The 70515-nt window shown below is 51.4% G+C and overlaps 1 protein-coding gene across 2 annotated transcripts; it reads right to left on the bottom strand.

Annotated features, from left to right (window-relative positions):
* Positions 1-28515: 28515 nt before the first annotated feature.
* Cyth4 (cytohesin 4) lies at positions 28516-55291 on the bottom strand. 2 transcript variants are annotated; one of them, XM_051189333.1, is made up of 13 exons: positions 55241-55291; positions 49025-49107; positions 47160-47224; positions 45984-46050; positions 44679-44797; positions 43691-43771; positions 42218-42330; positions 40556-40704; positions 35402-35513; positions 33312-33388; positions 32419-32490; positions 31919-32073; positions 28516-31275 (listed from the first exon to the last, which is right to left on the bottom strand). In XM_051189333.1, the coding sequence occupies exons 4-13, from the start codon at positions 46044-46046 to the stop codon at positions 31203-31205; spliced, it is 1014 nt and encodes a 337-aa protein (XP_051045290.1). In that variant the 5' UTR covers positions 46047-46050; positions 47160-47224; positions 49025-49107; positions 55241-55291; the 3' UTR covers positions 28516-31202. The 2 variants fall into 2 exon arrangements, with proteins under 2 accessions (XP_051045290.1, XP_051045289.1); XM_051189332.1 differs by lacking the exon at positions 55241-55291 and adding an exon at positions 54637-54781.
* Between the last annotated feature and the right edge of the window lie 15224 nt (positions 55292-70515).

Raw genomic sequence — 70515 nt, 5'->3', positions numbered from 1 at the left:
GATGGAGTATGATCAAGACATGGAAGCCAAACAAATCATCTACTCCTCAATTTCCTTTTGGTCTTTGTGTTTATCACAGCAATAGAAAGAAAACTAAGATGCCCCAAGAGTAGACTTTGGCCATGGAGCAGATGAACAAAGGAGTGGCTGGTCCTGCCCAGAAGGAAGGAAGGAAGGAGAGAGGGAGAGAGGGAGGGTCTGCAGATGAGACCAGCAGACCTGAAGATAGTCAAGTGTGGCCAGGCAACAGAACAGGGCTGGAAGGGCCAAGCAGCCAATGAGACCCACAGAAGGAGCCTGGCTGAAGGGCTCAAGGAAGAGATGAGGGGTTGGGGTGGGCAGGATTTGTCCCTAGGCAGGGTGGGGGTAGAAGATAGGGGGTGTCAGCATCAGCATCCAGTTTGTCTCCGAGAGAAACCTGGGTTCAGCCGGCAGGGTAGAGCATTAGTATTCCTGACTGCTGCCGACACCCAATTTTCCAGCTGGGTGATCTAGCTGGTTTTCAGCTTCTGCTGCCAGAGCCAGCTAATTGACAAGGAGAGGAGACTGCTGGAGTTGGGACAGAGGCAGAAGAAGGTAGGAAGAGGGGAGAGCTGGAGGAGAGAGTGAGGATGTAAGGGAGAAGAGAGAGTGAGAGGAGAGAGGACTGGAAGAAAAGGGAAGGGAAGTGCAGGAAGGAAGGGAAAGGAGAGGGGGAGGGGAGGAGATGGGGAGGACAGTGGTGGCCAAGATGGGAAGGCTGGAAGGGGACCAAGAAAAGCCACTCCTCCTTTAGGTAAGAACACAGGCCCAGGGAGATGAAGTGGTTTGTTTGGGGGACACACAGCCCAGGGAGGAAGGCAGGAGGAGAAGGAAGAGCTGTTCCTCTCATGAGAGCATGAGAGCAAAGGGCAAAAGAAAGGTGTCCTGGTTGTGAACAGGTACTAGGAGCCACCTTGCTCCATTCTGTGCCCACAGGAGCCAGAGCAGGGGCAACTGGCATTCCTACTAATGTGTGGGTGTGTGCATGTGTAGGAAGGCAGGAGGAGAAGGAAGAGCTGTTCCTCTCATTAGAGCATGAGAGCAAAGGGCAAAAGAAAGGTGTCCTGGTTGTGAACAGGTACTAGGAGCCACCTTGCTCCATTCTGTGCCCACAGGAGCCAGAGCAGGGGCAACTGGCATTCCTACTAATGTGTGGGTGTGTGCATGTGTATGTACTTATGGAGGTCAGAGGTGGAAATCGGATGTTTCCCTGTTTTTATTATTATTATTGTTTTATTTTAAAATAGGCTAGAGAGGTGGCTTAGTTGGTTAAGAGTACACACTGCTCTTGCAGAGGACCTGAGTTTAGTTCCCAACACCTGTGTCTGGCTGCTCACAATTGTCTATAACATCTCTAGGGTACTGGATGTTCTCTTCTGGCCTCTGAGGGCACCTGCATATTTGTGCACATGTCCACACTATAAGTAAAGTAAGTGCTGGGGAGTTGGCGCTTGTTACCCTTGCAGAGCATCCTGGTGTGGCTCCCAGCACCCACATGGCAGCTCACAGCCATTTGTAACTCCAGTTCTAGCGGTTCTCATGCCTGGCCTCCACAGGCACCAGACTCATGTGGTGCACATACATTCACATGGGCAAAACATCATACACGTTTAAAAATACAAACATTTTTTGAAAAAGTAAAATGATATCTGTTTATTTGCTTATTGTGTATATGTGTGTATCTGTGTGTACACACAAGTGAAGGTGCCCAAGGAGGCCAGAAGAGGGTGTCAGACCCCCCTGGGACTGGGCTTACAGCTATCAATGAGGCACCCAACATAGGTTCTGGGAACCAAGCTCAGGTCCTCTACAAGAGCAATACGTATTCTCAGCGCTCTCTTGACCATATCTCCACCCTCCCTCACTGTTTGTTTGTTTGTTGAGCTATGGTCTCTCACTGAATCTGAAGCCCACTAATTGGGTAGACTGGCTGGCCGATCCTCCTGGGGATCCTCCTGTCTCTGTGTCCCCACTCTGGGCTAACAGGCACTGGGTGTTATGCTCCTAATAACTCAGATGCTCACACAACAAGTGCTGTAGTGACTGAACCAGCCCCTCAGCTGTATCTGCCATTTCTGATAGTGTCTGTACGGCTGGGGTGGGCCACGTGTCACCTATACGCACCCACTCACTCACCTACCTGTGGTGTTGACTGGAGTCATTAGCAGAAATGATAGGATTGGGGGCTGGTTATACACTCTCAGCCCTACTGGGTTCAGGGCCCAGGAGGTGGGAAGGGGCTGGCAGGTAGCCCAGGGAGGGAGCCAAGGTGAAGTGGAAGGGAGGAAGGAGGTGGGGTGGGGAGTGGGGGTATGCTGGCTCTGCTCAAGATTCTCCATGGAGGTATACCTCTCAGTGCCCAGGCCTCAGAATTCACCTAGGCCACTGTATCCCTTGTAGCCACTGGACACGGTAAAGTGTGCTTTAAGATGAGATGGACCTTATCCAGACTGGAAACTCAGGTGGTAGAGATGTAACCAATGCCAAGGAACTGAGCCTTATAGACTTAGTCCTGCTTTTGTTCACATAGAGATATTACTGTCACTTTGGGTCTCCTTCTGCTACTGTCCCCAAGGCCTGTTTCTACCAGCTGGAGTTTGGGTATCCCTTCACTAGTAAGGGTACCTCTAGATGCAGCATCTGTCCCAAGAGCAGCTCCATCAGTCCAGAGCCCAGGTAGCTTTCACTTGTCCTCTTGACTCACCAGGTACTGCCTGCAGGCCTCTGATGGGCACTGTCTTGGAGCTCAAGGACTCTTCGGTGTCTCCCAGGGCTCCAGAGAAGCACCCACCAAACCTGCTGTTCTCAGGAAATTCATAGCCCTGTGGCAGCTTTCTAGCTAATTTTTAAGTACCCTGCCCCTAACAGGGTCTTGCCATGTAGCTCAGATTAGCTCAATACTCATGATCCTCCTGCCTCAGCATCCTAAGTGCTGAGATTAAAGCTGCACTCTCTGATTAGAGGTTTGAATGAGTGTTGTAGCATGGTTGTATGATGCCTCAGCCCTCTGGAGGGTTGAGGCCGGAGGATTTCTGTGAGTTCAAGGCCAGCCCAAAATCCTAAGATACAGCGTGAGACACTGTTCTTGCCCCTCTCACATCTCCCAGTTAACAAAAGAAAGGGCGGAGGAGACAAAAGCATCAAGATCTGGACTTCTATTGGGAGTGTGGCTCAGCGGCTGAGCAGTGGCCTAGCGGTTCTTCCTCCCCATTGAAACAAAATTCTCAAGAGCTGGGCTTAGTAGTATGTGCCTGTAAGCCCAGCCTTCAGGAGACAGAAGCAAGAAGAGCATGGGAAGTAAGTTCAAAGCCAGCCTGGCCTATTGAGGAGACTGTTTGAAACAGACAGATAAGACTCCACCTCCCTGGCCATTGCTGGACCTCTGTGCTCTTGTAGGTTTCCATCCTTGATACCATGGGTCTGCATGCCTCTGAAAGGGAGCAGGGTCCTGTGCTAAACTTATCCTGTGCCAAGCTGATGACCTTTGTGTGAGTTCAGTGTGTCGTGGAGGCTAAATGTGGCAGAGGGCAAGGCCTGGGACCGCCCAGGATTCTCCAGGCCTCCTGGAGAAGTAGGCTGAATTTGGTCCTGCCAATGCAGTGGCCCTAAACTGGGGCAGGAGCAAGGAATCTGGGCCGAGGACCTGACTGGTCCCTGGGGTAACACCACGTGTTCCAGCATCTTCTTTCCACCTACCCCCGGGGGAGAGTTGGGAAGGCCAGAGGTTCACCACTGCCAGTCTGTCTTGAGCCTCATAACACACAGCCCTTTACTGGATTCTGGCTGAAGAGCAAAGAGCCGGGCTGGGGTCTGTGCCCAGCCTCCCTGATTAGAGGTGAGCCTCTTCCTTGTATGTGGAAGCTGCAGGGCCAGAACAGCTCGAGGACTCCAAGGTGCCAGGATGTGACTCTTCCAGCTCAGGCCACGTGCCTGGAAGAAGAAAAGAGGTAGCCGAGAGTAACCCCTGTTCCCCCCACACCCACCCCCCCCAAGACAGGGTTTCTCTGTAGCTTTGGAGCCTGTCCTAGAACTCACTCTGTAGACCAGGCTAGCCTCAAACTCACAGAGATCCACCTGCTTCTGCCTCCCAAGTGCTGGGATTAAAGGTGTGCACCATCACTGCATGGCTCATGACCCCTGTCTTTAGGAGCCATGTCAGTGACCTCCTGGCCTCTCCTGCCCCTCAGGGTTGCACTTCATACTCTACATCCTGATACCACCTCACCAAGAAAATGTGGTCCTGTCCCATGTCTGCTAGTCCTGGGCCCTTCTGCTCACAGGTTGCCCTGGAGGTGGAATTCAGTCAACCACCATTTTCCTCCTGCTCCTGCCCAGGACCTGAGCCACAGCTTTCATCTGGGACCTAGGACATCATTTTTGCTGTGGCAGTGTCTTGCTCTTTTGGACTTCACCCATTGAACAAATCCTAGGCTCACCACTTTGGAGACACTCAGGGCTGGGCTCATGCATCCACTTCTCCACCCTTAACACACAGCTCTGTCCTCCCCTCCGGTTACCACACCCATCTACCCATCTCCCCGAGATTCCCTGAGCTCCGAAAGACATCCGTAGAAGGGACTATGGTGCCAGAATCCTTTGTCTGAGGCTACATGTCTCATGTCTGCAGCTTATCAAACCTGACTGGGATGGGGAAGTAGCTTGACAGGACTTGTGAGTCTAAGAGTGTCTGGCAGAGGGCTCTCAGGTCATGACCTCGGTGCAGAAGCAGCCCTGGAGCCAGAGCTTCACTAGAGAGTGACTCCAATTTCATAAGAGAACAGATAGGCAGGCAGAGGTGAGCCCCTAGCATTGGGGTGTGCAAGTGCTGGCTAGAGGTTGCACTGAATGGGGTTTAGGGCTTCTTGAGACTCCATCCATGATCCAGGAATGCTGGGTTCCTGTCTTAGAGTCTGATTTTCCCAGGGGGATGTAGCTTCATATGAACACCTGTAATCTTCTAGATGCTAAAGAATAGGCTAGCAATGGGTGGAGGTGGTGTGTGTGTGCACATGTGTGCACGGGTTACTGTGGCTATGTTGTGTTTGTAATCAAATCATTGGTTAGCCAGCCATAGGAAGCCTATGAATTTTTTTGTTTGTTTTTGTCTTTGTTTTTATAATTTTGAGACAAGGTTTCTTTGTGTAACAGCCTTGGCTGTTCTGGAACTCACTTTGTGAACCAGGCTGGCCTTGAACGCACAAGAGATCTATCTGCCTGCCTCTGGCTCCCCAGTGCTGGGATTAAAGGTGGGTACTACTACATCTGGCCCATGAATGTTCTTAAGCAACAATGCTGGGTTCTTGCAGTGTCAGATCTGTAAGGATTCAGGCATTTTGCTGGCCTGCCCCTGTCACCTGGCAGAATACACTCAGGAAGTACTCTGGTCAGCCCAGGGTTCCATGGATGCTTAGTCTGCACACAGGTGCAAAAGACCCCATTAAAAGAAAGACCCCCACCCACTCTTTTTCCCCACCGTTTGTCTGGAGGGCAGAAAGGACCTTTCCTGTTTCCCTACCCCCTTCTCTTCTGTCTTCTCTCAGTCTCGGTGCCTCTTTACCTTATTTTCTTTCCTCCCCCCTCAATAAAACTTTCAATATGAGTCATGTCTACAGGTCTGTTTCCCCATCCACACACTGTCCATCACCCGCCCCAGGAAGTGCCAAACTGGGGACCCACCACCAGTGATCCCAACCCATTATTCTTTATTCCTAACAAGATCTACAAAAGACCCTTGGGATGATGGGCCTAGAAGCAATGAGGATTGGCTCAAGAGCAAGACTGAATGGAGATGAGAGGGAGAGTCAACTAGAGGATGCAGATAGCTTTTTTACAGCCCCCTCTCTGGACTATTGAGGGGAGGGTCTGGCAAAGGGTGTTGTGCTGAGTAAGGGCTGTGCATGCACATGTGTGTGCATACTTGCATTTATGTGTATATGTATGTGGGTATGTGTGGTATACACATGTATGGATATGTGTGTAGATATGTGTTGTAGTTGTGGAAGTGCATGGATGTACACATGTGGCACATTTGTGAGCATATATGACACATTTGTCATTGTTCAAATATGTAGGTATGCACACATATGTATATGCGTATGTGTGAGTGTCATGTGTGCATGTGTGGTTGTAAGAGCATGACTGCATACATATGTATATATGCACGTAGTTATATGTGGTTGTCAGCATGGGTAGATGTATGGTATGTATATATTTGTAGCTGTATGAGTATACAGTGTGCCTGTTTGTATCACGTGTTGACAATGGTCTGGCATACCTGTGTTCTGTCATAGCAAGAGATGCCTGCCACCACCATTCTGGATGGGGGCAGAGGATCCCTTATTTCCCAAGCCTTCTACGGTGATTAAGTCTCCAAACTTTTCCTTAACCATCATATCTTCAAAATGAAAAACCAAATTGCATCTCCTAGAGCTTGGAAATCGATTTCTTTCAAAATGAACTTTTAGTGAAGCAATTCTAAAGAGAAATGAGAGGAGGAAGGGACAGAGGGCCTCGTGGGGGCAGGGCAGTACTGATCTTTCCTGGGTGGTGGGGAGGCATCAGGAGTCCTCTGGAAAGAGTCACAGTGGGTGCAGGGGCAATCAAGGACTCAGGGACACAAGGGCTGTTGGAAGTGAGCTCGCAGGAAGGACTTCCATCACTGTCTGCTTTCAACATCTCACGGGTGTGTGTGTGTGTGTTGGATGTAGGGCAGCTGACCCAGTGTAGGAAGGTGTCTGTCTTAGAAGGGTGTCATTCAGGGTGGGGGGGGCAGGACTGTGCAGGGGTTGACCTTGCCACTGCTGTGTTGCAGGAGTTGAATGTAACTCTCAGCCCTGTCAGGAGGGAGGTCCATTCTGCTGGCCCCTCCCTCACTGTCCGATTCTGAGGTGCTCCTGTTGCTGCTTCCTCTACTAGACAACCCAAGAAAGGTTGGAGAGGGAAAGGCCAGAGCAGATTGGGGAAGATTTGGAGGCTAGGGCAATGGGAGTGGGGGAGTAGAAGGGACCTGGTCTGGAGAGGGTCACCATGGGGGAGATGGGAGGCTGGGTGGGCTGTTGAACCAGGGGGAGCAGTTGTGGAGGTCCCTCCTCCTGCTCCCTGTCTGGCTCAGCTCTGGCTGGCAGCCATGGGTGTTGAATATTGCTCAGCTGAGCACTGAGCACTGGGGAGGAAGCGAGACAGCTCGACGGGAAGGCAGTGCAGTGGTGGCAGCAGGGGGTGGTAGGGAAAGTTGGCCAAGGTGGGGGCGGATGGGGAGGCTTTGGAAACAGGGCCTCAGGGGCCCAGCTGAGAGAGAGAGGCGGAACAGCTTACTGAAGTTGGCCTGGAGCAGGGATAGGCAGCACACCTCTCCTCTGTGAAGGCCATCCTCATAGCACACCAAGAAATATGCTGGCAGACCGTCCACCCATGTGGGGAAACTGAGGCTCCAGAGAGCAGGCTGTCCAGAAGCCAGCTAGAAAGAGCTGGGATTCCAGAGCCCAGCCTTGGAAGAGGGCAGCAGGGGGTATGACAGATCCTTAGGGCTGGGGACCCCATCTGCCCCACCCCAGAGAATCCTTGGACACGCACGAAGGGGAGATACCTGAGGAACAGAAGATCAAGCGTAGCCTCACCTGCCTCAGGCCTCAGTCTGCTTCTTGGTGAAATGGAGACAGCTTTAGGCTACCTGACATTGCTTTTATCTTTTGTGATGAACCCCGACAGTCCAGTGCTCAGAGGGAATGAAGGGACCCCAGGTGAACAGCCTCAGCTTTTGGACCTTGGTTACTCTCAAGCAGCCCGTGCCTCAGTCTCCCTCCTGCACGTAGCTGGGTGCTGTGCCCCTCCCCTCCCTGTACTTTGTGTTGTGCCCTCCCTTGCAGAACCCTGGGCTGCTATGATGTGAGGTTCATTTTCCTTTTATTGTGCAGGTGACAGACCCTGCTGCCAATAATCTCCTGTGACAAATGAACACTGAAGTCCAGTGGCTCCCTGGCCTTGGAGGAATCCAAGTAGATCAAAGTGGAAAAAACCCACTGGGCCTGGAGGGACTGCCACACTCAGCAGGTGCACCAGGAGGGGCCCGCCTTCTCTATCACCCTCTTGGTCTATCTGGAAATCCCTTCCTTCCTCATCCTTCAGGATGCTCTGAGGATGTAGGGTGACAGGTCTGTTTGGAGTGCCAGGAAGAGGGGCCTATCCTGAAGGGGACCCTGAAATGCCTGGGAGGGAAGGGATTATCTGCTGGATGACAGGAAGCCATGGAAAGCTTGTGAGCTGAGGGCAGATGGGAGGAAATACAATTTCCCTCCTTGTCTCTCTGTCTCCACAGCATAGGACTTTTGGGGTAGGTCTGGCCAGCCTCTGGGGTTCCAAACCCTCACCCCATAGCTAAGGGGGGGATCTCATGGATGTTTGGTGGAGCCCAAGCCTGGTAGGAGCTCTGGCCTGTGTGGAGGAGGGGTGGGGGGGTAAGGGTGGGCAGAATTTCCCCTAATGGTCTCATTTATGCCTCTTCGGTATTCTAAGGGAGGGGAATCTGTCTGCATAGATTCATTTATCAGATGAGGACACCACCAAGGAAATCACCATCCCTGGCCTGAGTCAGTGCTGCACCCGGTGCAGCGAAGGGATGGGGTGAGTTGTTAGCATTTTCCTGGCTAAACAACCCCAGGATCCTCTCCAGGCTAGGTTACTCTCATTAAAACCCTCAGAGATAGAAACATCCACTTTGGAAATGCAGCTTAGGTGTGACCAAGGCTACATGGCTGCACAACTTTAAGTGTCTGTACCAAATCCTTGGACTTTTTTCACTTAGTTGGGGTCCAGTGGATGCGGGGTATGAGAAGAACAAAGAATGCCCAACTGGGCTCAAGTCTCCCTGACTTCATGGCTTCATGGCAGGACTCAGACAAGGGACAGAAGCTCAGTACTGTAGCAACCTGTCACTGCCCTGAACAGCAATACAAACCGGTATCAGTGGGGCAGAAAGGGCTGAGCCCCTTTAAGCTCTTGGGGCTTCCCCTGCCCAACTGAGCAAACAGAGCATCCATGAGGACCTAAGCTTCCAAGGCCTCAGCTCCCAGCCTCTCCAGTCATCTGCTCCCTAGTGCCCTGTTTTTATCAGCGTTGCTATCCAGCATGGCTGCCGGCCTCTCCCTGCCATCTCCCTCTTCCGTGGCTCTCTCTTTGTGTGTCTCTCTGGTCCTCCCTGTGGACTAGCTTCACACTGATATCTCCAAATACCTGCTCCCCTGCAGTCTCTTTTCAGCCTGGTGACCTTGTCCATGACTACTTGTCATACCCCAGTTGGGTTCACACCCATGGTTCTGATCCTCAGGGTCTTGTGTACTTGCTGAGAGCCTGTAGGTAGTCACACCTTCCAAACAGGTGACAATCCTGGGACCCCGGGCACTCTTCACCCTGGCACCACCCTGACTCTGCCTTCTGCTGGCTGACAGGCTCAGCCACCTTTCTGCCACTGCTATTCTCCTGCTTGAGCTCCCCAGGGTAAGAGTATCTCAACAGGACTTCTGGCTTTTTAGAAGTCATCTTTCTTGGCTGTGACAGAGAGGGACAGAGGAATATTCTAGTGGAAGACACCTAGGGATGGGGCAAGGTGCTTTCCAGGGCCGTTCCAGAGGCCAAGTGGCTCAATTCCTCCATGCGGTGGTCATGTGACCACAGGACTTCATTGAGAGCAGACTCCTGAGGGAGAGGAGGGACTCTGCTGGGAGGAGGTATGGGGAGGGAGTGGAGGGGCAAGGGCTTCCAATACTCATACCGTGTTTGTACCACACTGGGTCCTGGTTCCTCCTTAACACCCCACCTGAACCTAGGCATTTGGCAAGGAAGGTCAAGGTTAAGAGGCCTTTGTACTCCAGCCAGCCCTCAAGCTCCATGCATTCTTCCCCGATGTGACAAGCAAAGTGTGTGTGTGTGTGTGTGTGTGTGTGTGTGTGTGTGTGTGAGAGAGAGAGAGAGAGAGAGAGAGAGAGAGAGAGAGCTACATAAAAGTCACCCTCTGACAACATGCAATCACTGTATTGGGTAGCTGCTGTTGTAACATTTCTGGAGACCCCCCCCCCACTACCAGCCAAGCTCTGTACTCATCAAAGACAACACTCCTCTCCCACAACCCCACCCCCAAAGTAGAATGACTGTCCTTCAGTGAATGTTCCAATGACCTCTGTTAACAGATGGGTAAACTGAGGCACAGAGAGGCGCTGGTGCTTCCCTAAGCTGCTTGTCCTTACTGTACCCTTTCTTCCCCTCCCTTGGTGCATGCCATGCCCCCTCTTGCTGAGAAAAGAGATGGAAGCTGGGGTGGGGTGGGGGTGTGGGAGCCCCAGCTGAGACTCTAGATACTGGAGGAGTCGCTGGCCCTGCTCGCCAGGTGCAGTGTGACAGGTGCCAGGATGGTCATGCCTCTTTGCTGGCCCAGTGTCTATTTCCCTGAGGCTGACCCTGTGGGTTGCTCCAGGCTATGCTGACATCACTTCTCCTGGGCTGTGTGGTTAAGGGAGGGGGACACATTGGTAGTCAGCAACATGACCCGAGGGGAAACCTCAGGCAAAAAAGAGTCTGATATGGCCCTGGCCTCTATGTGACCTCCATTGCCTGACACTCCCAACCCCCACTCCTATGTGTTGGCCTCTGAGGTTCAGAGAGTGTGTGTGCACACGTGTCTCTCTCTCTCTTTGTGTGTGTGTGTGTGTGTGTGTGTGTAGGGGGTTGGAACCATTTAGGACATGAGAAAGTGTTCACTGTGCCAGCAGTGTGAGCCAAGGGACCTAACATGTCAGGACTCTGACCAGGGAAGAAGGGAAAGATTTCTTCCTGGGGCCTTACTCTCCTGTCATTTGACACAGAAGTGTGTGTGTGTGTGTGTGTGTGTGTGTGTGTGTGTGTGTGCACGCATGCGTGCACCTGTCTGTCTGTCTGTCTACTCACAAACAGGTCCCACCATCAGCTTAGTGACACCTCTGCAGATCTGTCCTTCCAGTGGGGACTGACTAAAGGCCAAGGAGAGCTGTACCCAGGGACAGTGCTGGACACAGATGCCAAGCTGCAAGGACAACTCCTCCAGCTGCTCTTTCTGGGATTCCACACAGTCCTGTGTGCGGAGTGGCAGACTGAGTGTGCCAGCCACACCTAGGGCTCTCTGAGTGTCTGAACGTCACTGCTTGGAGAGGGCTCTCAAGGGGACTGTCTTAGGAAGCCACAGATGAGAAGTGTGGACAGAGCCATCACATTGTGCTTCGGGAAGACCCTCCTCCACAGGAGCAGCATATGGTGTCACACCAGGAGACAGACCTACGGATGAAGCTGAGGGAGGTAATAATACAGCAGAGTTAGGAGACAGAAGGAGACTAGCTGAGGTCCTGGGAAGTGGCAAGTGGCATTACTGTAGTTTAAACCATGGGATCTGATGGTGTAATTGGTAGGAGCAATAGCAGAGTTGGGCCAAGCTTCATCTGGGACAATTACATGGGAGATTCCAAGCTCCCCTCAAAAGCCCATTCCAGGGCCTCCTGCTTGCCCCTCACACCAACCCCACCATTGACATCTTCAGCTGCTAGGCAGATCAGTCATGCCAGCCTCACGCTGCCAAGGACAACACAAGGGCTGTTGTTCTCTGCTGGATGCTGCTGCCTACAGCTCTGAGTGTGGCCTGGCCTTGCAAGGCCCTCTTTAGCCTGAGGTTTGACTGTTTACTTTTCAGAGATCTCTGTGGCCTCCAGGTCCCAACTGTGGTTGAATTGGGTTTGCAGACTTCATAGACTCTTCCAAAGGCTTGGCACTCAGCCCTAGCAGGGAGAGGAGAATAGGCATGGGTGAGGTTGGACTTTCAAGAACCTTCCAAGCAGTGGGAAGGTTCTAAGAGCTGTTTGGGCACAGAATCTTGTAGACAGAATTGTGCACAGTGCAAGGATGCCCACCAGGGCCAAGTAATAGGCCTGAGTGTCACCCTAAGCCTGTGACTTGAAACTTAAGGCTTTGAGGTTTTTTTTGTTTGTTTGTTTGTTTGTTTTTGTTTTGTTTTTAATTTTATGTGTGTATATATGTGAATGGGGTCATCCATGGGGATTAGAAGTGCTATCTCCTGTCTCCTGGAACTGGAGTTACAGGTGGGAGTGAGCCCTCTGGCATGGGTGCTGGGAATTGAACTCAGGCCCTCTGGGAGGGCAGTGTTCACTCTTTTAACTGCTAACCATCTCTCCAGACGGAGGCGGATGGTTCCTGAGAATAAAAGGCCAGGCCCAAAAGCACTGGAGAACTTGCATCAGACACAGAGGCCTGGACTGAGGGCTGGAGGTGCTGGGCTCCCAGTCAGCCCTATCCATTGGTCAGGCTTTCTGGGGTCCCTGAAGTGCCTCCATGCCCACCTCAAAACTCCCTATGCAGAGTCCTAGATGCATAAGGCAAGGGCTTGTCTGCCCTGCCTGCCACTTTCAGGCCCGTGGCCAGCACTGGGTTCTGAGGACATTCCAGACACCCAGAAAGGAGAGCTAGAGGGAGGGCCACTGAGATGAGGGAAGGAGCAGCCCACGACTGTGTGGGAGCCCCTTGGTCATTGCAGTGATATTGGGACAGACAGTGTGTACACCAGCGATCTGTTGGGTTATGGAGGGTTCTGGGGTCCTCCGGGGGTAGTACGTGCAGATCCCGGAAACTGGACTGGGAACCCCTTCTCTAGTCCTGGGGCCAGTGGCAGGATCAACTGCTCCCTGTAATAGAGCCTGCCACCCTCCAAGGAAGCGGCAGGTATGGCACCCTAGGGTGGGGCGCAGGGAGCAGGAGGGGTGTGGTGAGGGCCAGCCTCCATGTCACTGATATCGTCTCACAGGACACCTTTACCTGGCTTCATCCTCCGTTACTGTGCTATTTTTAAAGTTTGGTTTTGTAAACGTTTGTGCTTTATTTGTTTATTCTCTGAAATTACCGGTGCATTTATGCATTCAATATTTAAAAGGTAAGTGTGTGCCATACGGAGGCACCCGTCCCCTCCCCCAGGGACCAGACTTCCCTCCCCAGAGGCAGCCTGCTTTCCAAGACTTCCCCTCCAAGGTGTCTGCATAAAGAAACAAACACAGGCACAGAAAAGCAAACAGGACCTTATGTTTCCCCCTTTAACTCAGAGAGCAGCCTTCTATCACTGGGGGGCTTCCATGGCAGCTCCCTACCAGCATTTAGGTACTAGCCAAGAATGTTACTAAAGGTCCAGAGAGGTTAAGACATTGGTCTGGAGTCAACACAGCTTGGTGGCAGCATGTCCAGCCATCATTGCACACCTATGGTGTGGGCTAGCAGAGTCAGGATAATTTTCCAGAAAGAGGCAAGGGATGGAAAAAAAACCCAAGAGGAAAGGCTGAGGATGGGGTGGGGTGGTGGGTGGGCGGGCAGTGGTTCAGGGTGGGCTCTCAACTCCTCCCTCCTGGGAGTAGGGTGCCAGGCTGACCACACCTCCCACCCTGCCCTGCCCCATCCCTGCTCAAGTTCCCCTGCAGACCACTGGAGCTGGCATGTGCCATCTGGAAATTGGGCAGGCACATAGTAGACACAGGCAGTATCAGGGTATGAAGTGGAGAGGTGGCGTCACCCCCTCCCCTGTGAATGCTCTGTCCTTCCCTGCGGAGGCCCCAGGAACCAGATAGCAGTCCAACGTCACTGAAGCTTAAGGCCATAGCTTTTGAGTGCTGGGCCCTGGGTGGACCCACTCTGGGTCCCAACTGGGGCTTGGGCTAGCCCACCTTGGGTCCTGGTATGTGGTCTGGCAGAGTCACTGCAGGCTTGGATCCCAGCAGGGATGTTTTCCGCTGTTGTGAGCTGGGCAGGGGCAGGAGAACCTGGTTAGGACAGAGGTGAAGGGTCTGGGAGGAAGTGATCTTGAACAATGGTAGCCCAGACCAGCTCCTGGCCTTACCAAGGGTCCAATGGGTGGCTGCTGTGGTTGGTGTTGGAGACTCTGGAGCCTGTGTAGACCCTTGGAGAACTCCCAGCTCCCTCTTGATTTCATGATGCCCACACTATATAAAATCAGGGTTCCTGAACTCCTGCCTCCAGGGATCCTCCTGCCTCATCCTCTGCAATAGCTGGGATTGGGCACGTGCCATTGTGCCTGGTCATTCCTTCTGATCCCAATTTCTCTGAAATTGTCCAGACAAGGAAGAGACCCTCTGATTTGCTATGTGACCTTGGGATCTATATTCATCCTCTCTGAGTCCACATTTACTCACACCTGTGGCCCAACTTAGTAGTTTTCAAATCCTAGTTGCAGGCCAGTGCCTGCCGGTTTCTGGCCGTCCTCACACCTAATGTGAGTGAGAACACTTGCTCCCCAGAGAGAATCTGCAGACCCAGAAACTTCCTGTGGAGTGCAGACCAAAGGACCTCTGGATACTGACTCAGGTCCAGCTTTGGCCCTGACAGATGAAGACTCTGGGCACAGGCCTCTCCATTCTGCTGGGACACTTGCCCAGCTTTGCTCTCAGAGGCTGAGGTGATATTTTTGTCTATGTAGCCCAGGTCTCCTGCATCCTCCCTCCTGAATGCTGGGGTAACTGGTATGTGCTACCTCAGATAGCTCTCCCATCTCTCAAGTGTTCCTCCCACACTCCAAGTGCCCAGGAGGGGTGGGGTATGTGAGGGAAGGGAATGCCATGCTCTCTCTCTCTCTCTCTCTCTCTCTCTCTCTCTCTCTCTCTCTGTGTGTGTGTGTGTGTGTGTGTGTGTGTGTGTGTGTGTGGTGCGTGTGGTAGGAGGTGGGAGAGCTGTTTCCTCCTTGGTCTCCAGGGGCTTGTGTTCCACCCTGGCTCCCAAGGAAGAATGGTTTGGGAGAGGAACTGATTGAAATGTACTTTTCGTTTCGGGGGAAAATTAAAGTCTTCAATTTGAGAGCGTGGCAGCAATTAGTGTTTAATCACAAGAGGTTCTAGAATGTGGGAAAGTGCCCTGGCTGGGGAGGGCACCTGGCCCTGGGGCTGATTACAGACCTGCTTCCTGCCAGAGTGCCCATCAGCACCCCCCCACACACAGACTAAAGTATAATTGGTGCATCCATGTTTTCTGAAGGAAGAAGTGGGGTGTGGAGGGAGGGTAGCAGGGCCCTGTTTCTCCACCCTGCTCCATGGGAGCTGTGGGGCAGAGTAGGGGGAGTGAATCCCCAAGAGGGACAGCCACCACCTCTCACACCTCGGTCCAAACCCTACCTGCACAATTTATTCACCAGCTACATGACCATGAGACATCCACAGGTCTACATGCCAGCCTGGTGTCTAACAAGAGGACAACCCATCTCGAGGCCCACAATGAGGGTGACAGGAAGGGGGAGTCAGCTAGGGTGGAGCTGGGCCCATGTGTCCTGCTGAGCAGGGCTAGGCAGGCCGAAATGGCAGATGGCTCTCTGGGCCACACACTCTGGATGACAGCAGATGGCTGGGGTCAGGGAATGTGGATTCTAGGCAGACAGCACCAGCCCACTCCTGGGTGGCAGGGCACCTCTGAAGTTCTCAGAGTCTCCTTCCTCAGCACCCGGCATCCACTCAACCCTCCTGCCACTTGTGACACAGCTCAGCCTTCACAGCAATCAGGCAGACTTGGGGTGGCACCAGATCCCTTGCTAGCTGTGCCTGGAGTCTTGTTGGGGCATCTCTACATGGCAACTGCAATTACCTTTGCCCCTGGCTGGTTGTGAGTACTGGTAGTGTTCATCTACTTGCCACTCCAGCAAGGTGGGTGCCTTGGGGAGGGTCTGCTCCCAGGGATAGTTTTGGATTCTGAGTGGGTGAGTTGGCCTTATGCTCATGTGTGCGGAGTACAAATGACATACTAGATACTGTGTTAAGTTTCTCTGCCTTTGGGCTGGCTTCTCATTACTGTTGGGTGAGACAGAGGCAATCCCTCCCATTTTCCAAACTGAGAATTTAGGCTTCTCCCAGTGAGAAGCCTAGTGATGGGTTTGGTTGGGTTGACGTGGAGCCAAGGCTCTGTCCGGTTCTGGCCGCTGTGCTGGAGTCAGAGGCTGCAGCTGCGTGGGTGGGCAGGAGGGGTAGGCCCACAGGCTTGGCTAATGGCTCTTGGTAGGACTGTCCTGAATGGGAACAGGAAGGACTAAGTTCAAGTTCTGTCCCCTCCTCCTTTTCTGCCTTCATCTCTCAGGCTGGGGAGGACAGACTGGGAGGTGGGTTTCAGGAAGAAGGCTTAGAACTACATTGCCAGGGACTCCCAGGCTGTGCCTCATCTTTCCCTTCTGCTCAATCGGCCCATGACCCCTCCCCTCAAGTCTTGCTCTAAGTACCAAGGGGTAAAGCTATGATGCAGTGGTTTTTATACAGTTCCTCATGTTGTGGTGGCCCCCCAACTATAAAATTATCGTTGCTACTTCATAACTGTAATTTTGCTATGAATCATAATGTAAATATCTGGCATGCAGATAGCCTGAAGTGACTCCTGTGACAGGATCATTCGACACCCCCTACAACCCACAGGTTGAGCACTACTGCTATAATGTAAAGGGTGAGCCTTGCGAAAATCTGAGGAAGGGTCAGTTCCCCCAAGATACCACCTAGTCAGTGGAGGCCTCAGAGACTGGGGGTGCAGACTGATGTTCCAAGTCATATCAGAGCCTCCCTCCCCCCTTTCTGTTCGCTCCCCAACAGTTCTAAGTGAGGGACCTTTACAGCCAGGCCTGAGTGGGTGCCTGCCTCTGATTCGTGGCTGGTCTCCATGGCAACCGATTGATTGCCCCAGCTGCAGACTCAAGGAGAATGAGCTTCCTCCCAAGCTGGGCTGCCTGGGAGGCCACCAACAGCGGTGGCACCTATGCCTCCCCAGTGGAGTCACCTTAGCTCAAGAGCCATCATCAGCACCTGTTATGTGCACATGTGGTGATGTAGCAGGAGGAGAGCCCTAGCATATATGAAGCACCTACTACGTGCAATTGAAATCCTAGGGCCTTGAACTAACCCTGGTCCAGGCACACTCCAAGCCTGGGAGCTTAAGCAGAAAGCTTCTCTGTGGCACTTCAAGGACTTAGAGCAGTTAGTGGGAGCATGGTACTCTGAGGGCTGGAGAGGGAATCTGCTGAGGGAGACCAGGCTGGAGTGCTGGATGGATGAGTCAGGGTACATCTTGGCTGAGAGAGTGGTAGGGTGGGAGGTAAAGGGGGTCAGGCAGGGGGGGTCAGGCAGGGCACCATGGTAGGCAAAGGCAGAGTGAGTGACCAGCGGGACTCTGGGCAGAGATCGGCCCTTGAGCTGTGATGAGGTCACCAGCAAGCGTGGCAGACTGGTGGCGTCTTTCTGATTTGCCAGCTCTGGCCACACCTGCTTTCTTAACTGCTCTGCCCTCCAGCCTGTTTCCTCCAGGTCTGGGTTTCCTTTGCCTAGGGCTGGAGAATTTCTAGTTTCCCTAACCACAAGCAAAGAAGCCTGGAGTGCCAGGCACTGGTGGCAGTTCCTCTCTGTCATGTGCCCTTGCATCCTTCTGTCTCCCCAACCCCTAAAGAGGCTCCTCTTCTCTGTTCTGGCACAGCCCGCTCTCCCGGTCTCCTTTCTTGTCCTTGAGGGCAGTTTTACAGTGAGCCTGGCCCCAGTGCCAACCTGGTTCCTGCCCCAGCCCTGCCCTCCACTACTTCACCCGCTTCATTGCACACCTCTGTCTGGTCTCTGGTCCCCAGATGGGCTCTTTAGGCCTGGCCTCATTGGCATTCTACCCACAGCAGGCTTAGTCCCTTGCTAGCTGCAGGAGCTATTGGGGGGGGGGAAGGAGCAAGGCAGCAAGGTCGGGCTAGGGCTGGGAGAGGACTGGGGGGGGGTGCTCTGGAGTGGCTGTCTGAGCCTCAGTCTGGGATCTGAGCAGGACAGTTTAGGCCAGATCTTGGACAGCAAATCATATTTTCCACTGAGCACTGCGAACCTGGAACTTGAAACCTCAACTTGTTAAGCCTAGCAGCTAGGGAGGCCTTTTGGTCTTCTTTGGGAGGTGAGGCCCATCCCCAGTAGAACAGCTGGCAGAATTCACCAAGCTTGATGTCCTGATATCAGGGTTTCAGCTGCCTGTACTCTGATGCTCCTGGATTCCTGAAGTCCTGTGAAGCCTCCAAGGAGAGCCAGAGCCCCCACAGGTACAAATGCGGGGGGGGGGGGAAGGAGGAAGATAAGCAGAGAGAGGACCCATGCTCTTTCACAGAGAGCTCGAAGCCTTCAGAGCAGGAAACAGGAGCTTCTGAAGGTTGCTGAGCAAAAGAGGGGAGTGGGAATCCTAGCTGTATTAATTGTTTGTTTTTCCTTTTTGAGACAGGGTGCAGGCCACCTGTCTTGACAGTATGGGATGAAAAAGAAGGTGGCTGGAGTTAGTGCTTGCCTTGCTTCTGTAGCCCAGGTTGGTCCACACTTTTCCCGTGGAACTGAAGATTCAGAAATACCAATCCAAGTCTTGGTGCTCTCTGGGCTAACATCAGCAACAGGAGATGCTCATGAATATTCATAAGGGAAACAGGAGATGCGTATGCATATTCATAACAGCAAAGATCTCATGGGGCAGCCTGCAAGCAGGTAGGGGGCATATCCATAGAGGTGTCCTAGACTTGGTGTTTGCTATGACATTTGGGGGAACAAGCAGAGGATGTGAGTCCACACTGGACAACGGATAAGGAAGACAATTCCAGGACAAAGACTCATCCACCTGTGCAGGAAGAGCAGCATGTAGTGAAAGGCAACGTTTTCACATTTAGGTACTGACTGAGGACACTGTCTCCAGAGGTAGGGCAGTGAGGAGCCAGAGAAGTGCAGGCCACCTATCTTGTGAGTATGGGATGAAAAGGAAAGTGGCTGGAGATACAGCTCAGTTGGTAGAGTGCTTGCCTAGATTGCTTTAGGCCATGGGTTCAATTCTCAGTACCACATAAACAAGATGTGGTGGTAAATTCCTGTAATTCCAACTCGGGGCAGGTGGAGGCAGGAGGCTGAGAGTTCAAAGTTGTCATTGGCTACACAGGGAGTTTGAGGCCAGCCAACAGGGTTACGTGGGACCCTGCCTTTTGCACCAAAGTAATAACAGCAAAATAGTGTCAACCAACCACTGCCAACACAAGATAGACACAGAAGAGAAGAGCAGAGAAAAGGGCGGGCAGCCAGCCAGGCCTCTCACAACCCCAACCTCCAGGAAATGCACACTCTGGATGCTGAAGATGAAGTCAGCTAGGCTTGGACAGAGACTGAGTATACCACAATGGAGGCTCGTCTAGGGAGCAGAGATCCAGAGAAGATGTGGGGCGCTTTGCTCCCAAGGATATTCACCCCATGCAGTGGTCAGGAGTGAGGGCCACCCATTACAACACAGGTGTTTTGAAGGGAGGTTCAGAAAGGGCACACAGGGCACTTTCCCAGACTTTGCATTTAACCCTCATTGACCCATTCCCATTCGTTTAAATGAGAAACGGAGGCTGGAAACGTGCCTTTGTCCCATTGGTAAGGGATGGCAGCCAGGTTCTGGAAAGGACTGAATAATTTTTATTTTTGGTTTTAGAGTTATACCTTGTGGGCAAAACTACCTAGCTTGGCTATTGTCATGGGAATACCACCACCAAATGGGTGGTGTTTAAACACAGCTGTGGAGTAGAGGAAAAGCTCAGTGGGCAGTGCTGGCCCAGTGCCACAGAGGCCCTGAACCTTGTCCTCTGCACTACAAAACAATTACTCTGGATACGAACATGGACACAGAAAGTCCAATCTCATACAAATTTCACAAGGCAGGAAATGTTCATTTTTCTTTCACTTTACAAATGTTGGGGCTGAAATAACATTGCATGCCTGTAATCCCAACACAGAAAGGCTGAGGCAGGAGAATTATCCAGAAATAGAGGCTAGCCTGGGCTACATAGTGAGATCTGGTCTAAAAAGAAAATGGGAAAGAAAAAAAAAAAAAAAAAGACAGTAAAGCATGGCCTTGGGTTGTGACATCCCCTCCAAATAAATGCAATAAAAATGAAAGAAACAACTTGGGAGGCTGAGGCAATAGGAGATTGCTTTGAAGCTGAGGCCAGGCTAGGCTATGTAGTGAGTTCAGGATCAGCCTGAGCTATATCGTGACACCCTGTCTCAAAACAAACAAATGAACAAATAAATATATCATCTTAAAAGAAAAAAAATAAAAAGCATGGTTTGTTTTTGCTTTTTCCAGACAGGGTTCCCTGGCTATCCCAGAACTCAGGAGACCAGGCTGGCCTCAAACTCACAGATCCTCCTGCCTCCGTCTCCTAAGTGCTGGGATCAAAGGTGTGTGTCACCCTTCAACATCCAGCTTTAAAAAGCATGATTGTTCAATGGTTATCTCAAAGCAACTGGCAGCAGGACTGGGGCTCCTTGGGTGATGGTCTGCAAGTATCCTTAGCTTCCAGAGCAGACATGTCCTAAGTGCTGCCCATGGCTGAGTGTCCTTCCATCAAGCTTGTCTGTCCTGGCTACTCCTTTCTCCCACCTTGAGATGCATGCACAGTGAACCTACTTGCAGGACACCCAGCTCTGTTAGGAGTCAGTGTGAGGGTCTTTTCCCAGCCACTCCCTGGTGGGGAAACCTGAGATCTCCAAGGCTCCTCCACCTGCAGAGCCATTGTGAGGTCTCACCAGGGTGTGCCTGGGAAAGTGCCTGGTTCCCAAGTGGCCTGGTCCCCATCTTTTCATTTGCCTTCCCTAATGTCTAAAGAATGTCATCCTACCATCTCTGTAGCCCCAGGGTGGTGTCTCAAATGCTTTTAAACACAGGACTTCCTCAGTGGCAGAATGGCAGCCCTGTAGGAGCTTGTCATTATCAGTTCAAATAGAGGAAAAGGCCATCACCTTGGGAACAGAACTGGTCAGAACAGCAAGACCCACTTAGCTGCTGTGGTAGCTGTGGTAGCTGTGGATCTATTTAATTCCTCCTGCTATCTTGGGCATTGTATTATTTTATTTTATGTGTACAGGTGATTTGCCTATATGTTTATCTGCCTGGTGCCTGCAAAGGCCAGAGTGTATTGGATCCCATTCCTTGGAACTGGAATTACAATTGGTTGTGAGATGTCACATGGGTGCTGGGAATCGGACCTGTGTCCTCTGGAAGAGCATCCAGTAATTTTAACCACTGAGCCATCTATCTCTTCAGCCTCTTGGACATAGTATATATAAGAGAACAGGACTGTGGAGAGCCAAGGTTCAGCTAATTCAACTGGCTTGTCTAGACCTGGGGCCATTCTTCTTTGTTCTGAGATAAGGCTTTTTCTAGACCAGGCTGGCCTGGAACTTGATATGTAGCTAAGTATGACTTTGAACTTCTGATTCTCCTCCATCTCCTGATTGCTGGGATTACAGGAGTGTGGCACCATACTGGGTTATGAGACCAGTTGTCTTTTTGTTTGTTTGTTTGTTTTGAGACAGAGTCTCACAGAGTATCCTGGTTGGTCTGGAACTTACTATGTCAACCAGAACTCCCAGAGGTCTGCCTGCCTTCACCTTCTGAGTGTGGGGCCCGTTCTTAAAGCCCATGCCCCTGCTTCCAGCTGGTAGTGGGCAATGTAAACTCCCAGGAACCTTTCTGGAAGGAACCTGCCAGTGGGGAGAGATAGGATATGGCAGCATATGGCAAAGCCTACATTGGGGGGTGGGTGAGACCCCAGTTCTGACTTTGTCTTCTATCACAACCAGATAGTTTGCAGTGAGCCAGGAGGGTTCTCCCTTCCCCCTTGCAGCCATCATGAGGCAGGAAGTCCCATCCTTCAAACCTACTTTCTCTCTGTCTCATTCTAAACCAAGTCATCCACTAAGCTTGCCCTTGACAGGGGAATAAACCCTAAAACAGAGGGAGAGGATTTGGCTTCCTGAACTGTGCACATCTTCTTGGCAAGCAGAAAAGCTGTGGGTGTGGGTTGTCTGCTCTGCATGAAGCAGGTGGGGAAGGGCAGGGGCTCTGTGGATAAAGGGCAAAAGGCAGGAATTGGTGATTCACAAGAAAGAGGAAACACATGCGCTTAGCCACGGCACAGAGATAATTCGTTCCCACTCAGCTCTGAAAGCCATGGAAATTTTAATAAATGCAATTCCATTCAAATGAACAAATATTTTAAAACATGAAGTTATTTAATCTACCACTGCAGAACACTCACTGTCTTCAACAGCTCGTCACAAGCTTGAGCCTCCCCTCAAAGCCTGCCATGTGGGTACTTCATAGATGGGCCCCAACTCACAGGCGAGGAAACTGAGAAGGGATGAGTCACTTCAGTCAGCTGTCAGGTGACAAGGAGGTGGAATATAATGGCTAAGTTGGTAGGATCTCAAAAGTGTGGTCTCAGACCCAGAACCATCAATATGGATTAGGAACATGCTGGAAACCTCGGTGGTAAGTTCCTTTCAAGACTAAGTGGAAACCCTGGGGACCATACATCTATGTGTTCAAGCTCTCATCAGGATGGTTCTGGGTGAGTGTGTTGTGTAACAGGAGGTAAGCAATGCCCATCTGATTACTTTAGTTCCCTTTCTCCTGAAGGCTCCTTGACCAGCTGAGCCATCTCTGCAACCTGGCACTGGGCTTAGAAACGTGTAAAACGGGAAGCAACCTAAGTCTCTGGCCATGAGCGCTATGGGGCTGTGCAGTATGGCTGCCGTGCAGTAAAATGGTGGCTTGTGAAGGATGTATGGTATGGCACAGTGAGTTTCAGTTCTGCCCAAGACTTTCCCCATGGTTAGCACTAGACATCCTTATTCTAGAACCACCTCAGCCCTGAGCAAATGGGGACACATGGCCACCTGAGGTGTAACTGATGTTAATACTGGGCCGGGGGGGGGGTGTGTAGCATGGTACTTCACTCCTCCTGAAGCTAGGTGACCATATGACTTTTAGTTGCCAGTGACAAAGTCAGAGGAAATGATTGTCCTTCCCAGACAATGCTCCTAGTGGTCTGTGCCAGGATGACACCTAGTGTCAGAGTCCTGTGACAAAGACCCTTATCCAACTCCTTACAAGGTAGCATTAAATAAGCCCTTCATTTACAAGTGTTGTGTGATGCTATTCCTGGGAAGATGTGGATAAAGGTTTACTTATCCCAGATAGGGAACCAATGACAGATCAAAGAATGAATACCACCAAGTCTAGTTTAGTTGGTGAGCCAATGAGTTTATTGGACTTTTTTTTTTTTTTTTTTTTTTTTTTTTGCAGGATTGTAGGTGAAGAGTTACTTATAGAGACAGAAATTACTCAAAGACAGCTGCATCACCAAGCCCATCCCAACATTGGTGGTAGCTCACAAAAGCTGGCAACGTGGAGCACATTGCATAGCCTGTAGGCAGCTGGGCGGGCTCAAGTGTGTCCTTCCCAGGTAGCTTGGTTGGTCTAAGCCTCTTCCAGTCACTTACCTGGGCTCGGCCTCTTTTAGGCAATTCAGCTTGGAGGGCAGTCCTTACTGCTAATATATGCTGAAGGAGGGGCCTAGAGAATCTGGTCAGTTTCAGGAACTTCCTGGAGCTTTTGAGTGGTCCTTGAAGCTCTTGAGTAGTTTACTTCTGAACTTAAGGGGGCTTCCTGGCAGCATGGAACCTTCGCCTCCCTTTAGAGCAACCTATGTCTTGAGGAGCTTCCTTCCCAGATGGAATATTTCATCTCACAGGAAAATGCTGCAAACGGCAAGGAGATTGGGCTTGTTCCTGCAGGGTGCCCTCACTTGCTCTGACTGGTTAGTTCTGTGGGACATGGGGATTCCACAGGACTAAGGCAGACACAGACCACCAAATTGGATCCACCATATCACTCTGGAGACCTAATTCATTACATGTGCAGGCATGCTGGACAGGTTGGGAAATGCTGGCAATGCTGGCATACTAAGGAAGTCTCATGAATTCTATTTTCTTCTCTATTACATTATCCAATTTTCTACATGAAAAATGTCTTATTTTTTGGATGGTGGATGTTTTATTAAAAAAATAATTCCTCTGGAGCAGAGATGGGTATCTCTAGGCCTTTATTTACTCATATTTACTCTATGGCAGTTGTTCTCAACCTGTGGGCCATGACCCCTGTGGGGGTCTGAACAACCCTTTCAGGGTTGCCTAAGACCATGGGAAAACACAAAATGTACATTATGATTCATCACAGTTATGAAGCAGCAATAAAATAGTTTTATGGTTGGGGGTCACCACCACATGAGGGACTATACTAAAGTGTCACAGTATTAGGAAGGTGAGAACCATTGCTTTAGGGATATGGGATGGATAGACTTTAGCCTCAGAGGATGGATAGGCTGTGGATCCGACCCTTAGCTTCCTCCCTGCCCGTAATTTGCTGGCATCATTGTAATAAGCAATCCATTCCTGACACTCATCCATTGGATGGGAATGGTTTTGTTTCCCTGTGGGCTTCTGGGAGGAAGCGATATGTTCAGAAGATGGAGAAATCTTCTGCTTTGGCTTCCTCAAGGGGGGGGCCTGTGTGTTGGTGCCTTAACAACAGTGAACTTTTGTGTCCTCAGGAGGGGAGGGAGGGAGAGAGGGAGGGATGGAGGGAACTAAGGAGGAAGGGAAAGGGGAGGGACAGAGGGAGGAAGGGAGGGGGGAGGAAGAGAGGAAGGGGGAAGGGAGAAAGGGAGGGAGAGAGAGGAAGGGAGGGAGGAAGAGGGGGGAAAGGATGGGAGGGAGAAAGGGAGGGGGAGGGAAGGAGAGAGGGAGGGGGATGAAGGGAGGGGAAGGGAGGGGAGGGAAGGAGAGAGGGAGAGGGAGAGAGAGGAAGGGAGGGGAGGGAAGGAGAGAGGGAGAGGGAGAGAGAGGGAGGGAGGAGGAGGGGGAAAGGAAGGGTGGAAGGGGGAGGGAGGGAGGAAAGAAGGGAAGGAGGAAGGGAGGGAGGGGGACAAAGGAAGGGGGAGGGAGGGAGGGAGGAAGGAAGGAGGGACAGAGGGAGGGGGAGGGAGGGGAAGGAAAGGAGGAGAGGGAGGGAGGCTGTTGTTACTGGATAAAGCACCCTTGGATGAGGATGTGGGTAAACAGCAGATGGGATGGAGTCTTGGAGTCACTGCACAGCACTTCCCTCCTTGAGGGAAACCCTAGACCTCCACAGCTGCACCAGAAGCTGAGCTGTGACCACATAATTGTGTCGGAGAAAGACTGCAGTCACTGGGAAGAGATGGCTGGTACTGTGTGGCACAGGGTGACTCCCGCATTGGAGAACGCAGGAGGAGGAACAAGACATCCTGGCAGAGGACCTGGCAGAGTGACTGGTATGTGCTTGGCATCTTGGACTGTGGCAGTGCTGGCTAAGGTGGCATGGGTTGGGCTGTCTATGCCTCATGTGGAGCCCTGGGTCTTCTAGAAATGAAGGGCAGGCTGAGCAAGGAGGTTCAAGCTAGGAACCCTAGAATTTCAGAGGCTGAAAAGGGGGTCACCATGAGTTGAGTCCAGCCTGAGTTACAGAGTGAGACCCTGTTTCAGAAAGCTGTAATCCTAGTTTTCAAGAAGCTGATGCAGGAGGACTGCCCATGGGTTCTAGGGCACTGTCTCAAACAACCAAAACCACAAAACAATTCTCATAAGAATTAGTGGCAGGGTTGTTAAGGCTACTCCATTGCAGAAAAGCCAGTGCGCTTGGGAGGGGCCAGAGGCTTCTGAGACTCACAGAAATTCTACTTCTTCCTGGGAACTGTCCTGAGCCAGCAGGACAGCTGCAGACTCTGGGAAACCCCAGCTTCCAGTGGCAGGAGATGAGTTGACATGGCCCAGAGCCACATGGCCATTGGGAAGCCAGGATTTGAACCCAGCTATGCAATTACCTACAATATGCCATTGGGCCAGGGCAGGGTGATCAAGAAAGGGAGATAGGACAGGATCAGGAGACTAGTGGGAGGGTATAGCTGATGATGAGGGTGGCTTCCTGTCTCCCTAGGTGGCAGTCCCTTCCGCTGACTGTGCCTGTTTATCTTGAGCTTGCCCCTGTGCCAGGCTGCTGGAGGAGACTGGGGGCCCTGACAGTCAGGCTACTGCTGCCCAGCCACCATCTTCCTTACATACCTGTCAGCCCCCTTCTCCTAAGGCTTCCTCAACCCATCCTGATGGAGTATCCCCAGAAAGACACAGTGTAAGGTCATACACACCTGGCTAGACAGACCTCCCTGCTGATTTCCTCGGTTCTAAGGTAGGTCTCTGCTGCCCACCAATCTGCTCCCTACTTCTTGGGGGAATTGGGGAATTCCCACACCTCCTAGAGCACTCCTGCAGGCTGGGATGTCCCGGCCACTCCCTGCCCCCTTCTTGCTCCACCATCTTTGTGACCCATAGCTTGCACACAGTTCTTCCTGGGTCCTAGTGCCAGGCCTGCAACTTGCCATTGAAAGCTGCCCCCCCCCCTTCCCAGGCTCTGTGGAGTCTGACTTCTCTCCTGGATAGCAGTTGGGAGCTTTTCTGGTAAAGGAAGCATCCCTCAGCATCTGGGAGAAGCCAATGGGATGAGAGGAGATGGGGCCTGGTCCATTGTGGAGTGCTTTCCAGTGGGTACAGAGAAGGTCAGTCACTGAACCAAGATCACACAGCAGTTTGGAGAAAACACAGGGTTGGACCTAACTGTCTCTCTCTGAGGGGTCTTTCTTCAGCCATTCTGGGTGAGGTCAGCTGGTGTCTGGGACCAGCGTGGCTGTTTCCTATTGCTTGGGGGGAGGGACTTGGCTGTGCCCTGGTAGGAGGAGGCTTGCCTTTGGTTCTTTGATGCTCATTCTCTCGAACCCCTGGGGAACGCCTGAGTCATCACCGGCAAACATATTTAGCTTCTTTCATCGTCCCTAGTAAATCAACTTCTCCAGGTCTCACATACTGCCTCCAACTCCAGGCTGCCTGCCCCATCTCTTGTTGCCTGACATCTGGGCACTACAGAGACTTCCGGCCCCAGGTTCCTGGCAGTGGTCCCCTTGCTGTTTCCTCTCTCTCCTCAGGCATTCGGGGCCAGGCGAGGCCTCCTCTTGCTGGGTTGGCCTGCATTCAACAGCTATGTTCCTTCACAGCTTCCTGCAGCTAGGAGCTTCCTGGCATAGATACAGGGGTTAGCAACATCCACCACAGCTCAGCCCTGATCCTGGTCATCACTCCAGCACCCTCTCAGCCCATGGGGGCTTGTGTAGTGGTCCAGGGAAGTTCCCCAAACACCTTGCCTTATCTTGTCTCTTATAGGTCAGGTTGGCTGGAGGACCCCAGGCCTTTATTGGGCTTGTATTTCACGGCACCTGTCCCAGGAAGCCTCCTGATTGCCTCCTCTCCCCCTTGTCTCTCTGTGGCAGCATGTAGATAGTGTGCCTTGTGAGGATAATGTAATAAACAGCATGAATATAACCCCAAGGAGCTGCACACCATCTTCAGCTTTCTGTGTATGTATGTGTGCGTGTGTATGTGAATGTGTGTATGTGTGTGCACACATACACAAGTGTGTGTAGAGTGCATAAGTGTGTGTGCTCTCATATATATGCATGTATGTGTGTCTCAGCATATACACAGGGGTCAGAGGACAACTTTCAGGAGTTGGTCTGTCCTTCTATAGTGTGGGTCCCTGGGATCTAACTCAGATCCTCAGGCTCAGTGGCAAGTGCTTTTATCCAGTAAATCATACTGCTGGCCCCACTGGTCTAAGCATTTTATATATACTTAATTATTCCCGTTTTACAGGTGGGCAGTTCAAGGCTCCGAATCCTGAAGAAAGCTCTTGAGACATGGAGAGAACCAGCCCATGAACCCAGGTTTCCTGAGTGGCATCGGAGACCTGCTGTCACCTGCTCCCACCACTCCAGACTAGGGTAGGAGCCCCACCAGGCCCATGCCTGGGACCCCCTTGCCTGTAGACATCTCCACTAAATGGTAGTGCCATTAAATGTGTCCTCAGGGAGGAAAATCTAATCCAAAGAGGCAGCAGCCTGTTCTGAGGTGCACAGCCAGGAAGACACTGGGAGAGCAGGAGCGTGTGGTCCCTGTGAGGGAGGAAGCCCTTTTAGGGCAGCTGAAGGCTGTATTGGTCAGGGGTTCAGGCTGTCGCTACATCTGCAGAGGAAGGAGCTTATCAGTGTGTGGTGAGCGCTCTCTGCTGGCCAGATTTAGTAGTACAGAGAAGCAGAAAGGTGAAAGCCACCCACCCCTGGGAGGTCAGAGGGACCTCCCAATGTAGCGGAGTGACGTGGTCCTGGGCCCTCTCCTGTCCCTCAAAACATCTGTCTTCTTAGTCTTACAGTCTCAGAGGTAGCCATACCCTGAGACCTATTGATGCTGAAGCCCAGAGTTTTGTGCTGGTTGTTTTTGTTTTTAATCAGGCAACTTAACAATTATTATGAACTGCAAGTGCACAATCAGACTGCTCAGTCAGACACCCACGGACCTCACAGTGTGGAGGGTGTGGTGACTCTGCCATACAGGCCTGACCACCTAGCCTAGGCACCCTCCTCCCAAATTGTCCATCAGTTGTGCACTGTCCCCTGCACATGCCAGTCTGGGCTGGTCTCTCATCTGTCTCCCATTAAAATGGAGGGTTTGTTTATTTTCTGTTATTGAGACAGGGTTTCTCTGTGTAGCTTTGGAGCCTGTCCTGGAACTAGCTGTGTACACCAGGCTGTCTCCACAGAGCCTCCCAAGTGCTGGAATTAAAGGTGCATGCCACCACCACCCGGCAAAGGGGAGGTGGGATGTGTGTGTGTGTGTGTGTGTGTGTGTGTGTGTATGTATGTGTGTGTGTGTGTGTGTGTGTGTGTGTGTGTGTGTGTAACATATTCTCACTATGTAGTTCTGGATGGACTGAAACTTGTTATGTAGAACAGGTTGGTCTTGAGCTCACAGAAATCCACTTGTCTCTGTCTCCCTGGTGCTGAGTTGAAACGTGTGCAACACTATACTCAGCATGCTATTTTTAAAAACTTGATATGTATGCGCGTGCATGTGCACATGCAGGCATGTCTTGTGTATGTGTGTGTTTACTGTGTACCTGTAGAGGTCAGAAGAAGAGGTTGGGTCCCCTGAGTTACGTGTGGTGTGAGCCACCTGAAGTGGGTGTTAGGAACCAGTCTTGGGTCCTCTGGGAAGAGCACCTTGTGCTCTTAACTGCTGAGCTATCTCTCCAGCCCTAAGACTTGAACTTGTTTTGAGGGCAAGGATGTGACCATGGTCACAGGGCTCTTTGGACCCCTGGCTCTGTTACAGAGATATTGGCATACAGTAAGTACTCAGTATATGGGCCAAAAGAAGGTAAGTATAGGCAAGCTGAGCTAGGTCAGCCACAAGGATCTTCAAGAAAGACCCTAATGGTGCAATTATTGGCAGGGGGCTGGGCGAAGGAGGCAGGAAGTGGCCATAGGTCTCAGGAGCACTGGACCATGAGCCCAGGTGGCAGGGATTATGGCTTGGCCTGCCAGTGCCTGCAATAGGGCCTGGCACAGCAGGGACACTTTATAAACATCTGTGGGAAGACAGCAAAGGTTACACAATCCTGCCACACTGGTCCCTGTGGGCTTGCTTCCCTCCAGAGGCGGGGGATCCCTACCTATCTTCCAGGTCAGTGGTTCTATCTGAAGACAGTCCTTCCTTCTGCAAAATTCTGTTTTTCCCTGGCTGTAGCAGAATCAATTTAGCCTAGCCCCTACTCTGGCCCCAAAGAAGCCCAGAGAAAACCTCAATTCCTGGGGAACTTCTGTCCAGCACAGCACCTCCTCCAGCATCCCGAAGATAAGGTTCAGGGACCACTGAGTGCTCACACTTCCTGGATTACAGATGAGGGCCAGGGAAGGTCAGGGATGGCAGACACAATTACAGGACAGCTTTCTGTCCACAAGTTGGATCATGAGCTCTAGTCTTGCTTCTAAGTGTCAGAACAGGAAATAAGCTGACGCCTGCCCCACCTTGGTGCTGGGGAAAAAGCTGAGGACCAGAAAGGGCTGGAGACAAAAGTCCCACAGCCTCTGTGTGTGCACACACATGCCAAAGGCAGAAGGGACACTTTAGGGTCCTTTAACCCCTAAATGGGGGCAGCCGAGGCAGGCTCAGTTCAACTCCCCAGGAATCCAGCAAGGGCTCTGTTGGTACCCAGACCCCAGGTGTTCATCTGTCCAGAGATAGGAGTCTTACCCTCCTACCACACTTCTCTTCCTGCCCCTGTGGGAAGTGTGTACATACGGGCTCCTGAGGAGGGGGAGGTACCTGCTGCTCCCGCTCAGGGTCCAGGCTGGCTAGGACATAAGAAGCTGCCCTGCTGCCCTGCTGAGTTTTCCCCTGTGGTGGGGGGCACCTCAGGCAGGAGAGGAGGTGCCTGGGGAAGAAGAAGCTTCCTCCAGGTGGGCCTGTTGTGTATGGGAAGCTGGCTTTGTTCTGGCTGGAGGCAGAAACAACGATCCATTCTGCAGCCCCTCACTACCCTAGCTTTGCTGGTGAGGCATCTAGTAGTGGCACTATGGGCCAGAGTCTGTCCAAGCATGAGTCCTATGCTACCAGCTGTCTTTCTGTGGCCTCCAGGCAGCCCTCTTGGTGGGCATAGCTTGCAGCATTTCCTCCTCTTGTGTCTCTCAGCTGTAACTCAGATCTGTCGGCCACAGATGCTGCCACTTACTTGAGGGCTTCCCCTGAGCCTCTTCTCATGTTAAAGTCCCCGAGAATGGTGCCAGCAGTGTCCTCAGAACCTCCCAGAACAGTTTGTCTAGTTCAGTCACCTGGTGTCCTAGCTCCTCCCAACACCAAGCTGACTGAAGGCAGCTGGGCCAAGATGTTTCCTATCCATACCCTGCATTTTTGTAAGACTCAGAGAAGGGTTGTGATTCAGTGGAGGGGCATGTCTGAAGCTTCAGGCTTGGAGCTGGGTGTATGCTGGTACCTGGTGCTGGCAGGGAGGGCCAGGCCCAATCTGAGGGGACAGGATGCCTTTGAACTGAAACTCCCAGGGAATCCATGGTTCTCCTGCCGGGGAGGGAGAGGGTGGGACACACTGGAAGTGGGCTCTGGGCTGGCTTGTCTTCCCACCCTCACCCTCGACTGCAGCAGTTCGGCGTGGAGCCTCATGGGTTCTTCCTGGCACACAGCACTGGAGCTCTTTGCTCTCCAAGGTACCACATCCCTCATAGCCAGTTCCAGTGATGGGGACGAGTAAGTTTGTGGCAGGAACAGGTGCAGTGGCTGAGAGGTGTGTGTCCAGGTTCCACAGGTTTTACAAGGTTGCCAGAGCCATGTCCCAGAAGCTCACTGCTTGCTGGCAATCTTCTTTTTCCGAGCAGACAACAGATCATAGAAAGGGACACGGGTGATGCTGGCCCTAGGGGTGTGGGAGGAAATGAAACTTCAGGGCTTGCTGGAGAGTAGGACTTCTGGACTTGTGATTTGGGGTGTGTGATTTCCAGGGAGGTGCTGGCTCCCTGGCAAGGGAAAGGCCAGGGACGGGTGTAGGGAAATCCTACTCTGATAGCCTTGTCCCATAGGCAGGCCCAGCAAGGACAAGATCTCAGGTTAGGGGGTGGAGCCAAACAGAGAGACCCTGCCCCCAGATTTCTTTATCAGCCCTGTTAGAGAAACAGAGAGCCAGTGGTGGAACCGGCCAGGCCCCTCACTGTTGTGTGGCTCTACTCAAGGCTCTGCCATCTCTGGGCCTCTCTCATACTTCGAGTTCTAGGACATGGTCCTTGTCCAGCGGCCACACATGCCTTCTAGCTGACAGGTCTTCCAGTGGCCCATGTGCCTCTCTTCTGGCTGAACTCCTTGCAAGTACCAAGTGCCTGCCCCCCCCCACTTCACCCGTGAAGTTGGTTTCTTCCGTATTCCCTAGGCTTGACATGGTGCCTGCCTGCCAAAGGGTACCAATAGAAGGCAGACCTGGAGTCCGCTCCTTTATAGACAAGGAAAGAAGACCCCAAAGAAATTGGAAGGTGACCGGAGGTGTCCAGTGTTCCGGCTGCCCTCACCTGATGGCCTCGATCCACTGGTCGCGCTCCTCGGCACTGGCAGCTGAGATGCGGTAAGACTCATGTTTCCCTTCCACCACTTTGCCATCCCCATCAGTCTTGCACGCCTTTATTTTCTGGCCCCGGCATCCAGGGTTGTATAGCTCCAGGCAGAACTGTGGGAGGTGCCAGGTGAGGGGAAGGTCAGGGGACAGGTTAGGCCACCTCTGGGGTAGGGAGGGGGGGTCACAGAGGCCCTTCCCCAACAGCTCACGGGGGAGATGACACCAGGCACCTACCATGTACCAGGATCCCCAATATCCCATGTAACAGATGGAGGAACCAAGGCTCAGAAAGAGCTGTGACTTAGAAGTCCCCCAATCAGCCAAGCTCCACAAGACAACTGAGTCTTGCTCCTTCAATGACACTGACCATCCTGGGCCCATAGCTCCTAGAGAGACCCTATGGAGGACCCCATGCAGGCACCTTCCCTCAGTGGGAATCCCTAGCTGGACTCTCACCGGCTTCTTGGGGTCATCCACTTTCTGCACGGACAGGTTCTCCAGAGGGATGATCCCCCGAGGCTCCTTGTCCTAAGGAAGCAAAGTCAAGGACAGGAAATGTGAGCTCATGGCCTCCCCAGACCATTTGTCCAGACAGCCTAGACACAGACTGACACAGCACTAGCACCCTATTTGGGATCTGGGAGACCCGATTAAACTTTTTTTTTCTCTTTCATTTTTACTGTATGTGTATGGGTGTTTAGCCTGAATGCATGAAGTGCATCACATGTATGTAATGCCCACAATGACCAGAAGAGGACGACAGGTTTCTCCAGCACTAGAATTATAGACAGTTGTGAGCTGCCATGTAGGTGCTGAGAATTGAACCCAGGTCCTCTGGATAAGTAGTCAGTCCTCTTAACTCCTGAGTCATGTCTCCAGTCTACTATCTATCTATCTATCTATCTATCTATCTATCTATCTATCTATCTATCTATCTCCTGAAAAAGGGTCTTATTGTGTAGCTCAGGTTGGCCTTAAACATATTAGGACCCTCTTACCTCTGCCATCTCAATGCTGGGATTATGGGTATGAGGCCCCCAAGCCTAGCCCTTAGGTGATCCAGCCATCTTTGAACATTTTTTTCCCTAGCTTTGGCAATTGACCAGGGCCTCATACCCAGGCCCACACTCTAACCCTGATCTACAGCCCCAGCCCAGGAAACCCAACTCGAAGTCTGTGTTTCTCCTTGCCCCACCCCTCCTCCTCTTTGCCCCCCAATCCTCATCTGTGAAATGGGAGCAGAGGGGAACTGAGCACTCTGAAAGGGCCTGACGCTTTCAGGTGGTGGCAGCAGATGGAGGGGCTGGTTATGGCTGGTTGTATTCTGTCCCTCATCCCCACACACTCACAGTGGTGAACTCAAAGTAGTAGAGGCAGTTGTCGGTGAGGATGAACCAGCGTCGCTTCCACGTCTTCACACGGCCCCCTGCAGGAAGCCAGCAGCATGGCAGGCCAACCTTCCTCCTCCTGGGCCACCATGCTCCTCAGGCCTCCAGATCCATCCTTTCTATACTCCAAAAGTTTCAATTCCCACCACCCCATGTCCTTGCATTTGGGTTCCCAGAAATTGGGTAAGAGGGGACAGTGGCACTGTTTCCTGTCTTCCAGGCCTCTGTCACATGATCCCACCCGTGCCCACTGAGACCCATGCTTGCTTTATGTATTGATTGGTTAGTATTGACTGTCACATTGACAGGATCTAGAGTCATCTGGAAACAAGCCTTGGGGCATGTCTGGGAGGAAGTTTCTAGACTAAGTCAGCTGAGGTGGGCAGTACCCTTCCAGGTGAAAACCGAGGAAGTGAGCTGAGCAGCAGCCTCCATTGCTCTTTGCTACCTGACTGTGGATACCATGAGACCAGCCATCCACAGCTCCTGCCATGAGGAGCTCTACCCTTAGAGCCAAACACATCTTCCCTTCCTGAACTTGCTTTTGTACAGTATTTTGTTGCAGCATTGAGAACAGTAGCTAACACAGCTTTCTAGCCTTGATTTATCAGGCCTGGGAAAAAACAAGGAAGTGAATCCCTGTGGCCATCCAGGAGGAGGAGGGCCACTGGCAACCCCATTTTATAGACAAGGAAACCAAGGTTGGGCAAAGCTAGGCTGTGTGTTCATGGTCCTGTGCATTCAAACTCCAGTGTCCTTGCCCTGGAGCCCAAGCTCCCAGCCATGTTGCTATGTGGCTAGTACTCTCTGGGTCAGTGTCACCACAGTCCAGCTGCAGAAACTGGTGCTGAAGGATGGGTTGTGAGCTCTCCCATGAGGCTCTGATGCTTCTCTGCTGTCTGGATTTGTGACTTGGAGATGCTCTGGGGGCTGGGAGCCGGTGTCTGGGGCAGTCTGGGAGGCACAGAGGGCTGTACGAGGAGAGGCTGCAGTGTGGTGATACACAGAAGGCTTGGTGGGCATCTAGGATACAGGTGAGGCGGCCATAGACTAGGTACACAGTAAGTGATGGAGGCTGCCTGGCTGAGACTCCTCCTCCAAGATGAGGTATTTTCTCCTTACCTACCTTGGAAGATCACAGTCCCTGGCTGGCTGGTCCTGCTGGGGAGGCTCAGGAGTGTTCCTGGAGGGGGCAAGGCTGGCTGCTTCCCTTAACCACTGGAACACCCACTACCTCACTCCCCATGGCTCTTTGAGCTACATTCTCTCTTTCCCTCCTCCTGCTTCAGGAACATCCAGCCCTCTGCTGCCCTAAATATGACACTTGCTGACTGTGTGGCCTTGAGAAGTTGCCCTAACTTTATTGAGTCTTGGATTCCTGAAAACAGCCAGTCAAAGATTGGGCTGCTCAAGGACCAGCCCCTCATGTTCAGTGGTCCTGAACAGAGGGACTCTGCTAGTCTCTTCTCTACATCCCTCTGGGAGAGAAACAGAACTGTCCATGGAGCCTGTCTTCCACTGTCACCTGCACCCCCAAGACAGACAGATGAGTAGAAGGGTAGGTGTTTCCATGTATGTATGGGAGGATGGATATATGGGTGGATGGGTAGATGGGTGAATGGATGATGGGCAGGTGGGAGGATGGATGGGTATATATAGTATGTGGATAAATAGATGGGTAGGTGGGTAGGTGAAGGGGTGGATGGATGAGTGAGTGGAGGGGTGGATGGATGGATAGATGAATGGATGGATAAGTGGATAGGTGAGAGATGATGAGATGGGTGGGTAAACAGATGAGTGGTTAGGTAAATGAATGATTAGTCAGATGAATGGATGGGTAGGGCAATGGGTGGGTAGATGGATGGCTGGGAGGGTGAGTAAGAAGGATAGAAAGGGTAAGTAGATTGCTGGCCCAGGGGTCAGGTGACCTAGTGCTGTGCAGGTCCACACTGAGCTGTGTGTGTGTGTGTGTGTGTGTGTGTGTGTGTGTGTGTGTGAGCCAGCCACATGTGTGTGGTGAGCTTATCAGAGTGTGTACACAGAGGTCTTACCCAGCTTGAGTAGCCAGCCTTCACGGTCAGGATTGAAGAAAGTATGGGTGAGGTCACCACCATCATCCTCGGGGATGGAGAAGGGTTCACTTTTGATGCTGTCAAAGAGGTTCTGTCCAAAAGAGGATGGAAAAGATGGGTTCAATCAACTGAGTTTGGGGCCTGGACCACCTGGCCTGGGTGGCCTTGGGCAGGTCCTGTCTCCTTAGGGGACTGGTGCTGTCCTTTGCACTGGCCACGCCCATACCCTAGTGTTCCTTCCCCTCTGTTGCCTCAGGGAAGAGTGAGCAGGGTGGGTGCCTTAGGCTCATACAAGGAGACACAGACACACATACCCACCCTCCACAGGCACAGGGGGGTTGGAGTCCTTACTGCTTCAGTCTGTGCTCATGATGGAAGATGCCCCTCTTCTACTTAGGTAGACAGTAGAACCTTCTAGATAACATGCTGGGTGAGGATAGAGGAGGTCCAGGAGAGGAAGCAATTGACTGCTTCAGGCTCAGAGCCTTAGCAGAAGGAGAGGTCCCAGTGGGGCTCTGACTATTCAGGATGGGCTCTGATTATAGGGATTGGGATATGGAGGGCTCCAAGAGGTGACTTCAGTCCTCCATGGGTGGCTTTCTGGTAAAAAGGTGCTTAAATATACAAGGAGTGACCCTGGAGGGATGAAAGGTATGAAAACCAGAGAGGGTGTTTTGAATCTTCTTGGGGGCACTGGGCTTCCCCAGCACTGGGATCCTAACTTGTTCCTGATTGTTAAAGCTGGAAGGCAGCATGCAGCTGTTACCTATCGGGCATTTGCAGTGATAGTTCCCAGTATTGTAATGGAGATTTCACACCTTTACGTATATATGGCTGGGTGGGTATATATATATATATATGGGTGGGTTGGGTAGATGAATGAATGCCTGATTCCCCTATTTACTGCTATCCTGTCCTTTGTTCAGGGGTTCCCATAGGGTGCAGGCCTAAAGCTGGTTTTCCTGAGTCTATGGAGGCGGAGCTGGAGCACCCTCCAGCCAAGCCTTCAGTGTCCCTCTCAACCTCACTGTGGTGTGAGGGTGAGAGAAAAGTGGAGGCCAGCTTCTTTTTGGCTGGGGTGGAGGTGGGGGTGCATGGAAGTGGGGGTGGCGGGCTTTACCATGGGAATCCCCAGGTGGCCTGGCTGGTGGAATAAGTGTTTGAGACAGGAAGGCCCTAGCAGTAGCCGAGCTGTCATCTCAGACAAGTATTAGGGAGGCCCGAGGAGGCTTTGGGGTGGCAGACAGAGTCTCAGCCCTGCTAAACCCACAGGAGTACCTGGAAGTTTCTGTGGTCACAGTATCATTGTTCATATTCTGCCTCACAGAAAAAGCAGCACACCCACACTTCCTGTGTCTCGAAAACACCCTGAAGTCCCTGTCACTGAAGAAACCGCCACATAGAGACCTCTCAGGGCCCTGGGTGTACAACATGGCCTGTCTTTCTTTGGGTCTCTGGAGCCTTCTCCTCTCTTTTCTGTCTCGGTTGTTCAGTGAGGTAGGCACCCTCCTCCATCCCAGGTTCCAGGAAGGGATAGTGGCTCACTCCCCTTTGGCTGTTCAGAGCCTTGCAACCTATGCGCTATAGGGACTAGTTTAGATAGAGACACATAACCCCAGACAGTCACTAGGGCTTAATTCTAGGGGTTTAGTTTTGAGGGAAGAAGCTGGCAGCCTGGACATACTTGGGCGTCTTTGCAATAGCCAGGATCTAAGAGACAGCCAGTGTGTAGGGTGGGCTTGTTGTGACGTGTATTCCCCTCAGGCCACCAACGAAGCCACACCTGAATATAGCCACACCTGAAGCCAACAGTCTGAAGGTGAAGAGAGCCCTATTCTTTTTAGTGATATTTGTCCTGCCAGTGTGGCAGGACAGAGAGGCATAAAGAGACATCAAAATGTACATATGATGATGGGCCACCTAGGTGGGTCAGTGAACACCCATATACTGTGGCAACACCAAGGGACAGAACACATAGGAGAAGAACCTCCATCTCCAGATGCTGGACCTCAAAGGACTGGTCGCCTGCAGTCCTGCCCTGTCCAAACCCTCTAGCCCACCTGCATTCTCAGAAATGCTTTCTTCCTCCCCTTAAACGTTATTTCTATCACTATCCATGTGTCCCTGGCCCAGTTATTTGCGCTAGGACACAAGAGCCTAGAAACCTCAGTGGATATGCCTTCTGGATACTCATCTGTGACAGGGGTGGTGGCATGCTCGGGGGCCCTCTGCCCTCAAGATTGCACCTTCTAGTCTCTGCAGGGGGTGGAGCTCCAGAATTAGACATAGCTCAAGCTGGGACTCTCTAATTATGAACAGGAAGCCTCAGGTTAGCTTCCTCCAGTAGCACCCTGTGACCTTAGCTGGACCCTGGAAACAGGGGGCACACAATGACAACATGCCTGCACTGACAGAGTCCAAGAATGGCCCACAGAGGAGTTGGGACTCACCCCCGTCCCTGTGCCCAGCTCCTAACTCTGAACCTAGACTCTTTTAATTGCTGTGTCCTGGCCTGCCTGTCGTCTATAGCCACATACATTTCTCATAGTCTTTCTTACAAGCTCACCCTCCAGGGCTGTGTGACCTTGGGGTGACCTGTCTTGGGGCATCAGTCTGTGTAAATTTACTTCTGTCTCATGGTGTTCTTTAAAGCCTTTTGGGGCTTCCTGTGTAGTTGAGCAACAGTGGTTCATGGAGAACTCACTTCTGCAAAGAGATAGTGTGACACTGGGCTATGCTTTAAAAATATTAAGATGAAGTCATGGAGAAGGTGAGAACATCCTGGGTCCATGTGGCTGCCTGTGAAAAACCTGGGGTGGCTCCCAGGGTAGGCCCCGGGCACTCTGTGACACATCTGGGGAAGAGCCATGCCCACCAGCCACTCCCTGTCACCTCTGCTAACTCCAGCAAGGGGTTCCACAGGCCAGCTGTGGGCTAAAAGACAGGCAGCTGGCTGAGGCTCTGCTTGGCTCTGCTCTTTGCCTGGCTCCATGCTGTTGACCAGGGTGGAAGCTACATAGAAATGACAGGTCACCTACAAGAAAGTGCCAGCTTAGGGGCATGAGGAGAGGACGATGCAGAGGAAGGCTCTCTGGGTGGAAGGCAGGAATGGTTAGTCAAGGGGAGGTCTTGCACATTCGGGACACCTGTGGGAGGCATGCTGGTTCTATCCCCAAGGGTGCCTGTGTGCTCCAGCCTGCTCTGAGGTTGGTTGTTTGAGCTTCTTTTTTACTTGTTTGTTTTGAGATGTCATCTTCTGTAGCCCAGGCTAACCTCAAACTTGCTATGTAGCCACGGAAACCTTTGGACTCCTGATCCTCCTGTCTCCATCTTCTGAGGGCTGGGATGATGTGTGTGTTTTACAATGCCTGGTTTATACTGGGGACTGAACTCGGGGCCTTGCATGCTTGGCAAGCACATCCCCAGCACATTCTTAATTATTCTTTCTGACGACACAAGCTGACTTTAAGCCTGGGTTGGGAGCCCTTAATGTTAAAAAAAAAATGACTACTCACAGCCACCATAATTCAGGCTGATCCACCCCAGTCTAGGAGGGAGTGGTGGACTAAACCCTAAGGAGCCAGCCAAGGTCACTCAGCAAGTGTGTAAGGGAGATGGGGCTGACCAGAACTCCAGGAGGCTCTGGAGCCTTCCTTATAGGTAGAGTGACTCCAGCAGGACCCATGTCCTGTGGGCTAAGGGGATGCAGTGCTCAACTCTGAGGGGCCAGGCTCTGATTTGGGGCCCATGTGCTTGCTCACCTCTCTGATGACTTTAATCATGGCAAGACTTTGGTGCTGTGAGTACCGATATTCATCGTTGAACAGTATGACTGTTGCTCACCAAGCAAAGCATCTGCTCTTTTCAGCCATCTGAGTCTGTGTGCTCCTGAGGTTGGCCTTCAGCACTCAGACACCCTGCTCATATCTACCTCATCTCAGGGCATCACACTGGATACTAACTCCTTCCCAGCTTTCTCTTTCCAGAATGCCCCTGCCCTGCTTTCTTCAGGAAAACTCTGTACTGGCTGGTTGTGTGTCAACTTGACCCACGCTAGAGTCATCAGAGAGGAAGGAGCCTCCATGAGATCCAGCTTTAAGGCATTTTCTTAATTGTTGATCAGTGGGGGAGGGCCCAGCCCATGGTGGGTGATGTCATCCCTGGGCTGCTGGTCCTGGGTTCTATAAGAAAGCAGGCTGAGCAAGCCAGGGGGAGCAAGCCAGTAAGCAGCACCCCTTCATGGCCTCTGCATCAGCTCCTGCCTCTAGGTTCCTGCCCTGCTTGAGTTCCTGTCCTGACTTCCTTTGGTGATAAACAGAAATGTGGAAGTGTAAGCTAAATAAATCCTTTACCCCAAAACTTGCTTTTTGGTTATGGTATTCAGTTGCAGCAATAGAAACCCTTAGACAAATCTTATCCAGCTGTCAAAGCCCATATGGAAGTCATCTGCCCCGGCCAGGCTTCTGGGATGACACCTTAGTTGTCCCCCAAGACAGCAACAGTATATCTCTCTGTAGTAAAGCTCCCACAGTCAGTATAGGTGACATCAGTGAGCTTTGGGGGTTGATTGTGGGATGTGTAGATCCCTTTCTACTAGATCTTGGACTTGGTCTAGGCAGATCGGCATGGAGTCATTCCTGGGTCCCTGTACCCAGAACAGGGTTTGGTATAGTGCAGTGTGGATGGGATGTTGGGATAAGGGGACAAGTAGCTTGGGACTAGCCTTCCTGTAGAGTTAGTGGGGACTTGTTGGGGGACTGTCTTTCTCCCTCTGAGGACCCCATCCAAGCATCTTTTCCTCCTGACTTGCAGAGAAACTGGGGTCCTGAGCTTAGGAGGCATTGTCCCCTTTTATTGGGGGACTCAGGATGGATCCTATGGTCTGTGGATGCCTTTGACCCACACTCCCAGTCTGAAGTGTTATTTGGGGGAGGTGTGAGTAATGACTATCCAGGTTTCCAAAAATCTAGTTCTGAAGGACTGCTAGCGTCTGCCTTCAGTCAGCCTTGTTGAGACGAGACCATGTTGAGGAGACCCACCTCACAGCTAGCCTGCTGGGCCCTTGTGCCTCTGCCCTTGCGTTAACTCAGGGGGTGGGGCTCCCAGAGGACCAATAAGATGCAGCGTTCTCACCCTCAGCTGTCCCTCGGGCAGGTCACTGCCATTGTTGATGCCACGATTCATGGACACAAAGCGCTCGAAGGGTGGTCTGTCCCGGACGTTGGGGTTGTGTAGGCCAGTGTTGAGCATGATGACGGAGAAGGACAGCACATAGCAGGTGTCTGTGGAACCTGGCACTAGTCACAGTCCTGGACCAGGTCACTTTCACCCACCTCTGTCCCAGTCTGGGCAAGGCCCTGAAGATCCACCCTGCCCCTGGCTCAGCTTGGCAGGCATCCAAGGCCCAGCGTCCCTTCCCACTGTTGCAAACTTCAGTTGCAGCTTCTGAGACTCTGCCCCTGTCCCCTGCCTCTGTGCCCTCCTTCCCTTTCAGATCCTGCTTGCCATCAGCTGCAGCCTCCCAGGCCCTCCCACTCTGTTCTCTGCCTCCTGGGAATGGGAGCTCATTTTTAGCCGCCCCATTAGTTAGTAGCTTGTTCTAAGCTGCCTGGTGGGTCATGCTGCCAGCAGCCTGCTGCATTGTGCAGACCTGTGTATGCAGGCTTGGGGTGTGGCTGCTGTTCTGGGTTTTCTGAGGATCCAGAACCTGAGGGAGGCAGTTCCAAACACTTGACCTTCAGCCTGCCCACATGACTGTAGAAAGTGGATGCTTTGGGATTGGTGTTCTCCCTCCCACAGCAGTGGCCCCCACCTATGTTCAGCCTCCCCAGGCCTATCCTGGGTGACAGGTGTAGCTACACCTCCATCTTAAAGATGAGACACTGAGGCTGAATCACATGCTCCTGGGTCACACAGTGACAAACTGATTGGCTGATTGAAATGCCTTCCATTCCACCTAGCCTGATATCCTGATTGACTGGATTGACTGACACAGGTCTCACTTGAAACTCAGGCTGGCCTTGAATTGGCAGAGATCCTCCTGTCTCAGCCTCCCTAGCGCTGATATTATAGATGTATGCTACCACCCCTGGAAGTCACAGGTGACCAAGTGTGTGAATCCTGGAGGCAAGCAAATGCCAGCTCTTGGGTCATGGCCAAGTGTAGCAGAAGCTCCAGCGGCTTCTGTCTTCCACGCAGCAGGAAGGGAGCAGTCTGCTCTGGGACAAGTGGCTTCCTGTCTGATTCTGGCTCTTGCTTCATCAGGGACAATCTGCTGCTGAGCTTAGAGAGTAACACTGAGTTTTGATGACCCTGACAAGAGGGTCCCAAGGCCCTGTGCACTTAGAGACAAAGGTCCTGTGTGTATAAAGCTCTGGGAACACAGGAACCCCATCACAAACTTGGCTCTAGAACCAAAAGAAGAGGCCATGGCCAGTTGGCTGTGTTGGCCCCTCCCTCCTCCTGTCCTGATCTTGGAGATGGCGGTATGGGTGACTGAGCCTGTTGGTCACCTGCTGTGCCCTTTGCCCCTTATCTGCTTTTCCAAGGATTCACTTGAGACATTTAAAGCATTTCCCCTTATAAATTTCTAGAGAACTCCTAGTTACCCTTTAAAATCTCACCCAGACCACACTTCCTCTGAGAAGCCTTCCTGTACTGTACTCCACACTGCCTGTCTCTCCCTGTCCCTCTCCCCAGAACCATGCTCCAGACTGGCATGGAGTCAGTGCTCAGTGAGGGTTCAACAGAGGCCTGAACAGTTGAAGCATTCGGGGGATATGAGGAGCTTGTCACCTGTAGACCGGAAGACATCTGGGTTACAGAGGCAGTAGCGAGCTGCGAAGGCTTCCATCATGCGGTCAATCTTTTGGGCCTCGCCAGGCAGCCGGAAGCTCCACAGAAACTGCCTAGGAGGACAGGGCCGTGGTCAGTGAAGCGGGTGGGGCTCTCAGTGACACTACATAGTGCTCAGCCTCTGTCTCCGTGAATGGGAACCTTGGCCTCCTCTAGGTCCCAACATGGGTGGTTGGGTTCGGATGTGAAGGTGCCCACAGCACGGGAAGAGGTGGACTCACATATCTTACAGAGATTTGGTGTGGAGCTACAGGCTCTGGCTGTGGGGCCCTGGGCAGTGCAGCTCCTGGATAGGCCTCCCTGTCCTGGGACCCAAGCTTACACCCAGCTCTTGATGTCAGTTAAGCTTTCTTGTCTCCATAGGTCCCTTAAAATCTGCCCAGCAAAAGCTAATCAAATGAATGAATGAATGAGATAAGTGATTTCTAAACTTTTCTTTCAGGAAGACCATACTCGTTGTATGGATGGTAGTCCTTCTTTGCCTCACAAACTCCTACTGATCCTGCAAAGCACAGATCAAATGCTTCTCTTGGGAACAGACTACTAGGCTTTCCCAGCACCATCGTTAAGATTCCCTGGGTGATGTGAAATTTTACTAAGACATAGAGCTGACACATGGAAGTGACTAGCTCTGGCTGGTTATAAGTCCTTCCTCATTTAGTTATTCTGCCCCATGGATTGGTACTGACTTGCCTCAGGCAACTTTCCTTCCTTCCTTCCTTCCTTCCTTCCTTCCTTCCTTCCTTCCTTCCTTCCTTTTCTTCCTTCCTTCCTTCCTTTCTTTCTTTCTTTCTTTCTTTCTTTCTTTCTTTCTTTCTTTCTTTTAAGAGAGGGTATCCTGGGTTAGCCTGGAACCCACTGTGTAGCCCAAGCTGGTCTGGAGCTCACGGCAATCTTCCTGCCTAAGACTTCCAAGCGCTATGATTACAGGTATAAAGCGCCAAGCCCAGCTGTGAAATTTCTTATTTGTACCTTGCCTTGGGTCACATGGGGAGTGAATGGCAAAGCTGGGTTTTGAAAGGACATTATGGTTTGTGGACAAATGCTGCTAACTTGGGCACCACACTGTGCCCATGGATGTGAAAACAAATAGTGATGAGTATTGGAATTAGGTAGTCAGAAGCCATAGCAACCATGTTCTACACAGAGCCGGATGCAGGGATAAAGTACACATGTGCTAGAACATAGCACTGGGGTCCCCAGATGGCCCAGAGGGAGGGTGTTTGCAAATATCTCAGGCCTCAATAATGGTGGCGTGGCAATAAGAGTCAGCTGCAGGCTTCTAAGCTTGAGAGTCTCCTGCTTTAGCTCTTCAGGGCTGTGTTCCCTAGACTTAAGCTTCCTCCTCTCCATGCAGCCCTGGGTTGGATTCTCCACTCCACCCCCACCACATCTCCTGCCTGAACCACTCACCTGAGGGCCTGAACAAGGTTGAGGTTGGCAAACTCGTGGCAGTCCACGAAGGCCTGTAGGACCTGCAAGTTGATGGGGTCTCTGGAGAGGGACAGACAAAGGGGGAACACTTGACAACTTGCACACACACACACACACACACACACACACACACACACACACACACCCACCCACCTCTGGGAGGTAAGCTCTGGGTTTAGACCTTTAGGGCCCCTGGGTCAAGTTCTCTCTTGGTCACTTCCTGCCTGGTGGCCCTACTCAAGCCCCTGAACATCCTCACACCCCAGTTTCCTCATCAGATGCGTCTTCCCTCTCCCAAGCTCTTAGGTCAGGAGCCTGTGTGCCATCTCACTCAGAAAATGTGGAAGAAGAGCTGGGGACTTCCTGAGGCTTCTCCACGATGGCAGACACTTCTACCAGGCAGACACTTCTGTCTAGAGCCTCCATGGATCCTCCTCCCTCCCTCCCCCTCCTTCCCCCTCTCTCCCTCCTCCCACCCCCCTCTCTCCCTCCCTCACTCCTTCCTCCCTCCTCCCTCACTCCCTTCTCCCTCCCTTCCTCCTCCCTCCCTCCCTCCTTTCCTCTAGATCCTTCATTCTACCTTGGGGCCTTTGCATTAACTGTTCTCACTGCCTGGAACCCTCCAGTGTGCACCCCCCCACTGCCTCCTGGACTGAAACGGGGGCTCCAGCTCAGAGCCCTCCACTCTTTGGCCTCCTTTCTGCTTTCTGTGTACCCAACAGAGCTCATTTCTGTCCTTCTCCCATGCAGAAAGCACTGGACCCTGAAGACAGGAGTTTGACCATCTCTGTCTTCTGTAGCTAACATTCAAAAAGAGAGCTCAGACCACAGTAGACACAAACAACATATTGATAGAATGGATGACTATGTCAGCCGGGGAATCAGTACTCATCTGAAGCCCTAAGCATGAGGGCTCTCCAAGTACCCCACACCCTCAATTACCACTCCTTGTCTGGGGTCTTCTTACTTTTCCCCCAAGTAGGTGCCAATGGCTGTCTTGTTGAGGCCGTCACCCTTGTACAGGAACTGGGCAATGTCCTGGACATTGGAGGTCAGCAGCTTGTGTTCAATGAGATACTGGATACCCTGGAGGTGACACAGAGCCTGTGTACAGCCCCTATAGCATAGGCTCTTGGTGGAGGGGGCCTGGTATTTGGACTGTACACAGCCTGTTCTGGGACAGTGCCCTCCAGCTGCCTTTGGGAAGTGGTGAGCTCCGCATCTCTGGTGGTTTACTAAGAAGTATAGTCATGCCAGGTCCCTCCAGCCTGGCATGCCTAGAATACACCCTCCTGTGGCTGCTAGGAGTCACAATGCTAAGACTCTGTGATTCAGCCTCCCCTTTTGTTCTTTCCAAACTCTTTTTATTTCAAATAGTTTCATTTCATCACACTAGCAATCTGTGCCCATTGTGTAAAAGTCACACAAACCAGCTAAATCAAAAGGGAGGAGACTGTACAGACCCCACTGGGAAGCAGCCAGCTTCCATTGGCAATGACCTTCACTCCCCTTCTCTAGAAGATGGGAGGGCATACCCAGCCTCCTGTCACCTTGAAGCCAGCTTTGCCAGGTGGGCTCATGGCCCCCTCATTGCTATCCAGGCACAAAGAGTCATCCTCTGATTTTGGAGGTTAGGGACTGGTCTCTGGTGTTATGGTATCTTGTGTCCCTGCTGCTCCTAGGTGGAAAGCTGAGGATGTTGTGCACCCTGTGGCCAGAGCTGGGAACATATGTGCATGTTTATGAGGGCAGGTAAGTGGAGTGGTGGTCCAGGGCCTGTGGCTGTGACCAGGGAATCCATGCCACCAAGGCAGCCACAGCTGTGGCTTTCTGGACCCTTGCAGTGTGTGGCTTCCTCCTGTGCCCCTGCTGGAGAGGAAGCCCATGGCTACCTGGCAGAGTGAAGGGCTACAGGCTGGCTCTGAGGTCATGGGCAACCAAGCTTCAGAATGGGTTTCTGCAGCCTGAACTTGGAAGACATGCTAAGGGCCTCACTGCCTCAACCCTGTTCCAGAGGAGGTGTAGGACCAGGGGAGAAAGGGAATAGGTCCTGGAGGGGGACTTCACAGCTCCCATCTTTGGAATGCAGTGCTATGGAGTGGACAGAGGCCAGCCCCAGCTGGGGACCGAAGGCTTGGCCCTGAGGGGGGGTCTCAGCTCTCTCCTCTGCTTGGTTGTGGGATCAGCTGCAAAGGTACCCAGAAGGCAGCCTCCTCCCTTAGCTCAGCTGTACACCTTGGTGAGATCCACGTCCTTTCCCCCGGATATGTACCTTGGCAGGGTCCATATTGAATTTCTTCCGCCCAATACACATCTCCTTCTCTTTCTGCGCCATCCGGCTGTGAACAAGGGAAGATCAAAATGGTGGCTCCAGATGCCACTGCCCCCACAAGCCCTAAGGGGGTCTTCCTCAGGAGAAGAACTTCATGTATATCCCTAGCCCCTGTGTCTGGACCACCAGAGAGAGCAAGAACAGGGTGAGAGGTGTCGAGGGGTGGGGCTGCAAGCTGAGCCCTGAACTCTGAGTCCCCCAGGAGCCCAGCAGAGCTGGGGAGGATGCAGAAAGCTGGGGCATGATGGGGCCAGCAGGAACATGGGCCCCAGAGGCTGCTCCTGAGATTAAGTCTTGCTATACTCTTGGACCAGGCCACTATAGGTGAGTCCCGTCATCCCTCAGTTTCCTTCTGTGCAGGAACTGCCTGATGCCCTCCCCCAGGGCATGTGTATGTTCACATGCATACATGGCTGTGCATGCCCATGAGATGCTGGAGAGGCAGAGGTCTTGGATGCAGGGCAGGGGACCAGCAAACCATGTGTAGTTCTATAGTTCAATGCCCTAGAATGCATGCAGACATGTCCAGCCTACTGGCTGCACGTGGCTGCATTTGGCTCAAGAGAACTATGAACGCCATCCACACAAAGGTAAACTTACTGAAAACATTGGGTTCTTGGTTTTTTTTTGTTTTCTTTTACAGTTTGTAGCTGAAATGTCATTTTGTTAATTTTATAGTGTCAAGAGGTCATGATCTAGGAGATTATGTGAAAACCTAACCTTTTCTTTATACAAATGGGGAAACTGAGGCCTAGAGAGAAGGCCCTGTTCTAGGACAAAGAGCCAGCAGGAGCCTTCCTGTGTGAGGAATGATGGACATGAGGTGAGCTGGGTCAGTGGACTTCTGGTCCCCACATACCAGAGTTTCTTCACCCTTGCCTAGGGGATATTTCTTTGCTCGTTAGCTTCCAGCTGTTCCTGATGAATAATATGCAGGGTGGTTGTGTGGGGAGGTGGGGTGGAGAGGGAGAGGGTGGGGGTCTCTTGAGAGTCAGAGGGAGTGGTCCAGACAGTCTGGATGGGGCTGTGGCATCTCTTTGGGTCCTACCCCCATCCATGGCACCCGGGGAATGAGATGTACCCAGGACTCATCCTCCCGCTGCCTGGGCTCCTCACCTCTCCTCAGTGCTCTCAAAGCAGTCGATTTGGGCAAACACATCTGCAATTTCATCCTTCAGCTTCTGTGGACACACATGCAGACCTGACGAGGTTAGGGTGTCCCCACAGCCCCCATGCCGCCTGTAGTCCAGGCCCCTCACTGCACACTTCCTTGGGCCTTCTCATTGCCTCCCCATGCCCGTTCTCCCTCAGAGCGGCTCAATGCCTCTGTGTGCCCTTGTCCCTCCACTCGTCCTCACCTCAGGGGTGGGAGTCCCTATGCCCACACATGACCCTATTTCCAGCTTGCTCTCTCTTCCCATGCAGCCAGCTACTGTTCTCTGTTTCCACCAACAAGCCCTCACTTGACATGGCTGGCAGCTTCCCACAGCAGCATGGCGCTGCTCTTCTCCACTCAGAACCCCCCATGGCTCTCTCTGGCCACCTAGGGAACAGACCACACCTCCTGTCTGGCATCACTTCTCTGTCACTTGTTAGTAAGTGCCTGTCACATGCCAGGTACCCTAGGGCCTCTCAGAAGCTATACAGTTCAGCGGAACAGAGGGAAGATGAAACAGCCATGGCCGGCGAGGCAATCACATGTCTACAGTGCCAATTCCAGGCCTGTGCTGCTCTCCATCCCACCCCAGGCTGCCTCAGCCTGACTCCAGGATGGCCCAGTGCAGACAAAGTCCCCATCTTGCCCACCAACCACATTTGCTGGACTGCTTGGGGGAAGATGTCCCGGTACTCCCTGCAATCAGCAGATGAACAGGGCAAGAGGCCCAAGAGGCACCCACCCTCTCCCCAAGACGAGGTGTGCTGGGAGGGATGTGGGACTGCTGGGTTGTTTCTGGAAATCAGGACTGGTGCAACACCCCTTGCTCTGAGGTCATACAGATCCTGTTCCCAGGGATCTTGGCTGGGCTTTCACCTACAGGTATAATGGGGCACCTTGCAAGTGTAGCTATGGGGCTGGGGCCCAGTGGTGAGCAAGGCCCAGCCTCTGCTTTCATGAAGTTAGAGTCTGGGGATGTTGGGATCATGGGTGGCTATGGGGCGAAGAAAGTAACTATGCAATGACCACAGCAATAGTAGAGAAAGAGCCTGACACATGTATATGCTCAATAGAATACTAGCAGAGTGGGGGCTTTTCAGTGGAAGCAAGTATGCATGTGTGTCTAGGTGGCAGGCAGCCTGGAGGAAGAGGTATGTTCTAACCTTGTCTGGGAAGAAGGAACAGGAAATGTGAGAACAGAGTAGCCTCAGGTAGAAGCAAGCGTGTAGGCAAAGGTTGGACTGAGCAAGGCACGATGGAGGAACCTGAAGGTCACTGACTATCATGGCCGTGTTCATCTCAGAAACTGGTGAACTGCCCAGGGCTGGGCCCAGCGTGAGCGTGGCCTTGTTCAAAGGGTGCTTTAGGGGAGAGGTGAGGGCCTGTGCCTGCTCTGCACTGGGCTGGGCTGCTCAGTCCCTGGCAGTTTCGGCCCACTTTCTGTTTCTGAGATGGAAGTAAGGCTGGGGTCTGGAGCTAGGGTGAGGGACTCTGGGATGTGGGGTTGGGAGGAAAGGATCAGTGGCCTGGAACTGGTGATCAAGGGGGTTGATGCCTGGATCTGGGAGTGGGAGGGGTTGGTGCCTGGGCCTTTGGGGAGGAGAAGACAAGGTTGGCTGGCTTTCTGAGCATTTGGCCTGGAGAGTGGGAGCTATGATAGTGTAGTGCTGGCTTGTAAGTGTGTGTGTGTGTGTGTGTGTGTGTGTGTGTGTGTGTGAACATGTACAGGTCTATGAGTGTGAATATATGGGTCTGAGTGTGAACATGTATGAGCCTGGTGAGTGTGTGTATGTGGGTCTTTGAATGTGAACATGTGTGCACACACCTGGATGTCCTCCAGTAGTTGCTTCCGGTGCCATTTGATCTGCTGCAGCTCCTTGGCCTCCCCACTACTGAGCTCAGCTAGATCTGGAGAGAGAGAGAGAAGAGGACTTCTTGATTCTGTATTCCAGGGCTCTTCTTGGGGAGACTCCTGGAACAAAGTGAGGCCCATGGTGCTAGAGCTAGTTGTAACTTGCTGTTACCACTGGTAACTGAGAGGCATTCTTGGACATCCCTGTCCAGAGTGGTCCCACTTCTCCATTAAGAAACATTTCCCGTAGCCATTGTGGGGTCACCTGGACACACCTAGCTGCAAGGGAGACTGGCAAATGAGCGTTACTAAGATTATCCTGTTGTCTTGACTTTGTAATAAGGGAAAACAGAATGGGAGGGGGACAGTTAGCCCCTGCTCTCAAACACTGTGGCTTGGAAAAGAAAAACAAACTGGCTAAGGTTGCACAGGGTGCCAGAGGCTGGCACCCTGGATTGGACAGGCTTCCAACTTTATGCCATCCCATTGGCTCCCCAAACAAAGTGAGGCCAATGGTGTTAGAGCAAGTGTGACTTTGACTTCCCGACCAGGACAATGCTCACTTATTTCAACTACTACACTCTAGTCAGAACCTCCACAGAACCAGGCATGGCAGCTCACACTTGTAATCATAACATTTAGGAGGCTGAGGCAGGAGGATTGCAAGTTGGAGGCCAGCCTGGGTTAGGGTTATAGGGTTTAAAAAAAAAAAAAAAAAAAAAAGCAAACACCAAACTATGGCCAACAATGTGGGCAGCTAACGAACTTCAGGCCTTCCCAGAAATACTCATTTGGAGTACCTGGCTTACCACTTCCTGTGGTTCAGGAAGAGAGGGTGTCTCTGAGTTCCTAGAAGCAGCTGAGGCCAAGGCCAAAAGAAAAGACAGTAGAAAGATGGGGGGTACAGGTTGGGAGGAGACATTTATGGAGGAGGGTGGTGGGCACAGAGTTACAGGGGTCATCTGTATGGGCAGGCAGGTATGCAAGAAGGGCAGGATAACACACCACTAATGGCCTGGTCAGCTGATTCACCCGCCTCCTACTGGGGAACCTTGGCTCTGGTACAAGCAAAAGAAGTAGCCACATGGCGTGGCAAGAAGCTGGACTCTTTCCTGAGTCCCTTGACTGCCACCCATCAATGCCCAACCAGCCAGCTGCAGATATTGGCACTGAGCCATGATTTCTCTGGAAGGTCCATGGACTTGAACATTTGCTTTAGCAAAGACTAGCCAGTGTTTTATTTATTTTTACTTTTATTTTTGCATTGCTAAGGATAGAATGAAAAGCTTTGAACATTGCAAACAGATTTTCCACCACTGAGCCCCATCCTGGTCCAGCTATTCATGTTGGCTGGAGTCCACAGAAGTTCAGGTAGACAAGGATAGCTTCACTCTTTTACCCAAGGGCTTTCACAAACCGTGGGAGAACGGGAAACCAAACAGGCTCTTTCCCAGCAAAGGCTGTGTGCAGTGGGAACTGCTTATCTCCACACTTGCCACACTTGCCCAAGGCCTGACAGAGAATGGAGCAGCCTTGCGTTGGTGCAGTGGAGAAGTTTCCTACTTGGATGGTCCCTCCAGGACACTCATTGCCCGCCCCCATCACACACACAGCTGCTTGCAGGGCTCCTTTAGCAGGAATGCTGTTCTGATGGCTGGATGGGACTTTCTTTTTGTCCCTGTGAGGCTAGAGGCCTTGTTCAAGGTGGGCCAGAGAGGAGTGTGATGCAAGTCTCACTGAAGTCCAAGCTCCCAAACACCCGAGGAAATCAAGTCATTCAGTCCTTGTGAATTTTTTATACAGGCTAATTTTTAGTTTTAGACACAGGGACTCGGACTGAAGATAGCTCAGCCATTAAAGGCCCAAAAATATAAGACGCAGGGACTCAAGAAAGTGAGGTGACATATCCCAGGTCACACAGCTGGGAAGAGGCAGTGTGGGATTCCAGCATGGTTATGGATACAAGGCTTTGCCCAGGCAAGGCAAGTGTGTGCGTTGTGTGTGTGTACATGTGTACATGTGTACATGTGCACATCTGTGTTGGGGGGGAGAGGGAAGAATGAGCATGTGTGTTCATCTGCACAGAGGCCAGAGGCTGACACCATGTGTGTTCTTCAATCACTTTCTGTCTTCCTTCTTTGAGACAGCATCAAATCCAGACTGGCTAGCCAGCAAGCTCCACCTGGGTCCCAAACAACCCAGGATTCCCCTCCTCTCAACCTCTTCCAGAGCTCTAGGGGTACACCTCCACCCCAAGCACCTCCATGTCATCCCCCTCTGGCTCTTGAGCTCCCCCAGTCACCAGGCCCTGTCAGTTTTCAGTTTTAATGGCCCCTAACATCATCTGACTACCAAGGTGGAAGCTGGGTTTTCCAATGCCACCCTGCCTCCTCTGTGTGCCAGCCCTGAGTGCTCCCAATGCCTCCTTCTGAACTGAGAACACACTGTGTGCCCTTCTCCTTCTGTCTCTCAAGCCCCACTGCTCTGAAGAAGGGTTTCCTAACTTCCTCTCCTATGTGATACTCTTGGAGTTCAGAGAGGTTCAATGACCTCTCTCAGCCAGCACAGCTGGATGGTGGTGGAGTTGGGACTCACACACCATCCACCTGGGACCAGAGTGTATAACCCTTCTGTGACCGCGTGGAACCCACAGGCCTGGGTGTTCTGACCCTGTGCCAACCACGACATTTTGTGAAATGACGAAGATGCAGGAAGGTGCCTGCAGCAGGATCTCCTTTGACCCTCCGAGTCAATGGACATCTGGGGAAACTGAGGCACGGGAGTGGTTGGAAACAGATACAAGGAAATGGGATTCCTAGTGGAGTGGACAGTGCAGGGTTAGTGAGATGTGGCCTGAACCTTCCACTCTCAACACTTAGGCTCTGTGGTGGCAAAGTCTTCAGGACACTCTGAGGACACTGTCCCCTTCTACCTCTACCCAAGCCCTGTCCCTAGTGGGTTTCAGCTGTCCAAGTGCATCTGAACCCATGAGACAGCAGGCCATAATCTCTGGCCTGCTGCCCCAACACAGGTCATGTGGCCCACAAGGACCCTCTGACTTTTCATCAGACTGTTTTTCAAAAAGTAGAGGTTTTCACCATTCTGGATCCAAGGACCTGAGATCAGAGGGCGATGTAGACACTGCCAGACAGGGGCTACTCAGATGTGCCCGTGGGTGCTCCAGGCATTGGTGAGAGTCCGGGGAGGAGCTGTGTTGAAGCACTATAAACACTGGAAGCATGCACACACCACCATAGCATGAGCAGCCCATCCTCTCTTAGTGCTCTCTGGATCCTGCCACCCTCCACCCCTGCTCTGCTTTGTGTGCTCCAGTCTCTCATCACCCTTCACCCTTGCCTTCTGTGCTCCAGTCTCAGGCCAGTGGGTGCCCAGCGCCCTAAAGCCACCACCCCTGCCCTCACACTTCCCCCTCGCCCTTCCTCTTTCCCCTCTTATTTTTAGTGCCTGCAGCCCTGCTCCCAGGACAGCTGGCCTACTTCCCCTTTCTCAGGGGAGGGGATAGCACTGGGGCACACAGGGGTGCTCCTGAGGGGCGTTAAGCAGGGGGATCAAGTGGGGGTGCAGCTTCCTCTCCCTGGGAAGCCTCTGGTTTTAGCCCACCTGCCCTCCTTCTGTCCACCCCTGCTTCATCAGGCAGGGTTTCCATGTGCTCAGGGCTCACCTTCAGAGGGGCTTGACCCACATTAGAGTGGTAGAAGTGGGAGTGGGGTGGGCAGCTTGGGAGAGTCTCTATCACCATCCCCACCCATAAACATCCCAAGGAAACTGAGGCCTGCCGAAGGAAGAGGCCAGCCTGGCACTTGCCAGCAGACTTCCATATTCTCAGAAGCAGGCCAGGAGGATAAAGGGCCAGCCCTTCATAGACAATGTATCTGAGAGGCATTCCCTGACACCACGGACTTCTGTGGGACCTGCTCTGACCTCCTCCTTCCCAGCTCCCTCCTTCAGAAAGCTGCAAGTCCCTTCTCTCATTCTCTCCATTTGTGCCAAAAGTGGGTGTGGTCAGGTATGGGTCAGGGTCCCCTTTCCCTCCAGCCAACACCCTGGAATGTTAGTTCACGTTCAGTCCTTGTGTTTTGAAGCACATTACAGGGATGCTTGTAAAATGAACGAATAAATGAATGAACAAAAATACAAGCCAGTCCATGGAGACCCCAAATCTTCCACAGATTGGCCCTTTGCACCCATCTATCCTAGGCTGGCCTGAAGTGCATCCCAGCCTTCTGCAGCTCGTGCCTAAGGTGGGCCCTGCTTTTAGGCTCTTCTTGCTGGGTTGTTTTATTGCCTTATGACCTGAGCCTAGCCAGTCCTCATTCCCTCTGGGAGCCTCAGGTTCCTTATTTGCACCAAGTGTGGACTGTCCTGTAACCCTATACTGTCAGGAACCAATGAGTCAAGGATCCTGTCTTTGCCTTGTGCCTCTGAGTGACCTGGGATGGGGCCTGCCTATCACCTGGCTTCCTTTTGCTTTCTCAGTGTCCCCTGAGCCCCGCCCCTCAGCCTCAGCCTAGTCTCTCAGTCTCTGAAGGACAGAACTCACCCTCCTCTCCCCCCACAGAACCCCAGAGAGACGAGAGAGACTAGGTGGCCAGAGCCACTGCCTCCACTTAAATCACATTCCCTCACAGCCTCCTGTGTCCAGACCATCAATGAATGGCTGTCGAAAGATCCTGATGGGTTTCTGTGTCTGTGAGATCCAGAGCACTACATAGCTTCTGTGGATGCTCTGTACCTGTGGTTGGGGCCAGTTTGCTCAGGAGTAGGCTTCATTTGGAGACGGGCATCAGTCAGGACCAGCTCAGAGTCACATAAAGTAGGAGATTCAGAAAGCTGCCGATGTCCCTCAGAGCCTAGAGTTCCAGGGGAACTTTCTGAGTCTCAGGGTACAGGGACCTGGCTTCTTCCATAGTTCTGCTCTCTGCCCCTCAAGAACCACACTATCTTGTCCCTCCTGTATTAACTTGGCAGCCTCCTTCTTTTCTGTACCTCAGACCCACCACCCTGGCATCAAGTGATTAAGGCCTACAGCATCAGGGTCTCACTGAACATGTTACTCCTTCAGGCAATGTCCCCAGCCTCCATCAAAAGCCACCAGACCCAAGAGTAGAAAAAGTGCTGTAGGGCCCTTGCACCATCCAGACGCATGCCACCACCAACAGTATCCACATTCATCAGAAGCCGTTCTTTGCAGCTGCCTCTGGGCTCTTGCCGAGGCTCTTCCCTCTGCCTGAATACTCTTGCTCAGAATCCTCTCTGGGCTCAAGCTGTGTCCCCTTGAGGCTTCCCAATCCCTTCTTCCCTAGTCTGTGTCTGCCTGTCTTGTTACATCACCATCCATCCTGTGGCTGACCCAGGAGGTCAGCCAATACTTGGATTCCTGTGGGACCCCGGGACCAATAGCCCAGCCTGGTGCCTGCCTTTGCACACAGAGTCTGATGTTTGGGACATGTTAAAACCAGTTTTTCCTCTGTATCCTCCAGGGCCCTCCTCACAAGGCTACCACTGCTCTGTTCTACAGGAGGAAATGCTGAGGCCCATGGCTGGCCCATGGCCCGTTCACTTACCTGCGTGACACAGGTCCATTCTGAAACCCTGGGGGAAGGTGGTCCAGCTGTTTGTCTTGTTAGCTCAGCTGCTGCTCTGGTGGGTGGCTGACAGGGACAGTCACCACACCTTCCTGCCCACCCCGCCCAGACCCTGTGGGAGGAAGTCAGCCCTGGCCACAGGGTCTGTGCGCAGGCTCCTGACACAGCACACACTTCCTAAAGACAGTTGTGTGTCACCAGCTAGCCTGGATCCTGGCAAATGAGTATTAGGAGGGTGGGAAATGGAAGAAAGGGGGGGATCTGGTAAAGAAAGACACATACATACACACATGCACACACACATGCATACACACACACATGCGCACATATACGCATGTACACACACATTCAGTCACTGGGGAAGAAGGTACTGAGAACAGGCCCTCTCTGGGGGTGTGTAGGACTTTACTCAGCAACCTCCTTATATACAAGCCAAGGGAGTTTCTGCTTCTAGGGTCCTCTCTGAGCTCTTCTTCAATTCTCACTAGAGGAAAGACACATTCATTCAGTGATGGGCAGGGCTTACTCCCTTCAAAGAAACTTGCCTAATTTCCCTTCCTCCTCAGGCTGCTGGAAAACTCACCATCAAATCTGTTCAATTATTCCGTGTGACTTTGCAGCCAGATTAGGTTGTTTGACTCTCAGCTCTTCCATTCAGGACTCATGTGACTTTGGGCTTAGTTACACATTTGTACTGAGTCGCACTTTGGCTGCCTGTGAAAGGAGGGAACATAGAAAGGACAGTGTGAGACTCTTGGAACATAGTAGGTACTCAAGAAATGTTTTTCTTTTTGGCTTTAGTTCCCCCCACCTCATGGTTGGTTGAAATTCACAGCCTCATAGCTTAGGTCTTTTCTGGCATATTCATTCAAATCCTATAGGGAAAGGGGGAGGGCACAAGGAAACATCCAATCAGACAAAGGCTTACTCCTTGGAAATCAGTCCACATCTTGGTTTACTGATCTGAGGGCCAGGTCACCTTTGTATCCTATGATGTCTTAAAATGTGAGGACAATGGGAGTGCTCAAGTGAGGATGAATGAATGAATGAATGAATGATGAATGAATGAATGAATGAATGAATGAATGAACCATCAGAGGGGTGGTCGCTGGAGCTAGGACCACAGGCAGCAGGAAGCTGGGAACTAAGAGCAGGTGCTGGGAGGTGGGGTAACTCAGGAGCTGCAGGAGGAGCAGGGATCAGAGGTCAAAGGTCCCACTGTTGTGTCTAAGTTAACTCTTAGGAATTGCTCCTGCCCCTGAGACTCCTCCTAGCATCACTGACCTAAAGCAGAGGGCTCAAGTGGGGAGATATCACTGGGCCTGGGTTATGGTGGGAGGGACCCCATGTTGGGTTCAGCCCAGGGCAGGCAGAACAGAAGAATGCCAGGCATAAGATGGGCTTTGGGAGTCCCACTGCATGTGAGAATTGATGCCAGAGTTACTTCCGGGGAGACAGAAACATGTACCCCCTTCTTTTACAGTCCCAAGATCAAACCAAAATATGGTTCCCTTGAAGTTCATCCTGGAGAACCAGTGTATCTTTAGGCTTACTTTTAGACCCTGGGTGAGGGGCCGTTGCAGGAGTGGGAGTGGCCCAATGCATCTATCCTGAATGTCTTCATCCAGCAAGGATGATGGCAGCCCTATAACTGCAGCCCTCACTACCGCCTCCATTGACTCCAGGGCCATGTGCAATCTGGGCAGGATTACCCTCAAGTGGCTGGGAGGAGTAGCTGGAAGGAACTTCAGGTGAGGGTAGAGCGACCAATCTCATGCCTTCTTCCGTGATGGAATGTCAGTCAACAAGCTTGGTTTCAATGGTGCTATACCGCTTGGAACACAGCTCTTTACCAGTGTCTTTCGTGCATCTGAAAGACAGAACGAAGATGCCTCCTTCAGGTGACACGGTGACTATACTGGGTTTACCATGTCCCTGACAGTAGGACAGATCTGCATACAGTAGGAGGTCAACACTTGCTTTTGGGAAGGAGGAAGCTCAGGTTGTTTGGGGAGGGTCAAGAATGTGGTGGCTGGTGGGGAAGGACGAATACGGTGTCAGCTGCAACTCATGGGACCCTGAGGACTTTCTAGGCTCCAGCTTCAGTGTCCCTGCTCCTGAGCCATTGTGACTACTGTCAGACCCAGCATCCCTCTCTCTAAAGTGGGACACAGAGTATCTCATTGGAGCTTGGGGGTGAGGGAGAGGTGATAACATGATGCTGGTCTGTTGTCTCTACTGTGCCCTTCTTGGGCTCCCAGGATCCTCCAGGCCTGGGCTCAGGTAGGGCCTTGCTTGTCCTTGCTGGGATTTAGGAAAGTTGCTCAGGGCAGAGGACTCCTCACAGCTACAGTCATATCCCTTGGGGACTCTGTGAAGGTGGTCTGAGGCCCCTTCACCATTGTGCTAGGATGCTTGGGACTCAAGTAACAAAATGTCCTCTTATCAGTGTGGAGATGTCAATGCACACTCTGGGCTGTAGCCTTCAGAAGTAAAATTACTGGAATACATAAGGAAGCTGTATCTGTGCCGTGTTAGAGGCATGACATCACCAAGTGCCACATACACCAGGACTTTCTTGCAGCATGCTGTCTGGGAAATCAGCTTCACCAGGGCTCTGGCATGCTTCTCCTTTTGCAACGAGGAGAACTGAGTCACTCGCTCAGTTCTCTTTTTGCCTCAGCTGCCAGGAAGCTCGGGAAAATCTGGAGGTCAGCTGCAGCATCCCATAGTTGGGCATAGCTCCCTCCAAATTTCCTGTTACTGGCTTCTGTGGATGTGGGAGGTGTGGTCATAGGGAAAGGCAGATTCTGGGAATCAAAAGAAAGGAAAGAGGAAGAAAAAAGGGGCTAGATGAGGTATGGTGGCAATGGCATTGGAGGAAAGACCTAAAGTTCTAGGCATCACCATGCTGTGTGTTCTTGGGCCCTGTGAGTATTCAACACATATCTATGAAGTCAAGGGGCAGGGCACATTTACTCAAGAGCTCCAGAAAATGAGACCAAAAGAGTCTGATTCCCTGAGCAAAGAGCATCCAACAAGGCTTGGGTCTGCTGAAGGTTCTCTTGAGGATGAAGGAGGTGCTGGAGACACTGGACAGCAGATCTGAGAAGATCTAATATTCAGGGCCAGTATCTTTTTTTGTCCTTAAGCTGGAGTGTCCTTGAGATGCTATGGACTCTCGACTCCTAGGCCAGTCTGCTAGAGCTCTCCAGATCCATACACCATCTCCCTGCAAAGAACATCATCTGCTCTTAATTAAGGAACAAGATCAGGGAGCCTTTGGGCCACACTTCAATGTCATCTGGATACTATCAGATGAACTGGGCTGTAAGAAGTGCAGGGGCAGATGGCCTACAGAGCGGCTCAGAGCAGAGCTCCTCACTCAGCTACGTACCTTGTAATTAGCAGTTCCAGCACTTAGCGTCTTGGTTGTTTAGATATTTCTGCTCAGAATTTACGACACAGGGCAAAGAGAAAACAACAAGAGAAAGGTTAAGCATGAAAGGGCAATGTGCACAGAATGCGTTGGCAGTAGTGTGACCACACACCGGAGCAGTAACTCAGTAGTTAAGAGCACTGGCTGTTTTTCCAGAGGACCTCAGTTTGATTCCCAAACCCACATGGCAGCTCACAGTCATTTGAAACTCCAGCTTTGGAGGACATGATGCCCTCTTCTGGTCCCTGCAGGCACTGCATACACATTTCCGTAGCCACACAAATACACATAAATAAAAATGAACCTTAAACAAAAATAAAATTGAGTAGTCTAGACACAATTTGACTGCCATTACTACTGTCCCACCTCTGAGGGCCATTGTCACTTTCCCAGATGTGATGGTCCCTGGCAGCCCTTTGGTTCCTAGCCTTGCCCCACCCCCTACTATGCCCCTCCCTTAATAGTATCTGAAGTGGTTGTCTAAAACTCAATTCTGGTTAGTTAGACTTGAAACCACAGTAGGACTCTAATAGTTATTTGGCCATAGATGTTAACAGTAGCCAGAAGGTGGAGTCAAACATCCACAGATAGGTGGTATGCACACATGCAATTCACCCCTCAAACGGAAAGCATCCTGTCATGGGTTACAGTATGGATCAGTCATGAGGGCACTAAGCTGAGGAAGTAAGGCAGCCACAGAACACAGAGCTGCAGGATTCCACTACAGGAGTTTCCCTAGGACATCAGATCCAGAGACAGAGGGACTCATGGTTGCCAGGGTCAGGGGAGGAGGGGGAGTTGTTATTTAATGAATGTAATTCCAGTTTTGAAAGATGGAGAATGTTCTAGAGAGGGCTGGAAATAGTGATTGCCTATTATGAACACACTTCAAACTGGCAAAACCAATAAATTTTATGCCTATTTTGCCACAATTTAAACAAACACAGCTCTATTACATTTTAAATTATTCTTGTGCAATGTGTTAAGGAACATGTGGGTGTCTGGTCATGTATGGGATAGTCAGAGGACAACTGCAAGAGTTAGCTCTCTCCTTCTATCCTGTGGGTCCTGAGGGTGAAACTCAGGCCATCCGGGTTGGCAGCAAGCACCCTTACCTGCTGAGGCTGACCCTAAACAAACAAAACTCCAACAATCTTCCTCAAAGGAAACAGAACAAAATCCCTTCAGTGACTTCCATACCCTGCAAGACTCTCTGCCCTCTGCATTGAGACTTTCTGGCTAGCTCATTGCATGTGGTATGTGGAGTGTCTATTGGATGAGTCAATGGCTCTGCCACAGCTGCCACACTCCATCCAGGCAAAAGGCAAGGGGTGACTTCCAAAGGTTGGGATCTCCTCCCTCCTCTCATGGGGGGTGGTGACACTCCCTTCTAACACTGGGCTGCACTGAGAGCTAAGCCACAGGTTTCACACTGCCTGGTGTGAGGTAGGGTTCTATGCCTTGCTGGGTGGAGGAAGTCCCTCTCCAGGGTGGGAGGAAGGTAGCTCATGATAGTTCAGATCTGTGTTCAGCTTGAGCTCTAGAGTCATATGGGAGATGGCCATTGTGTGTGCCTGTAGGAGACTACCTTGATTGGGTTAATGAAAGTGAGAAGGCCTGCTCACTGTGGGTAGCGCCATTCCCAGGCTTGGGATCCTGGACTGTAGAAAAAGGAGACTACAAGCAGGGTGCAACATTAATTGCTCTCTATCCTTGACTGTGCATGCTACGTGGATGACACACCAAGCTCCAGTCACTGAGTCCTCTGCAACAGTGGACTGCACTCTCAAACTGGGATCTAGCTGCTTTTGTGTTTTATTACAGCAGCAGGAAGATAGCCAAGGCGATGTGATGGTAGTGAGTTTGCAGTCCTCTACAGCCAGGACAGGCCACAGGAGGAGTACCGACAGTGGCCCAAGTGTCTCCTCTATAATTAGAGAAGAGGAAACAAAATGCAGGGCCTCTGGCCAGCCCTGCAAGTCCTGGTCAGGTTTCACTTCCTCCTCTGTGGCCCCGGGCTCTGTGTGACCCTTGCCCTTTGTCCCTGTGCCTGCCAGACTGTCAGAATGCTGAGGACCACAGCTACCTGATTCTTCTTGTCACCCTAGGCCAGTGGGTCTTAACCTTCCTGGTGCTGCCACCCTTTAATACAGTTCTGCATGTTGTGGTGACTCACAACCATAAAATTATTTCAATGCTACTTCGGAACTGTAATTTTGCCACTGTTATGAATTGTGATGTAAATATCTGGTATGTAAACTCCAAAGACGGGGGGGGGGGGGGGAGAGGGAGAATGGAGTTGTCATATGTGGAGATGATCTCTCATTTATCCCCCACACAGGTTCGGGGTGCTCTGTAGTCTTGGGGTGGGGTCGGGGTGCTATGGAAGCTGTGGGCCTCTGGGCTGGAAAGCTAGCTCTTCTCTTGCTTGCTCCAGCTTCTGAGGACAGGCACCAGCTTCCTGTTCTGTGAGAACGACTGACAGCAGCCCTGCAAGGGGAGCTGGGTATTGTAACAAGGGGAGTTTGGAGGGATCTTGTGAACAATGTTCATGGAATACAGTGATCAGATAGTCAACTACAGCCAGCTGCAGAGGAAGGGCTGGGCCTGGGCCCTGTGGGCACATATGAGCCTGGGCCACTGGAAAAAACCAGGGAAACAAAGCAAGTCAACACTGAGCACAGCTGGCTCCCTGGCGCCCTGGTGTGGCTGAAGTGGGCACCATACTCAGAAATACTGGGTTCCAGGTCAATGCTAACTTCTGAGGGTCCTTCAACCTCTTCACCCAAGGGACCCTGGGGATGGGCCCATCTCTGTCTTGCGCTCTCTATGCCTACTCCCTGACTCTCCATTGCTGGTCTCAGAGTGAAGGGTGTAGGACATTGGGGCCAAGAGCAGTGTGGAGTCAGGAGCTGTAGGGGTGTAGAGAAACTCCGCCTACAGGGTAGGAGGGCGGGTCTGACTGGATCAGATGATGTAAGCCTTTGATGTTCTGGGTCAGATTCTATCTCTACTCAGAATTTTATTCATCCTGACTTTCTCCCCCATTGCTTCTGATGGTTAATGATATGGTGTGGGCACTATTTATTTCTGTCTGTGAGTTTTTAGCTTCCCCTTAGGGTCACTCACACCCCTCCCCAACACCCCATAGAGGGGGTATGGAATGGTGGGAGTAGTCAAAACGCAAAGTTCTCACAGGGAGCCCTGTTGTGCTGCTCACCCTGTCTCCACTCCTCCCTCCCTCCACCATCCTCCCATCTCCTGCACTGCCCTCCCTCCTTCTAGCCACCTTCCTTTATCCCGCTATCTTCTCTCAAGCTTCCCTCCCTCATCTCTGATCATGCCCTCAACCCTCCATCATTCCCTTTCTGTCAGTCTGTCCACAGTCCACGGTGGTTCTAGGCTTGTCCTCTGTGGCCAACTGCCCTTACTTCACTTGTGAGAGCACGCCCCATCCGGGGTACAAGTCACTTGTACAACATCCCTGTGCTCCGCTCCTGGACCGCTCTCCCTCTCTAGTCCTCACACATGTCTCCAGCCAGGGAACAATCTTTCTGTTCAGGTTCTGCAGGCAACAAGTGACTCTGATCTGAGTCACATGGGAGGCAGTGTCCCGCCTCCCCACCCTGGGAGCAGGCAGGTCTTGGGTTGTCCCACCACCACAGGGGACAGTATCAGGGACAGCAGTGGGTTCTCACTTAGGAGGGGGCTGTGGGCTAGAGGGGTCTGAGGGCCTCCTTGGGAGGGGGAAGAGCAGGTGGGATCAACCTGTGCGAGCTTTGTGGCGTAGCTATCACTTCACCTGTGTGTATGCCAGCTTAAGGGGGTGGGGGGGGAAAGAGTCTCAAAAGGAAGTGGGCTGAGAGGCCAGGCACTAGGACCCATTTCCACCTCCTGTTTCCCCTGCCAGTCAAAGAAAATCTCTTAGGCCAGGTCCTCAGAGGGGAACAGGCCTTCACACCTTTGTCTCTAGTGTTCTTCCAAAGCTCTTCCCTTTGAGACCCTACAGGAACCCCATCCAGCCCTGTGAGTGGGCCCGAGCCTGAAAGAGGTTCTGTGATTCTCCCTGAATCACAGTCAGGGAGTGTTGTGGGGGCTGGGGGGGACCCTGACTTGTGTGGCCAGGGCCCTGATAGACAGTCACAATGCTGTGTCCTGGATCCATTGTAGTTATGGCTCTCAGTAGATTGTGCTGTACACAGGGGTGCTCTGGCTGCTCTTGGTGGCAGCTGCTGGCCAGTGGGTCTGTGAGTGTAGAAAAGAGATGACAGTAGGTGGCAGTACTGGACAATGTGTCACATGCTTTCTGAGGGATGAGTGACAGAAACAGTGATGGTGGCAGTGTCCAGCCTCTGGGTGGAATCTGTACTGGTGGCCTGACCATGGCTCCTTCCCTTCCTGGTTGTGTCTTGGCAGTAGTTCTTTGTCTAATCCTATGGTTTTCTGGAAGCTTTCCTGGGGGCCTGCCCCAGATCACTCCCCTAAGTGTATTGTGTATGTGAGCGTTTCTGTGTGTGTGCAGGTGTATCACAGTGCACATATGGAAATTAATGGTCAGACAACTTTTGGGAGTCGGTTTTCTTCTTCTGCCATGTAGAGATTGAATGCAGATCATCAGGCTTGGTGGCAGTCACCTAACCCACTAAGTCATCTCACTGGTCCTCGATTGTTGTGGCTTACAGCAGTTTTCCCCCTGGGTCTTCAGATGCTTACAGCTTGGTCTCTTTGTCTCTCTATCCCCCACCTCCAAGATAAGCCTCATGTACCTAGACTGACCTGCCTATGTAGCTATGACTGGCCTTACCTCGGGATCCTCTCCCTCTATATCCTGAGTGCTGGGTTGACAGGGACGGGCCACCATGGCCAAATCTCATGGACATTTCTCTCTGTGCTCAAGTGCTAGGATTATAGGCCTGCATCTCATCATGCCCAGAAGAAGCAACCCTGAGCATCAAGAATTGGAGACTTCACAATATCTGATTTCAAAACACTACAAAGCTATTGTAGTCAAAGCAGCATGGTGCTGGCTCAAAAGCAGACATACAAACTAACAAGACACAGCAGCGAGCCCAGAAATCAGTGTGCACATGCCTAGAGCCAACCAGCTTTCAGGAACATGTGAGTAGGCTGGGATAGTCTCTTGACCAGATAATACTGGGAACACTTGATGTTCTCATGCACAGAGTAGGGGCTGGAGAGATGGCTTAGTGGGCAAGAGCACTGACTGCTCTTCCTGAGGAATCAGGTTCAATTCCCAGCACCCACATGGCAGCTCACAACTGTCTGTGACTTAATTCCAGTCCCAGGGGATGTGACAACCCTCACACAGGCACAGATACAGGCAAAACACCAATTCACATATAATAATACAGAGTAGAAATGAACCTATATTTCACACATTTCATCATGGACTCAAAATGGATAAAGGTCATGAATGTGGGACTGTAGATGAGTTAGCAGGAAAGGGGAGAGAGTTCTTGGCTTCATCTTGGCATACATCTTGTGATGTTTTAAAATATGGTTCTGAAAAGACAGAGAACAATGGCAAGAAAGACATACAGGATGCATCAAATCGAAAGGTGTCAGAACCAGCCATCGACTGAATGGAGAGAATGCACACAGCCAGATCAATTCACAAGGCACACATCTGTCAGATGGCTGCTATCCAGAATATATAAAGAGTAAGCCCAACTCAATAGCAGGAGGACAATCTGATCTTAAAGCTGGCAAAGGCTCGAGCATGCATGTCTCAAAACATGACAAGAACGGTCCCAGACATGTGAACACAAAACTCATCTTCATAAGTCACCAGGGAAATGCACATGAAAGCTGCAGGAAGACCCCACTTCCCTTTCAGAAGGGAGGGCGGCCGTAAGTCCAGGAAGGCAGCCCATGTAAGATCTGCCGTGGAGGATGAGAGAAAGCTTGCCTTGAAGTGCTGGTGAGAATGCAAATGAGCAGCTATTGTGGAAAACAGCCCCAGGCTTCCTCAAACTTAAAAATGGAACTCTGTGATCCAGCAGTATTCACTTCTTCATAAGCTTGCAATGGACACAAAGACAGCTGGTCACCCATCCCCAGTCGCCACAACACCATTCACTGCAGTCAAGGCAGCGCTGAGAGCTGGGAACAGGTGCGCAGGGTGAGTGGGACCTTTGAAGTGGAAGAGTACTCTGCAGCATGCAGAGCTGAAGTGTTCTCACTCCCTGCAAACAAAGCAACCATGTGCGTGATGGACACATTCATTAGTCTGATTTCATCATGTCACAATGTGTACATAAACCCCAACAGGTTGGGTCAATGTCTCTGATTCTTATTTGTTGGTCTCACCTTATTATAACTGTGTGTGTTAAAGTAAACCCAGAGTAATATACCAGTCAATCAATCAATCACACAATCATGCAATCAATCAATCAATCAATCATCCTGTCAGCTAAAGAGCCAATCAGTCTTTTTTTTTTTTTTTTTTTTTTTTTTTTTTTTTTGGTCTCTAGGACAAAGTGCTGCAGACTGAATGACTTGTAAAACAATAGAAACTCTTATTGTGTTTCTGGAGGCTGGAAGTCCAGGCTCTGCCAGGTCAGCATCTGGGGAGGGTTGCTTCCTGGCTCATGGCGACCACCCTCCTGCTGTGTCCCCATGTGATGGAGGGGACTGTACCAATAAAGATCTACTTCCACCCATGAGGACACCACCCTTGAAACCTAGCCACCATCATGTCACACAGGGCTCAGGTTCAGGACATGATTTCAGGTCCTTACACTCAGCCCCTACAAAATGGCAAGGGGTGGATCCATGCTGCATCTCTGGGTTGGATTTCTCCTTCTCCAGACTTATCTGACAGGTTTCTCAGCTGAAATGTCCAGGACAGAAGATCTCTTCTGGGGTCCAACCCTCCCCTTCCGGTTATCATCTAAGAGTTAAGTGACGCCATACCTGCACCTGCCACATTGTTAAGGATGATGAGCCTGGCATTAAAAATTTTATACTACATTTTAAATTTCATTTATTTATTTATTTGTGGTGTGTGTGTGTGTGTGTGTGTGTGTGTGTGTGTGTGTGTGTGTGTGTGTACATGTGCAGGAGTCAGCTTCTTCCACTGTGTGAGTCCTGGACATGGATAGGTAGTCAAGCTTGGCAGCAAGCACCTTTACCCAGCCAGAGCCCGACATTTTGGACACCAGATAGGAGAGTCTACACTACCAAGTCCCACAGTCTCTATAATACATATTACCAGTCTTTCCACCTGTCCTACACATCTCTTTCTTGGTTGCAGCTCATCTCCACCCATCCTGTAGCAGTCCTGGCCTTTTTCTTGATTTCTTCCCCACCCGCCTGGGCCTATTCCCACCTATGACCACCAGAGGGAGCCAGTGGAATTCAAATCCTGTGGGTGTTTTGGTTTTTTGCTTGTTTTTAACTTTGTGCCCCCTTCCCCAAATACAAAGAAGCATCAAATATGTGCCTCTGGGACATGGTACTGTGCATCCCATGCTATTCATTCCAGCCCCACCACAACCTTGGTGAACTTAAGAGATACCCCAAAACCTCCAAGTGAATCCCCACTTCCCTTTGCTATCCCCCATCTCCCTTTCCCAGTGAGGTTCATTAGCTTGACCTACTGTAATATCTGTCTGTCTCTCAGGGAGCTCCCTGGGACAGAGATGTCACTTTGTCCAAATGGACCCTGGGTGAGCCTGTTTAAATATGTAGCAGAAGACGCAGCATGTTAGATCTGTAGTGCACATAGGATTTGCTGGCAGGGTGCCAATCCATGCTCTCCTTTCAGGCCCCTTCCCCTCCATCTTTCTGAGCCCCTCCTCTGCCCCCAGGGAGGGACACAGGGACCTCAAGCCTTGCAGGGAAGGAGGAGGTACACTGGAGACTATGCAGGCACCAGGCAGATCCAGAGGGTTCCTGGGTTCAGTGTGTTCCTGCAGTTCTTGTGTGGGCTTCCAGGTGGCTAGATGGACTGGGGGTGGGGCTGTGCCCCCTGGCACCTTCTGGGCTGAGGCTGGAGTAAAATGAGAGGTGAGCAAATGCCTCTGAAGCGTTCTTAGAGCAGTAAGCAGGAAGTAGGGACATGGTTGCTGGAAAGGCCCAGACACTGGGGAAGCGCTGGTCCCAGGGTCTGACTAGAGGTCAGGAGAGAGGAACTGGCTTGCTGCAGCCAGAGTAGGGCAGCCCTCAATCTGGATGGCAGCCTTCACAGGGAGGCTCACCACCCAGCACTAAGCCCTCTCCACATTCCTCTAAGAGAAGCTTCATTCCCAATTAAAGGGGTAATTTCTTTGTTGATCTTAAATAGTATGCTTGTGTGTGGGTGTGTGCATGTGTATGAAGGTATCTGTGGCAGTCAGAAGAGGGTACTGAATCCCCCAGAGAGGGAGTTAAGATGATTGTAAGTCACCTGATGTGAATCCTCTGCAACAGCAGTACTTGCTCTTAATTGACGACACCTGCCCTGTCCCGCCCCCACATTTTGAGAGGCACAGTGAGAGGAGAGATTTCCCAAAAACTATTTATATCCAGGTATGGTGGTACACATCTGTAACCCCAACACTTGGGATACTGAATAGGAGATTCATGAGTTTGGGGCTAGCCTGGGCTTCGTGGGGACACCTTGTTCCCCACCCTCACTCCACCCCCCAAAGAAAGGAAACATTTAAGAAGAGTCTCTTTAAGGGCCTCCAGAGTCCTGGGTGCTGAAACACCGAGGGAAAAGTGTGAAGAAAGATAGCCCAGGCCAGCCTGACTTTAAATGTGGTTTAGTGGGAGGCAAGGAAAGCGTCTTTGTGGAGACATACATTACCAGGCTAAGCGACTGGCTAATGGGTGGCCATCTGGAAAAACAGGAAGGAGGATGCACTCCACACGGATGGATGATATGAGCTGTCCTAGGCAAGCGAGTGTGAAATGTTAAACCAGGAACCTGAGAGAAGCAATCACAGAAGGATGCTTCTAAAACATGGCCCAGAATGGTAGAAGCCTTTCGGGGAAGATCCTGCCCAGAAGCTTTAAGGAAGAGATAGGTTAACTAGCCCATACACCATGAAGCTAGAACTGTGCCTGTCTCTCGAGATAGAATAGTGAATTTCCCTAGTAAGGCAATCAGTGGGAAAGATCAACGTAAAGACTATAAAGGGCAAAACAAAAGAAGACACTGTGTTGGGGGAGAATGGAAACTGGGTGAGCTCCAAGCCGGCTGGAAAGATGCTAGCTGAGAGGAAGCCGAATGCAAATCACTATCAACCCACTCGTATTTTTCTTTCTTTTTTGCCTGCCTGACTGTTAAAAACAGTCATGGCTGCTGGACCTCTGAGTTGGTGAAAAGGAAGAGGAGGGGGTGGCTAAGTCACTGCCTGTGGGAACCTGAATGAGTCTTAGAGTGCAGTTTAGAACAAGGGCCTAGACCCCATCCAGTGACCCAGAAGATAGGGGAAAGCCACCTCCAGGAGTGCCTGCCAGAATGCATGTGCTCTGCTTCTGAGAGAGCCTGGGATCCACTTCTTCGCCCAGTGGGAACCCTTAAGATATTGCCACGCTGGTACTTGGGGCTTGGAAGAGAGGAACTATTCACAAATAGGGAACAAAGTTCAGGGTGAATGATTAATGGAAACCAAGGAGGTGCAGAGAACAACATGGGGAGGAAGTAAAGAACGCTTTATTCTCCTGGATTAGTTTGGACCGGACAGGAGGAATCAGCTCTGGGGGGTCCCTGGTAGTGGAACCCAGAGAGCAGGGACAGTAGCTGGAGGCCTTCTCTTGAAAAGATTTTATTTTGTTTTTAAATTATGTGTATGTGGGGCAGAGTATGCATACATGAATGTACTTCCCTGGAGGCCAGAAGGGGGCGACATCCCCTGCAGCTGGAGTTACAGGTGATTGTGAGTCACTTGGGGGCACTGGAAACTTCTGCAGGAGCAGTATTCCCTCTTAACCCCCAAGCCTTCTCTCCAGCTCTCAGAAGGCATTCCTCACACAAGCCCTTTAAGTACTTTTGAGTTTGGACTGTGTGAACATATTTCCCACTCAAGTGTCATAAGAAAATATCAGAGTGTTACCTAAAGCTTTGAAAGCTTTAGACATGCTGCTTAGGAATGACTAGGGTACTGGAGTGATGGTGTCTTTACCGGGATGGATGAGTGAAGGCTAGTGTGGAAGGTCAATTAGTTGCCTAAGGTTGAGTGAGGAGAGGTCTCAGAGCCCCACACTGAACCAGTCTCAGAGAGTGTGAAAATCCGGGGACCTCGAGAGCCCCAGATACAGCCAATAGGACGGGAATGTACCTGGGAGAAGGGGAGCTCATTTACCTGTCCATCTGCCTGTCTGCCATCCATCCATGCATCCATCCATCCATCCATCCATGCATGCATTCATCCACATCTCTGTGTATCCACCCATCCATTCATCCATCCATCTATCCATTCATCCATCTCTGTCCATTCATCCATGAATGAATGAATCCATCCATCCATTCATCCATACTCACAAACATACACATCCATATGTGCATCCATCTATCGATCCATCTATGCATCTAGATATCCAGCTAACCATCCATGCATCCATCCACACATCCATTCATCTGTACATCAGTCTATCCATGTATTCATTCATTCATCTATGCATCATCCATCTGATCCATCGTGTATGCAGGCATCCATCCATCTGTCCATCTATTTCACAATGCAGCCTATCCATCTGTACATCAATCTATCCATTCATCCATGCATCTATGTATCTATCTACCTATGTACCTATCATCTATCTACCTACATACCTATCATCTATCTACCTATGTACCTACCTATTATCTACCTATCTATCTACCTAACTATGTACCTACTTATTATCTATCTATCTACCTATCTGTGTACCTATTAGTCCATTCATGACCATCCACTGGAGGTGGGTTAGGGAAGCTAACTACCAAGAGGGCCCTGAGACCAGTATATCAGATCCTGGCTCTGTTATATGTCTAGCTTTCTGGTCAGGAAAGTCCCTGATGAACAGAAAGGCCTGCATTCTTCTAGGGGGATCTCCTGGGAGAAAGTCCCCTTACTGAGCCCTGGTTGTTCCTAGTGGAGCCTCCTAGATAGGGTCTGTTCCTCAGCTGTGGAGGAAAAGAGAGATTGAAATGGCAGTCTGGTTGAGGGAGGGCTGCAAGGCTGTAGAGGGAGAGGAGTAACCGCTCGGACACTCTGGGGAAGATCCTGCCAGGCTAGTGCTACCTTGAGCTGCCCAACCTCTTTTTTTGAGCCTCTGGATTGATCATTCATGGTAGAGAGGACTCTAATACATATACTGCCCAGTCCTAACTCCATCACACACCCATCAGGGTTAGGGATATTAGGTACGTAGGTTAGCTTTCCATTTTTTTAAGTTTATTTGTTTTTTGTTTGTTTGTTTTAAGAAATGGTTTCTCTGTGTAGCTCTAGATGTCCTAGAACTCACTCTGTAGACCAGGTTGGGCTTGAACTCAGAGATTCACCTGCCTCCTGAGTGCTGGGATTAAAGGCATGCACCACCACTGCCTAGATATCTTTTTTTTTTTTAATTATCACATTTGAGATGGTTTATTTGATTTATTTATTTGTGGGCTTGAAAAGATGGTTCAGTGGTTAAGAGTATTGGCTGCTCTTCCAGAGGATCAGGGATCAACTCCCATCACCCACATGGCAGCTCACAAGTGTCCAGTTCCAGGGAATCCAACAGTCTTACACAGACATACATGTAGGCAAAACCACCAATGTACATAAAAATAGAAAAATTAAAATCATTTATCTGTTCTGTATATATGTGCCCGTGTAACCCATGTACAAATTTGGAGGTCAGAGAACAACTTTTGGTGGGGAGGGTTGAGACAGGCTTTCTTTGTGCAGCCTCAGCTGTCCTGGAACTTGCTCTGTAGACCAGGCTGACCTCGAACTCACAGAGATCTGCCTGCCTCTGCCTCCCAAGTGCTTGTATTAAAGGTGTGCGGCACCACTGCCCTGCCTCAGAAAACAACTTTTGGGAGTCACTTTTTTTCTTCCACTATGTATGGGTTCTGGGACTTGATCTCAGATCATCAGGCTCACCTTCACCCACTGAGCCATCTTGCTAGTCCTATTTATTATTTTTTAATCTTTGTGTGTGTGTGTGTATCCTGTATGTGTGTGGGGGTAGGTGCCCATGCCAAGGTCAGAAGGCAAGCTCAGGAGTCAGTCTTCATCTCCCCCCCTGTTTTGAGGCAGAATCTGTCTACTGCTCCTGTGCCAGAGTAGATTGGAAGCGAGCTTCTGTGGTCCATTTCTCATCTCACAGCAGGAACATCTGTATTGCAAAATCACCTTACTCTGCTTGACTTTTACATGGGTTCTGAGGATTTGAGTTCAGGTCCTCATGCTGTGTGACAATGATTCTTCACACTGAGT

This window comes from Phodopus roborovskii, unplaced genomic scaffold (genome assembly GCF_943737965.1).
Source record: "Phodopus roborovskii unplaced genomic scaffold, PHOROB, whole genome shotgun sequence".
Classification (NCBI taxonomy): Eukaryota; Metazoa; Chordata; class Mammalia; order Rodentia; family Cricetidae; genus Phodopus; species Phodopus roborovskii.
This window is presented reverse-complemented; position numbering and strand designations above follow the sequence as displayed.

Coding starts and splice junctions, on each gene's coding strand:
- Cyth4 (XM_051189332.1), bottom strand. Junction 44,798..45,983: donor TCAATATGGACCCTGCCAAG/GTACATATCCGG, acceptor TGTCACCTCCAG/GGTATCCAGTATCTCATTGA. Junction 43,772..44,678: donor GGCACCTACTTGGGGGAAAA/GTAAGAAGACCC, acceptor GTCCCTCTCCAG/AGACCCCATCAACTTGCAGG.